The 72,089-nt window shown below is 39.2% G+C and overlaps 1 protein-coding gene, 1 long non-coding RNA gene, 1 other non-coding gene and 1 pseudogene across 4 annotated transcripts; 2 read left to right on the top strand and 2 right to left on the bottom strand.

Annotated features, from left to right (window-relative positions):
- Nucleotides 1-26,656: 26,656 nt before the first annotated feature.
- Nucleotides 26,657-26,729, bottom strand: TRNAR-UCU (transfer RNA arginine (anticodon UCU)). The gene has a single exon. It is a non-coding gene; the product is annotated as a tRNA-Arg (tRNA).
- Nucleotides 26,730-28,863: 2,134 nt separating this feature from the next.
- Nucleotides 28,864-31,996, bottom strand: LOC145136849 (MACPF domain-containing protein At4g24290-like; annotated as a pseudogene). The gene is made up of 7 exons (XR_013720735.1): nucleotides 31,234-31,996; nucleotides 30,830-31,068; nucleotides 30,490-30,667; nucleotides 30,355-30,423; nucleotides 29,850-30,036; nucleotides 29,598-29,767; nucleotides 28,864-29,527 (listed from the first exon to the last, which is right to left on the bottom strand). The product of XR_013720735.1 is annotated as an MACPF domain-containing protein At4g24290-like (transcript).
- Nucleotides 31,997-32,011: 15 nt separating this feature from the next.
- On the top strand, nucleotides 32,012-33,477 carry LOC145136850 (uncharacterized). The gene is made up of 2 exons (XR_013720736.1): nucleotides 32,012-33,040; nucleotides 33,110-33,477. It is a non-coding gene; the product is annotated as an uncharacterized LOC145136850 (long non-coding RNA).
- Nucleotides 33,478-38,513: 5,036 nt separating this feature from the next.
- On the top strand, nucleotides 38,514-43,775 carry LOC145136675 (uncharacterized). The gene is made up of 6 exons (XM_079070786.1): nucleotides 38,514-41,884; nucleotides 42,058-42,173; nucleotides 42,265-42,598; nucleotides 42,703-42,885; nucleotides 43,040-43,140; nucleotides 43,240-43,775. Exons 1-6 carry the CDS (start codon nucleotides 40,847-40,849, stop codon nucleotides 43,691-43,693), a joined length of 2,226 nt encoding a protein of 741 aa, XP_078926912.1. The 5' UTR covers nucleotides 38,514-40,846; the 3' UTR covers nucleotides 43,694-43,775.
- The last annotated feature ends 28,314 nt before the right edge of the window (nucleotides 43,776-72,089 follow it).

Raw genomic sequence — 72,089 nt, forward strand, 5'->3', positions numbered from 1 at the left:
AAAACCGGCATGGCTCAATCGCCCTTACTCCATATATTCTCTCTTATCCATGAACTGACTCCCTCGGAAGTGAGTAACCTTCACCGAATAACCCTTCCGCCATCGCACACCCGAACTCCAAGGAGGTTGAATCTCAGCTGAACACTTTTCACATCGCAGGTGCCATACCCAACAAGGATAGCATATATACTACCTTCCGATCATTTATCCTTTTGGATGCTAACCAACTACAACTCCTAACGACTAAGATCCTCAATCATACTACGAATCATACGAAAAAAGAAGACGAACAGGTTTACCATACTACACAGTCAACAAGATAACAAGATATCAAAATGGAAACATACCCGCAGCTGCATCCGGCTCTGCCCTGACCTCCTCTGCTGTAAGCTGGAATGCGCGTCCCTGAGCCCTCGGAGGCTCCGCTCCACCCTGACCTCCGCCAGTAATCCTCAAAGTGGCCGGTGCTGGAGCCTGCACCGGTCTTGCAACAAGCTGTGGACAGTTGACCCTCAAGTGTCAAACCTGATGGCAATGATAACAAATCCTCATATCCTGCACCAGGGCCGACTGACGGCAATCCCTCGCATAATGCCCCTCTCTCCCACACTTGTGACACGTACCACCGGATCGGCAAACAACGGCATGACCCTTCCCACACTTCTCACAAGTGTGGTTGCTCCGACCTCCAACCCTAAAGTCAACGGTTTTGGACCGTTTCGGCGCCTGCTGCGACTGCACCGGGGCCTGCCTCTGCTCTCGTAACTGCAACTCCATCTCTAACTACCGCCGCCTGGCGGCCTCCTGCAGCTCTAACAAGGTATCACACCTCTGCGTGGACAAAAACTGCCTGATGTCCCTCTTGAGCATACTCAGATATCGGGACATCTGAGCCTGCTCCGAAGCAAACTCCGGGCAAAACATCGCCCTCTCAGTGAACATCCTGGTGATCTCCGTCACCGACTCTGAATCCTGCTTCAACTCCAGGAACTCCTGAGCCAACCTCTCTCTCTCTCAACTCGTGGAACATAACTAGTGCTGAACATCTCCCGAAACTGATCCCAAGTAACCGCAGCCCGCTGCGCATCCGAATAAGATCCCGTAGTCAACCTCCACCAATCCTTCGCCCCGAGCCTCAAAAGGTTCAGAGCACATCTCACCCTCTGATCCGCAGGGCATGAACACGTGAAGAAACAACCTTCCACGTCTAACAACCATCTCATAGCAATGATAGGATCCTGAACTCCATCAAAGGTAGGGGCTTCGTATTATCGAAGTCCCGATACTGAAAGCCCCGACGGGATCCTCCCCTTGCCGCTGCCACAGCCACTACGGCTTCCGTGGCCGCTGTCTCTGCAAGAGCTGCATAGCGCTCATCAAAATACTCAACCATGGCGGTCTTGATCGACCCAAACATCTCTGGAAACTCAGCCCTGAACATGGCAGCAACCTCATCATGCAGGATCTCGCGAATCCTGGCATCCAACTCATCCGTACTCATCTGACCAATGACCTCGGGTGGTACTGGTCCATCCTGACCACCCTCTCCTGATCCCGATCCCAAACCGGATCCTGCCCCGAAACGTCTCGTAATCGCCATACTGCAATACACCAACAAGACCCTTAGACATATCACATACCCGCCCGGGGAACTATCTCATAACCGACACCCTAGAGAGTTGTGACTTCCTTGATACGCGTATGGGTCCTGTGCTTTCAGTAGTACGGGCCCATACTACCTTCCACACCTACCCATATTTGTCTCAAGTATCACCACAACACTCTAACCATATACACACCACTCAATCCTCACTCCTAGAGGAAAGCTGAATATCTCATATAAGGAAAACCCTAGGCTAGCAGGCATCATATAATCAGGCAATTCTATCATGCAATTCCTGAAGATCCCTAGCCTAGTACTAGCATGCTGTTTCTAACATATCACATAATTAAATAACTTGTATGGTATTTTGGGGTCTACTTACTGGCTCTGGCTGATCGTACCCTCTGCATCCTCCTTTACTTATTTTGAAAACCATTTTGAAAATCCCTCCTTGATTTGAGACTGGATTCACACGTATGTTCCTCCAATTCACTCAAACCAAGGCTCTGATACCAACTTGTAACACCGATAAAAATTGAGCCAAATTAAAACATTTTAATTCCTTCAAAAACCATTACGTTCATACATCTCGTTTTCAAAATAGTTTAAACATCAGAGTATTCCCCAGAACCATATCATAAAACATGAGGAGCGGTACGATCACACCTTCGCCTTGCCACGATCTCCTGAAGTACCTGAAACAATACACTGAAACTATAAGCCCGAAAGCTTAGTGAGTTACCCCCAAAATACCAACCACACATAAACATACTCATAACATAACACAAATAGAACAGCCATGCACATCGGGTCTACTGTGTGATTGGTCCGCCCGCACCGGGCCTTCAATCCACCTGGTCCACTCTCTGAGTCTACAGTATGACTGGTCCGCCCACACCGGGCCTTCAGTTGGTCTGGTCCACTCTCCGAGCCTCGGCACGTCTGGTCCGCCCTCTTGGGGCCTTCAGCCTATCCGGACCGCTCGCTGGGCCTTCGGAATATCTGGTCCGCCCTGGGTATGTTGGCCTACAGCACAAAGCAGGACCCGCCTCAACCCAACCCCCGGCAAACAACCATGTGCACATAAACAATTAATCGCATAACAAATCCTTAACCAGACAAACAGTCTAACAGATCACATAGCATATCAACATCCTAATCAGGATTCCGACCTAACCGGTCACTAGCATAACATTACCCTATATCCCGGGTACCGACCTTAACCAGGTCACTAATATAACAACATCCTAAATACCAGGATGCAGATCTAGCAAAGCAATAACATAACAAACAATACCCGAATTTCCATCCGATAAAGCGTCGGCCTTGGTGCAGTAGACCCTGTCGATATAGTGAGGATAACTCACCTGCAATTGCCGACTGAAGAGATACGACCAAGCTGCTCCGACCACCGACACGAACTTCACCACAGCACGCTACCAAAGAACAAATACCAAAATTACCAAAATACCCTTGGAAGTCAAACTGGTCAACTCTTGGTCAAAGTCAAAGTCCTCAGTCAAAGTCAACCTTCCTGACTGACCCTACTCGCCGAGTCCACCCGTTGACTCGTCGAGTCCTTATACTCTGAAAACTCTTAGAACACGACTCAACTCGCCGAGTCACCCCAAGACTCGTCGAGTCCAACGATCTCCGAGTCCCATCCTGCTCATCTCACCAAGTCACCTCCCGACTCACTGCTTCGAGGTTTAAGCAGAAGAGATTGGGGTTCTGCAACCAGACTCGCCTAGTCCAAGAACAGACTCGCCGAGTCCAAGGCAATCTTCAACAGACTCGCCGAGTTGTTCTTCAATTCGCCGAGTCCATGCACATGTTCATACAACTCGTCGAGTACACCCATGTGACTCGCCGAGTCTCTCCAGTTCTTAATCCATACAATGACTTTTTGAGCCATGCAGGGGCTCCAATCCATAGATCCACTCTTCTACAGCCTAACCCTCACATAAAGTTGCAAACTTTACGTGAAACCAAGGAGATATAAGCCCAAAACACTCTAGGGCTAGGGTTCATGACAAAGGGGCTTTACCAACAACTCTTAGACAGAAGCTTTATGACATTTTGGACCATCACAAACCTAGATCTGAAGTAGCAACCTCAGATCTAAGCCTCTAACTCGAAATAGCTCACAATCATACCAAAAATGCCCCAAATCTCAAATGATAATAAATCTAGATGCAAAAGAGCCCAAGCAACAGATTATTACCTCCAATATAAGCTCCAACTGAAGTAGATCCCGGATCTACACCACTCCTTTGCAGCAAGCCTCTTGATCTTCAATCCCCTTTCCAAGATTTTCTCTTCCAAAGCTCTATTCTCTCTAATAATGGAAGCTCACTCGATTCTAGGGTTTCTGGATCTCAAAAGGGTAGCAAAGAGGCTGAGGGTGGGTTATAATGTGCTTTATATAGGGCACAAACCCCGGGATTAGGGTTTTCTCTCTTCAGTACCAACTCGTCGAGTCCAAGCCGTCGACTCGGCGAGTCGGCCACTTAAACCGCGATAGAATCCCGCTCCGACTCGACGAGTAAGCGGACCTACTCGTCGAGTCCCTTTCCTAAATTTACACTTTTGGCCCTTCATTGAACAATTGAATTTTGGGGTGTTACAGTAATGTTGCAGGTACTAATATTTTATATACATTGTTGATGGAGTATTTTCGTAACTCGTGTAGTAATAATTTGATGAAAAATTATGTCTATTTTTTTAGCTGAAACTAAAACAACACTCACCCCATGGGCTGAAATGATTATACAAGCAAATAAGAATGCTTGTAATAATTGGATGGTGTACCCTATCTCAAATAGCAGATTTGAAGTGAAAAGCTCTAACCACAAAAGTGTCATTGTTGATTTCCAACAAAGAACCTGTACATGTAGGCGGTGGCAAATAGATGGCTTACCTTGTGGCTATGTTATAAAAGTGCTGACAATGAACCGTTACGAAGATTGTTCGGAATTCGCTTTAAAAGATTACTTTACAGAAACATTGAGGAAAACTTACGAGGAGTCTGTGAATCCCTTACCAAGTCCATCTGAGTGGGAGATCCCCGATGATCTGATGACCGTGAAGCCACCCATAATGGAGAGACGTCAGCCGGGTAGGCCAAGAAACACTGGACGTATTCTGTCGCAAGGTGAGCGTCCCATACGACAAGAATGTTCTACATGCGGTCAATTTGGACACACAAGGAACGATTGTACGGGTAGGGGATCGGGGAGCGGATCTGGGGGGAGGAAAAAATCTACACAAAAGGGCATAATGACTGATGAATTTGCATCCGGGAGCGGGTCACAGAACGAAAGCGTGTACCCTACTTTTTATTTCAATAGCACATTTGATTTGAATTGTCCTTAGATTAATGTAGGAAAGCAATGAATTCACGTATTTGTAATTTGTATTGCTTGTATTAAAATGCACTTCTGAGATTATTAATTAAATCTAGTACTCCACTTATTAACTCCTTATTCCATGAAAAATAAAACACAAACATAAAACATTATAGAAAACGAGATACACCCTTACGAAACATTACATAATACATTTCACATAAAAGAGCCTTCTACATGAAATATTTGTTATTTTTAAGTAGGATCCATGCATCCTCATACTCGAAGTCACTTCCCTCGTGCTCCAAAATGTAATGATCTTTAACCATTTCTAAAAGATCTTCGTCGTTGTTTGGATAACGATACATGTTTTTAAGATGATGATACCATCGATTAAACCATGTGATTTTTTCCTTTAAATCCATCCACTTACCAAAAATATCTTCTTGTGTTCGGTGTTTTCCTTCTCCCAACTAGAGGTTAAACATGGTTGTTATGCGGGTCCATTCATCACCTTCTAAGCAATCAGGGTTAACCATGGTTACATCATCGTAAATGTTCATCCAACAACGTGTTACCACCATTACCTCTCTTATCGTCCATGGATGTGGAGTATTGGACGGAGCAGCTGCGTTGGAAGAAGTTGGTTGATTGGAGGCCATTTTTTTAAGTTTTTTGTTAGTTTGTTATTATTTTATAGGAGTACTTAAATAAGAAAAAAGAATAACATACAATTAGGTGGATTCCCATAAGTACTGTTTGAAACTACATTATGCAGGCTACAAAGCAGTAGTCAAAGTCTACAAAGTAGTAGTCATAGTCTATGAAACCGTAGTCAAATAATGTCAAAGAGTAGTCCGATTGTCAGATACCTTACACGGAGATACTGTTTGAAACGACAAATATACTGTTCGAAAAGACAATACATTATGCAGGCTACAAAGTAGTAGTCAAAGTCTATGAAACCGTAGTCATATAATGTCAAAGAGTAGTCTGATTGTCAGATACCTTACACGGAGATACTGTTTGAAACGACAAATATATTCTTCGAAAAGACAATACATTATGCAGGCTACAAAGTATTAGTCAAAGTCTATGAAACCGTAGTCAAATAATGTCAAAGAGTAGTCCGATTGTCAGATACCTTACATGGAGATACTGTTTGAAACGACAAATATATTGTTCGAAAAGACAATACATTATGCAGGCTACAAAGTATTAGTCAAAGTCTATGAAACCGTAGTCAAATAATGTCAAAGAGTAGTCCGATTGTCAGATACCTTACACGGAGATACTGTTTGAAACGACAAATATACTGTTCGAAAAGACAATACATTATGCAGGCTACAAAGTAGTAGTCAAAGTCTATGAAACCGTAGTCATATAATGTCAAAGAGTAGTCCGATTGTCAGATACCTTACACAGAGATACTGTTTGAAACGACAAATATATTGTTCGAAAAGACAATACATTATGCAGGCTACAAAGTATTAGTCAAAGTCTATGAAACCGTAGTCAAATAATGTCAAAGAGTAGTCCGATTGTCAGATACCTTACATGGAGATACTGTTTGAAACGACAAATATATTGTTCGAAAAGACAATACATTATGCAGGCTACAAAGTATTAGTCAAAGTCTATGAAACCGTAGTCAAATAATGTCAAAGAGTAGTCCGATTGTCAGATACCTTACATGGAGATACTGTTTGAAACGACAAATATATTGTTCGAAAAGACAATACATTATGCAGGCTACAAAGTATTAGTCAAAGTCTATGAAACCGTAGTCAAATAATGTCAAAGAGTAGTCCGATTGTCAGATACCTTACACGGAGATACTGTTTGAAACGACAAATATACTATTCGAAAAGACAATACATTATGCAGGCTACAAAGTATTAGTCAAAGTCTATGAAACCGTAGTCAAATAATGTCAAAGAGTAGTCCGGTTGTCAGATACCTTACACGGAGATACTGTTTGAAACGACAAATATACTGTTCGAAAAGACAATACATTATTGACCTTGCCTTTGCAGCTCCTACTTATTTATGTGTCCGCGTGTGGAAAGCCCCTAACCCGCACAACCTTACGCACACTAAGTAATTGCTAATTGTCTCTTACAATTGTTTCGAAATGAGTTTCTCCGATACTGACCATGAAGAAAGCTTCAACAACTTGCATATTTACCTTCATAACCTAAGGCGAACCAACCCGCATACTCACACTCACATCAAAACGGATTTGATGGATCGTTTCCAATCTTGTTTTATGGCTATTGGATGGGTGGTATAATTCTTTTCCAAATCCGTTTTGTGTCTTTACATTTGATAATGTTTGTACATTTAAAGTAATTGGTGTGCACTATTAAAAATTACAGGTCCATGCATTCGTGCATTGTTTCTTGCCTGTCCTCTACATAGGTACCGTCCATCTTAGAGGGGACTACCTAAAAACAATGTTTGTAGTTGTTGCTAAAGATGGGAATAATCTGACTTTCCCTATAGCGTTTGGTATGGCGGTTGAAAATAATGTGGTAAATTCTACCTGGTTCCTGATGAGGTTAAAATAATGTCTCGGAGAGGGTAGGGAAATAGCGTTCATATCCAATATGTACGATGGCGTTAGCTCTTGCGTAGATAATGTTTTTAGTGATTCTTATCGTGGTTACACTTGTAAGAGCGTGCAAAACTATTTACGCACAAGAGTAGGCTCCGGAAGATCATTGGAAACTTTGTTCTGGATAACATTAAAATCCTACACGTTGTCAACTTTTGCACAAAATTTTTCTAGACTAAGCATTGATGCTCGTGAAGTGCTTACGAATATCGGTCATCCGAAATGGGCAAGAGCCTATTTCCCTAACATCCGTTCGAATGTACTCAACATGGAAGTTCCTCAATACTTTTCAGTAGTATCGCACAATCATTGTAATGTACCGATAATAGCGCTTATCGAGGGAATTCGTGAGTACATGCAAAATACTTTTGTTGAACGAAGTATAATAGCAGGTATATTTTTGGATGAAATATAAAAGAATTATATAGGTTGTACAACAACCTTTTGTAACCATATTTAATTTTCAGGGAGTTTGACTGGTGTATTAACACCGTATGCTGAAATGCTGGTTTAAAGAAGGATGCAAAAGTTTGTTCGTTGGCAAGCAACACAGATCCCCCAACAGATATCCTCTCCCATGCCGACATATTTGTATGAAGTGTTTGATTTTAAAACAACTTGTGTTGTAGACCTTAAAGCTTATACTTGTTCATGTGGAAAATGGAGCAGTCTCGGTATAGCATGTGGTCATGCCATCACAGCAGCACGTGATTCAGACATGCATGAAATTGTTAATTTGGTTCAAGTATATTACCATGCCGATGTATATCAACTCATCTACCAGACACAAACCGTTCACCCAGTTCTCCCACCAGCTGAATGGGAAATCCCAGACCCTTTCATGGCTGTTTTATTGCCGATGTAATTTTTATTCCCTTTAAATAATGATGCTTGTAATATATTTGTCCTTGTCTATGTAATATATTTGCTGTTGAGTTTGTAATATATTTTTCAATATATTATGTTTGTAATATAGTTGACAATGTGTTTGTAATAAGTTGGAAATACATTATGTTTGTAATCAACAAAATTGAACATAACATAAAAGTAAAGGAAATTACAATTAGAATTAAACATAGCATTGTTAATGGAACGCCTCACCACCTATTACATAGTTAAATTGGTTTCCACATATTAGGAAACTGTTTGGGATACAAGTTTTGTTCACGGTCGATAAAATCCCCTCTAATTCTAACAACATCTAATAGACGATCCCGTTCTGCTTGAAGCTTTTGAAACTCCGTATTTGCATTTCGAATCCACTTCTTAGCTTCCTTGATATTTTTTGTAGTTTCAGCAATCCATTTTTCTTTTTCAATTACTTGATATGCTAGGTCTTTTGCACGTTGGTTGAGTTTGCGACTAATTTCAGAGTCCCTTTCGTTGGCTTCTTCAGCGGCCTTCATAGCATGGAAAATGTCGTCAGGCATGTAATCTGGGAGTGGGAAATCTGGGCCTTCAGGAATTGGGTTTGTATCGAAACAAACATAGCAGTCTTCGTCTTCGCAATGCCAAACACCGAAGTCAGATGAATTCATTTTCAATTTTAGAATGTTGTAGTGTATCACGTATAAGTTCTATGTTAGTTGCATATTAATAGTTTGAGAGAAAAAATCACTATTGGATAAGACAACGGGTAAAGTATTAGTCAAATGCGACTAGACAGTAGTCAAAAGCTATAACATAGTAGTCAAACTACAATCGTGTGTCAGAAAAAAACATAACATTACTGATAAAAACGTAAAGTAGTAGTCAAATACACTTAACATAAAAGTCATAGGAACTTAGAATTACTAATAAACATAACATAATTCTGAAAGGAAATTAGAATTACAAATAAATATAATATTATTGGTAAACATAACGACTAATAAAATTAGTCTAACAAATTAGTAACGTGCAAATGGTGGTACGACGACCATCTTCTCAGTTGGTATTTCCCAATGCAGAAGAATTGGAATATGATTAATCGTCTCCGCTTGGAATGCATGTCGATACACCACAGAAGTCAACCTATAATTAACCAATTGTTGTTTTTCTTCAACTGTAAGTCTGCTTAATGATGTTATACCATGTTCACAGGGTATGCCGCATTTTTGCCATTTGCCACAAGTACAAATACCACGTTTAACTTGTACCGTTTGTATGGTTAAATTACAACGCACTTCAAATTTGTCACTACCAATATGTGTAACCTCGTAACCATTAGATTGGTTCATTCTCCATTCAAACACGTGTTGTGCATAAAGGGTAAGTTGACCATGCATTCTGTTAGTATAGGGTCTTCGTTTTCCTCTTAAGAATGGTTCCTGTAATGAAAAGATTAGCAGCAAACGATGTGGCTGAGGCTCGAGTTGGACTCGATTCCCTTAAACAGATTCGCCGTCTGTTCCCAGGGTACAACAACCTTAGCAGTATTGTGTACTGCCGGATATGACGACTTGCCTGAAAGAATCGCCGGAAGCAGGAGTACAGAGAAGGAGGAAGAAGAAGATTATTTTCATCCGTGTGTTTGAATGAGACGGCCAAGGTCTTCTTTTATAGTTGAATCTTGAAACGGAAACAAATCACTAATTGATTGAGCGTTTAATGGCAATAAATGTCATTAATTACGCAATTAATGCATCCGTTACAGAATTCAAAAATAGGGACCAAAACTGTCAAGTTTAGCAAAAACGAGGGTAGCGCGCGCCCGAGTTTTCGGAGTTGCATTCGTGTCCGCAGGTCGCGCCCATGCACGAGTTCGGTGTTTTTGGTCTACGGAACCAAGATTTTCACCCCCCCCCCCTGCGCGCGGGTAGGAATTGTAGCATAACCATAGACACAAGCTTGTAAGCTTTCCATGCAATGAAGCTTATAAACCTTGTTGAGTTTGGTCTCTCTACCAATGTGGGACTCATTCCCACATTCCTCTCTTTTGCTAAACTTATTCTCAAATACCCATCTTTGAGTATCGATATCTCATTCACTTATACTCTATTTTGGACATATAATATATCGTTTCGAAGTCCTCATGGAGGAGAACACAAACCCACTTAGAGTTCGTTATATATACAACATATGTATATATTTATATATGTCCAAAGTTAGTAAAAATATAAATATTTATACTAAATTTCCAACAATCCCCCACATGAATGGAGATCGATCTCTGCACATCCAATTTCCAAACGAAATTTTCAACAGTTGAATCCTGCATAGGATAGGTAGGTATTACCCTTTGAACCCTCCCTTAAGAAGTTACACTTAATCTCCTAGCAGTTAGTAGATCTTGATGTCTTTGAACTAAGCTGCCATTTATGTAGACGACAATGTAAATCTCACAGGATTCTCCCTGACAAGGTCATATCCTCATAGACGTGTTCGTTTTGGTCATAAACACTAGCCTGGTTCTGCAAGAGCTTTAGGAATTGTGCCCCTATAATTCCCCTCGAAGCGACCCCACTTCTCTCTCACATAGGTGATTCCAAGAATCATTAAAAACCATATGTTTAGCCTAATTTTATCACTACATATAGGAATGGACTAGGAAGTCATGTTAACTCCCCGCAGTGACATGCCTCACTCATACAGTTAGGTTATCCTTTTGAACCCAGATCTTGGGATCTCCAGTCTTCTGGGTAAGGTTTCCTTCGTATGAATTTATTCATTCATGGGCTTTAGTCCCATTCCTCTTGACGACTTATAAACTACATCCCTACTTAAGCCTTTTGTAAGCGGATCAGCAATGTTATCCTTTGACTTCACCCAGTCAACCGTGATAACCCCCGTAGAGATTAGTTGTCGTATCGTTTTATGTCTACGTCTAATGTGCCTTGATTTCCCATTATACATTGTACTTTGAGCTCTACCAATTGCCGATTGGTTATCATAATGTATACATATGGCCGTTACCGGCTTAGGCCATTCGGGAATGTCCTCTACGAATTGACGTAGCCACTCCGCCTCTTCAGCACAAATATCTAAGGCGATAAATTCAGATTCCATCGTGGATCTAGATATAACTGTTTGCTTGGATGATTTCCATGCTACAGCAGCACCTCCAAGTGTAAACACATATCCACTTGTAGATCTGGAATCTTTTATGTCAGATATCCAATTTGCATCTGTGTATCCTTCGATAACTGCTGGATGTCTGCCATAATGCAGTCCATATTCTCGCGTGTATCTCACATACCTTAGCAACCTAGTAATACTCTTCCAGTGTTCAGAACTGGGTTTACTAGTGTATCTACTTAGTCTGCTCACAGCATATGCTAAGTCAGGTCTGGTACAACTCATTAGATACATCAGACTGCCAATAATTCTTGAATATTCCACTTGATTAACACTATCACCTCTATTTTTACGTAGATGTTGACTAGTGTCAATTGGAGTTCTAGCTATGCTAGTGTCTCCCTTAGCAAATTTTTCAAGAATTTTATCCACATAGTGTGTTTGACTTAAAATCAAACCACTTTGGGTTCTTGTGATCTTCACTCCAAGAATCACATCTGCTAAACCCATATCTTTCATGTCGAACCTGGATTTCAACATATCCTTCGTGGATCTTATTATCTTGTCATCACTACCAATGATAAGCATATCATCGACATACAAACACAAGATGACATAACCATGAGTGGTGTTTTTCACATAGATACACTTATCACACTCATTGATTCTAAAGCCACTTTCCATCATGACTTGATCAAACTTTTGATGCCATTGTTTAGGAGCTTGTTTTAATCCATATAGAGACTTAACAAGTTTACAAACCTTGTTCTCTTGTCCCGAGGCAATGAAGCCCTCAGGTTGCTCCATATAAATTTCTTCTTCCAACTCCCCATTTAGGAAAGCCGTTTTTACATCCATTTGATGAACTTGCAAGTTTCTGATAGCTGCAATGGCAGAACTAATCTAATGGATGTTATCCGCGTTACCGGCGAATAGGTATCAAAGTAGTAGACCTTCCTTTTGTCTATAACCTTTGATTACTAGTCTTGCCTTGTATTTATCAATACTGCCATCAGGTTTCATCTTTCTCTTAAAAATCCAACGGTAACCTAGTGGCTTGCTACCTGGAGGTAGATCCACTAGTTCCCATGTGTGATTTTGTAAGATAGATTCTACCTCATTTTTGATGGCTTCTTTCCATTGAGGTCCCTCAGAAGAAGTTACCGCCTCTTGGTAGGCTTTAGGTTCACTTTCCACCACATAGGTGAAGAAATCATCACCAAATGATTTTTCAACTCTAGCCCTCTTACTTCTTCTGGGTTCTATCTCTTCCTCCTCGGATTGAGCTTGTTCTTCCTCTCGAACAGCTTCGTTGTTTGGTAAAGATGGGCTTTCAACTTCCTTGTTCAAACAGGGAAACACATCTTCAAAGAATGAAGCATTCCTTGATTCCATTATGGTATTCTTGTGTATTTCAGGATTCTTAGAATCATGCACAAGAAACCGATAAGCACTACTACTTTGTGCATACCCAATGAATACACAATCCACTGTTTTAGGCCCTAACTTTTGTACCTTAGGTGGTGGCACTACAACTTTAGCTAGGCACCCCCACACTCGTAAGTACTTATACGATGGCTTTCTTCCCATCCAAAGTTCATACGGTGTTTCATTCTTTTCTTTGCGAGGTATCTTATTTAAAAGATAGTTAGCCGACAAAATAGTTTCCCCCCACATTGACTGGTTTACACCCGAACTAATTATCATGGCGTTGACCATTTCTTTCAAGGTACGGTTCTTTCTTTCAGCAATCCCATTGGATTGAGGTGAATAGGGTGATGTGAATTCATGACGAATTCCATTTTTAGCACAAAAATCAGCATATGGAGAAACATATTCCCCACCCCTATCACTTCTAACCACTTTAATTCTCTTGTTGAGTTGATTCTCAACTTCATTTTTGTACAAGACAAACTTGTCTATTGCTTCATCTTTACTCTTAAGTAAATATATGTAGCAATATTTCGTGCTATCATCGATGAATGTAATGAAGTATTTGTTCCCACCTTGAGTAGGAATTGACTTTAGATCACACACATCAGTGTGAATTAAATCAAGAGGTTCGGTGTTTCTTTTGATTGTTTGGAAAGACAATCTAGTTTGTTTGGCTTCAACACATGTGGGGCATTTGTGATTTGAGTCAATATTAAGTTTTGGTATGTATTCTAGTTTAATTAATCGCTTAATTGAATTGTAATTTACATGTCCTAAGCGACCATGCCAAACATTTGAACACTCAAGCAAATAAGCAGAACTAGAACTTTCATTATTCATTTTGTTTGTCACCATTACATTCAATTTGAACATGCCATTCAACGCATATCCTTTTCCCACAAACATACCATTCTTGGACAAAACAAACTTGTCCGACTCAAACACTAGCTTAAAACCAAATTGGTTCAACAAACCACCCGACACTAGATTCTTACGAAGTTCAGGAACATACAATACATCCCTAAGCTTCACTTCTTTCCCCGAAGTCATTTTTAGAATGACATCACCAACACCTTTGATATCCGCGGTAGCTGCATTTCCCATGTAGAGCTTTTCACCATCTTCAACTTCTTTGTAGGTGTTGAAAACACTCTTGTCATGACACACATGACGAGTAGCTCCCGTGTCAATCCACCACTCCTTTGAATTTGTATTCATGAGATTCACTTCAGAAACCATAGCCGTGAGATCAGTTATCACGGCCACCAACTCCATGTTATCATTCACCATGTTTGCTTGACGGTTTTCCGTCTTAGGTTGAGGGCACTCTGAAGCCTTGTGACCCGGTTGGCCACAGTTGTAGCACTTGAACTTCTTCTTGAAAGTTCCTGCCTTGGGGCCTAGGTTTTTGCCCTTTGCTTTCCCTTTGTGAGGTCCCTTGCCTTTGCTTTTGGAAGTTTGACCAGCTTCCACCATATGAACCTTAGAAGATTCACCTTCACTGCCTTTCTTCAAAGCCATTCTATTGCCTTCTTCAATGCGAAGACGCACCACCAGTTCCTCCACAGACATCTCATTTCGCTTATGCTTAAGGTAATTTTTGAAGTCTATCCAACCAGGAGGGAGCTTTTCAACCATTGATGCAACTTGGAATGATTCATTAAGATCCATCCCTTCTGCATTGTTATCATGTATGATGACCTGAAGGTCTTGGACTTGACTCATAACAGATTTCGAGTCAACCATTTTGTATTCCAAGAACTTAGCAACAACATGCTTCTTAGTTCCAGCATCTTCTGTCTTATACTTCCTTTCCAAAGATTCCCATAGTTCTTTAGCAGTTGCAACTTTACAATAAACATTGTAAAGTGCATCAGCCAGGCCATTCAACACATAGTTGCGGCACAGAAATTCTGAATGCTTCCATGCATCCACTGCATTCACAGATTGAGCATCAGCCTGCCCCTCAGCAATTACAGGAGCAGTTTCTGTTAGGAATCGAGCCAGGTTCAAGGTGGTCAAGTAGAACAACATCTTCTGTTGCCACCTCTTGAAGTTCAGACCAGAAAATTTTTCAGGTCTCTCAGCATGATTAGCCATGATGTTTGGAACTGGTGTATTTGGGTTCACAGGAGGGTTAGCACCAGCAGCAGGAGTTCCAGTAGCAGCAGGAGTTCCAGACATTCTGAAAGAATCGTAACCACAGTTAAATAGATTACAGGAAAAAGTCGATACAAAATCGATTCAGAATAAAAGAAAAGGAAAAAACGAAATGGTTAGAACAAAGAATAATCTGTTTAAGACTGTTAGTATAGGGTCTTCGTTTTCCTCTTAAGAATGGTTCCTGTAATGAAAAGATTAGCAGCAAACGATGTGGCTGAGGCTCGAGTTGGACTCGATTCCCTTAAACAGATTCGCCGTCTGTTCCCAGGGTACAACAACCTTAGCAGTATTGTGTACTGTCGGATATGACGACTTGCCTGAAAGAATCGCCGGAAGCAGGAGTACAGAGAAGGAGGAAAAAGAAGAGTATTTTCATCCGTGTGTTTGAATGAGACGGCCAAGGTCTTCTTTTATAGTTGAATCTTGAAACGGAAACAAATCACTAATTGATTGAGCGTTTAATGGCAATAAATGTCATTAATTACGCAATTACTGCATCCGTTACAGAATTCAAAAATAGGGACCAAAACTGTCAAGTTTAGCAAAAACGAGGGTAGCGCGCGCTGCATTCGTGTCCGCAGGTCGCCCCCATGCACGAGTTCGGTGTTTTTGGTCTACGGAACCAAGATTTCCACCCCCCCTGCGCGCGGGTAGGAATTGTAGCATAACCATAGACACAAGCTTGTAAGCCTTCCATGCAATGAAGCTTATAAACCTTGTTGAGTTTGGTCTCTCTACCAATGTGGGACTCATTCCCACATTCCTCTCTTTTGCTAAACTTATTCTCAAATACCCATCTTTGAGTATCGATATCTCATTCACTTATACTCTATTTTGGACATATAATATATCGTTTCGAAGTCCTCATGGAGGAGAACACAAACCCACTTAGAGTTCGTTATATATACAACATATGTATATATTTATATATGTCCAAAGTTAGTAAAAATATAAATATTTATACTAAATTTCCAACACATTCCACCTGTGTAATTAATTTACTTAAAATTAAAAAGAGGATAGAGTAACGGAAAAGAAAGAAAACAATTATTTATTACCTCCAAATTCAGCTCGTTGCGCGTACACCATTTGTATTGACTGATGGACCACTTCAATGATTGTCGTTATTGGTAACTCGTGCGTGTTTGATCTAAGCCAACTCAATCCAATCGGAATGCTAATGTATTTAACATTGAAACGGACATTAGGAAAAAAGGCTCGAGCCCATTTTGCCATTGGGATATTGTCAAGCCAGTCAAGATCATACCCATTAACCTCATTTTTTAAATTGTTTAAACAAACGTAAAATTCATACAAGCTATAAGTTTTGCATGTCTTCCAGAACAACTGTTCGACAACGATACTTCCTGTGGAAGCCCGAACTTTATCGGCTATATTTTTACAACAATACCCATGATAGGAATCTGGGTATACTTGCATAATGGCGTAGTCTATCGAGTCAGACATATGGCTTATGAAACCAACTTCAGTAGTGTCACCTAAGCATTCTTTCAACCTTCTCATGAACCAAGTCCAAGCCTTGTCACAGTCAACGCTTCCCAAAGCGAATGCTATGATCAGGGGTTCATGATTACCGTCCACAGCAAGAGCAAGATACATTGTTGTTATGTTGGTCCCAATAAGGGGTACATGAGCAACAAATAGTGTTGGTATCATGGATGTGAGAAAGGTAGTAATCTATAAGAAACGATGGCAACATTACACAAATGTGAACTTGAAATAAATAATAACTTAGTATAGAGGAGGAGTTACCACGCATCCTAATACGACAAAACAAAATTGAAACCTATCTCTCATGTCTTTCTTAATGATTATGAAAGAGTTACGATTTGTTCTTTGAAGATTATGAAAGAGTATCGGTAGGTTGGAAAAGCTTTGTTTGTATATCTCATTAAATCCACTCATTATGATAATTGATATGTTTCAATGAATTTGGTCGAGGCTATATAAAGGGATTTCATTTCAAATAGAATTCGGTCACATTATGCAGTGTGCCAAACAGTAGTCAAAGACTATGAAACCGTAGTCTAATAATGTGAAGGAGTTGATTTTATATAGGGATTAAAGCGACCATCAATGCCTCTGGTATTACATAGGGATTAGAAGGTAGCGTTATCTACAATGGAAATTATATTTATTAAAGGAACATCTGACAACCTATTACATAGGGATTAAAACGACCGGCAATGGCTCTGGTATTTCCCATTCAGATGGAGGGGGAACAACATTCACATTCCTAGTCTGGTATGTAGTTCGAAACACATCAGTCTGATAATATATTTGAACCATATCGGCTAATTCCGTATTGTTTGTATAACGTGCTGCAGCAAGAGCATGACCACATGCTATACCAAGATTGCGCCATTTCCCACAAGAACATGTGTGTCGATTCAGATCCACAACACATGTACGTTTGAAATCAAAAACTTGGAAAATATCCGAAGGTAACATAGACGGGATCTCAGGTGGGATTTTCGTTGCTTTCCATTGCCGAGACTTTTGCATCCTCCTTTGAAGGACCATCTATGCGTAAGGTGTGAATACGGTGCTCAACATTCCTGAAAAATCAAAGGATAATAAATTACCGGCATTTAAGTGATTTATAAAAAGTTCCTATATTACCTCCCATGACACATCGTTCTCCAAACGTCTGTTGGATGTACTGCACAATAGCATCAATTAGCGTTATTATCGGTACATTGCGTTGACTAACCGATAACACCATTAGGAATTCTGGAATATTAATGTTTAGTGCATTCCAACGTATATTAGGGAAATAGGCCCGTGCCCATTTCATATGTCCGATGTTGTGAAGAACTTCCTGTGCACCATGACTTAACTTAGAAAATGTTTGTTTAAAGTCTTGTGTGGTATATGCTTTACATACACAGAAGAACAAGTAGTCTAAATTTCTGCTTTGACCAATTCTTAATCGGCAATAATTCAAAACACTGTTAGACGAATAACCATGATAAGCATCAGGGAATACTTGACCAATGCAAGAAGCAATGGTATCGCCCATGTTGGTTATGAGCGCAACTTCCGTATCCGCTCCGATAGCATCCTTCAACCTCATAAGGAACCAAGTGCAGGAGTTAACACTATTTGCCACCCCGATGCCAAATGCTATTGGCGTAGTATTGTTGTTTCCATCAATAGCAACTGCTACGAACATTGTATTAAGATACTCTCCTCTAATACGGACACTGCTTATGAAGATGACCGGAAGCATGCATCCTATAAATGCGTTGATCTATTTCAAATTTTATATAACATAATTATTAGTTTTTAGACTAATCTAAATTGGTTTAGCAAAATAATAAACAAATCGATACTACATTACCACACATCGAATAGCAACAAAACATAGTTCGAACCGATCCATAACATCGGTTTTGATGTAAGTGTAACTGTGGGGATTTGCACGCTGAATGTTGTGGAGGTAAACAGGCAAGTTGGTAAAGTTGTCTTCATAGTCATTGTATGAGAAACTCATGTTTAACGTTAGGGCGGTGAACAGAAACCTTTGTAAAATATATCAATAAGGATGATTTAAATTCTTTCAAAACCTTTTTAAAGAATCGAAGCAGTATTCGAAACCTAAAGTAGTAGTCAAATGTTGGTAGACAGTAGTCAATACCTATAACACAGTATTCAAGCTACAATCCTGTGTCATAAATTAACAGTTAGATTAGACAGCACATAAACCAGTAGTCAACTGCAAGTGGACAGTAGTCAATACGTACAACACAGTAGTCAACCTACAATCTTGTGTCCGAAATTCACTGTTCGATAAGACAACATGTAAAATAGTAGTCAAATGCTAAAAGGCAATAGTCCAAACCTATAAGACAGTAGTCAAGCTACAATCATGTGTCCGAATATGTAGCTTAATGGCACTATATAAATGAAGAGATTTACCTGGCCACACTAATAAAAATTCCATCTCAGTAACCAATGAAAATGGCAAGTTGCAGTTGTGGGGCTTAAGGTATTATAAGGACATCAAGGACTTCAAACAACCCTGGACGGCTATTTTACGCTTGTCCTAAAGAGGTATTTGCGTTATCACTTAATTATATATATTGTTATTTATGATTGAATATTTAGAGAATACACATAATGTTTTTTATATTTATTTATCAGCCACCACAGTCTGGTTTTATTTGTTGGCTGGATGAAGCGAAAGACAATAATTCGTTGATAGTCGCTAACTTAGATCGATCAAAGAAGAAGCTTCAAAGCAAAGTACTGCACTTGAAGATAGCGTTAATTTGTAGTTGGATTTTCTTTTTTGGTGTTGTTGTGTATAAGTTGTAGTCTAAATCTCGATTATGCAGGTTGTATGTACCACTAAGTAGTAGAAGTACGTAAGATGTAGTAATGTATGTTTTTATTTGTAATGGTTTGTGTTTCCATGTATGAGAATTTGTTGTCTTAATTTTCTATATTGCTTGTGTACTATACATGTTGTAATATATATTTATTCTTAATTCATTCGACTATACAACACATGTTGTTTACAAATAAAAAAGTCAAAAATAGCAGACATAACCATTTCGTTGAGTATTTGATAAAACAAAGTTGACATTAACATAATTAGATTACTAAACATAAGTAAACTAATGTATGTTTTTATTTGTAATGGTTTGTGTTTCCATGTATGAGAATTTGTTGTCTTAATTTTCTATATTGCTTGTGTACTATACATGTTGTAATATATATTTATTCTTAATTCATTCGACTATACAACACATGTTGTTTACAAATAAAAAAGTCAAAAATAGAAGACATAACCATTTCGTTGAGTATTTGATAAAACAAAGTTGACATTAACATAATTAGATTACTAAACATAAGTAAATCGAAAAGTCTTACAGATTTTGCAGCTCCTAACCAACCACTAATAAAAAAACATAGTTGCAGATATACTACCTTAACATTAAAAATGAAAGACATACTTGGACATATACTACCTTTATATTACTACAACAAGCAAGAACATTATTAAAATCCTACTCATCTTCTTCCCACATCGGAAACTCATACAGATACTCTTTTTTCATAGCAATGGCTTCCTTTTTTTTCTCCAAATAGTACTCACGAAGTGCTAATTCACTCTTAAGCTTTCACAAATTTTCTTCACTGGAACGGATCGAACTCTCGGTAGATTGGATTTCTTGCCTGGTACTTATAATCCAATTCTTTTTACGATCAATGTCATCACAATAGATGTCTAGAAGGTCTCTTTGGAGACGATAATCTTTAAAAGCCTTATCCACTTCAGCTTCTCTTTGTAACAACAATTTTTTCACTTCCTCATCCATCTTCTCTCCTACTATAGGAGGATCAACGTTGGGAGGGGGATTGGTTGACAGGTTATTGGAACTTGTCCCCAAAGGAGGCTTATTGTTGGACGTTGATGGCCAATTAAATTTTGTCAAGATCCTTTTCATCTCCTCTGATTTTTCTGTCATTTTCACACTTCAATTTTTTTTGTTATTGTTTCTTTCATTTCTGAATTGATAACAAATCCACATTAAATATAAGAGTAGATAACAGTCAACGGCTAGAAGATAGTAGTCATAACCTATAAAAAGTAGTCAATCAAATCAACTAATAGTCCAATGTTATTAGACAGTAGTCAAAACTTATAAAAAAGTAGTCAAATAACAATCATGTGTCGAATATTCACTGTACGATAAGACTAAACATAAGATAGTAGTCAATGGCTAGTAGACAGTAGTCAAATCCTATAAGACAGTAGTCAAAGTACAATAATGTTTTGGTAGGATGTGACAACACATAATATAGTAGTCATAAGCTATTTGACAGTTGTCAACACCTATAAAAAAGTGGTTAAATTGTCAATTATATATAGAGACTTATATGTATTCTATAAACCTCAATCACATAAACTGATGTCCACCTCTCAAGAAAAATGGTGGTTGATGCCACAAGAGAAGCGATCACAACTATTAATAAAAGAAGAAGAGATCAAGAACGAGATTAAAGGCATTGAAGAAGATAGGAAACGATTGGATAAGTTACAAGCCGATATTTGGTCTAAAATGAGGTCGATCCAAGACAAAGAACGCGACATTAAAACTGCACGGGTTTGGGGTACAAGATGCAACAGACTACGCCAACAAAGAAGAGGTTAAGATGGAAAAGATTCACAAAAACATACAAAAAAATACGACTTGGTGATTCAAGAAAAAGAAAAATTTCCAAATGATTTTCAAAATGTTTGAATTTGATAATTCTTGATTAATCAACTAGTAAGTTTATGCATTATTTATGAGTTTATTTATGTAATATGTATTGTATTATATTTGCTTGTTTATTATGATTAATTTATATAATATGTAATTTTCTCTCGGTATGATATTTTCTTTATGTTTCATAATAAGGGGACATTTTGATAACATAAACCAAAATACAACTTTATCTTTCGACATGAAACATTACACATAATTTGTTACTAAAAAATTACTAATTAAACTAACTACAAAATCGCCTTTGCAGCTGATCCATAGTATACCATGCCCATCCTGTTCCGAAAGTTAGTAGCCGCAAAAACACGTGTCGTCGATATACCAATCGCCCGTCCAGAAACAAGCTGCTCCATGAACATCAACATAAAGACACCGCACTCTCCAAACATCCCTTCCTGTTGGGGCACGTCCGTAACATCCGTAACAGTAATGGATGCTTTCTGAACAGGCAAACCCATGTGATTCCAATAATCAATGTCAACAAGAATGCGGTCTACAAGCTCTTCAAACTGCACAAAATCAATCATGGTGACGGCGTGAAAAGATCGCAAGCTGTCGTACAAATTCAACGACAGTGTGTCCATCCATAACTCCCCAAGTACCCAATGATGTGGGTTTATACAAATTGGAAAATAAACATGTTTTACCACACAACCGTTGGAATTAGTTACAGCGTTTAATTAGTGTAATATCAAAATTTAAGTGATTAATCAATAATATTTGTTTACTTACACGGTCAACTTCTAACCAAGATTTACATCCATCTAACGGGTCAAACGGATGTCCCAATGCACTTCCTACCCACTCGAACGTCTCAAATGCAGCAAAAAATAAAGATGGCATGATTGTCCATCGAGCATCGTTAGGTCTCCGCTTATTCAAAAGCCTTCCCCATAAGTCAACATGCTGCATTTAAATCTAATTTAAACATACGTACCTTATCAATTATTTAAATTTTAAATGTAAACAAATGTCTTCATACCGCTTCATCTAAATATCCCAAGTCAATTGAATAAAAAAGGAGATCCCAAAACCTTGCTTCAATTCTTTCATTGTACAACCGATGTTTCAAATAAACAGCCGGTTTGTTTCCCATGTATAATGAAGGGGCGGCACATCCAGGAATGACATACGGCTCCAATAAAAGTGTCGGGGGATCGCTAAAAGAAACAGGGGGTGGTGGTTCATTGCGTATTACCCCACCCGGACGATATCGGGGAGCATTTTGAACCTACAGTATACACGTAGTCAATAAGTATCCATATAATTAAAAAAAAATTATAGTAAATATAATTTTAAACAAACTTACAGAAACATATGGAGAGCTAAGATATTGAGAAGGTTTCAATACCCTAATCGGACGACCTGGTTTTGCAACAGGAGGCACGGGTATATGATTTTCCGCATCCACGATGTTGCTGGCAACATTCTTCTTTTTCTTCTTCTACAAAATACATATTAATTTATTTAATATACTTTGAAAAAATATAAAAATTAATATACAAAAAAAAAATTATAACCTCCTTCACGGGTTGTTTTTGTTTTCTACGACCAACATCATCATCCTCGTTTACTCGATTTGAATTCGGTGGACTACCGAATTGTTCGTTCACCGGGCTTGTCATCCGATAACTACCTCCCACATCTTCATTCCCCTACATTTAAAGGAAATATATTTTAACAAATAATTGTTTTACCTCGAAACCTTCGTTAAGAATTGATAGTAAATTTATAAAATGAAATATTTTACCCCAAACGCTGCGTCAAAAAATTCATTATTGTCATCCTGTTTCAATACCCTAACCGGACAACCTGGTTTTGCAACAGGAGGCACGGATATATGATTTTCCGCATCTACGATGTTGCTGGCAACAATCTTCTTTTTCTTCTTCTACAAAATACATATTAATTTATTTAATATACTTTGAAAAAATATAAAAATTAATATACAAAAAAAAATTATAACCTCCTTCACGGGTTGTTTTTGTTTTCTACGACCAACATCATCATCCTCGTTTACTCGATTTGAATTTGGTGGACTACCGAATTGTTCGTTCACCGGGCTTGTCATCCGATAACTACCTCCCACATCTTCATTCCCCTACATTTAAAGGAAAAATAATTTAACAAATAATTATTTTACCTCGAAACCTTCGTTAAGAATTGATAGTAAATTTATAAAATGAAATATTTTACCCCAAACGCTGCGTCAAAAATTTCATTATTGTCATCCCGTTTTTCAAATCCCTCTTTACATTTTATTCCTCGGATTTCTTCCTCCAAGCTTTGAAGTCTTGCCATTATTTCTCGGGCTGTTCTCCTATTAATTCCCACCGTATGAGTTTCTCCGGTGGACTGGGTAGATCGGCTGTTTCCACATGATGGATCAGATGAAGATGATCCCTACATAAATTTTTTGATATATCAATAATAGTTGAAAATTTTTAATATACTAGATACTACTTTTAGCATTTTACTTACATCTTTTCTAAAGTTGTAGCGTACAGAAGAAGGGACTTCTGGCGATTCAGGATCCAGACTAGTAATATATGTCAAGTAATGTGGAGTAGATGACTCGACATCTGAGGCAATCATCTTTCTTTTCGGTTGATGTGCCTCGTCCTGGTCAACATCGAAAAGATCGCAAACTTTCTCTCATGTTAACCTCCTAAGGTGAAACCACCGCAACATACGAGGATATAAATTGTTTCGTCGTAACGCAGCATTCCCCTGAGCTAGTGGGAACATCTCCCATATCCATATCTTGTAATAAATATACATTAATATATAAGAGTTAGCAATAACTAACAGTGATTATGAAAAAATAAAAACCAAAAAATTTAAAATTATATTATTACCTTCAACGGAATAACAAAACCGGATAGTGTATACACACAAGGTTTTGTGGGATGTTTGGACATATGATCCTCAAATTTCTTAAACATACCTGACAATCTAGGGTATGTTTTACTCCATAGGTAACTCCCCCACGAGAACCTATATTATATGCAAAACTATTAGTTAAACGTATAAAAAATAGTATTTTTTTATAATATTAAATTGATAAATACCTATTACATTCATCCAGGTTCTCCACCACCCACATAAATTCCTTCGTGACTTTGTCTTTGGGTTCTTTTCCCAAAAAACCTTGATTGAGGATATATAGCAAAATCGTACGGACAACATCGTCAGCCGATATCTCATTGAACCGTCGGTTCAAGATAAGTAGCTCTAAATCTTCTACAAGTAACGTAGTGTCCGTGCGATACGGGAAGACTCTGGACCGAAATGTATTATCACCGTATCCGTGATTATACATGGTTGAAAATTCGATCCTTGAAGTAGGACAACGGCCCATGTAAAGTCCCGAGACAATACAAAACTCTTCCGGCCCAAATGATAAAGAACGTCTAGAAAACATGAAATGTAGACGCTCAGCTGCATCACTTTCAGGGGTAGGACGCAGCATGTGAAGTAATAGGCCATGAATAAGTAGTCCGTCTCCGGACTGAGCCGGTAGATCCAAGAGGTAACCAAAGCTAGTCCTTGAAAATATCTCTCGAACCGGCCCATTCAACGGACTCAAAACTTCATGCAACTTGTGACATGAAGCTTTCACAGATATGTTGCATGTCATCTTTTTGTTAGGAAGCTACAAAATAAATAAAAAATAAAGTTAAATAAGGTTTTATAAAAAAAAAATTGTGTTGGAGTATCACACAATAAAACAGTTAAACATTTCATATAATCTATTTACTTTCTATAAAATACCAAAGTAAATTATTTTACACAAAATTTTGTCTTTTCTATACTACTTGTATACAAAAAAATAGCATTATACTTTAAAAATGGTGTGACAATAACATATTTTATAACAAACCCGAAACTACCAAAACACAATGTTATTTTATCAATACAGTATACTACAAAGTATCTAAACATTATACACATAAAAACTTCTTCAAATAGATAGTACATTGCTATTGTATGTTATAATTGAGACAGAAAATAACATCATTTTTAACAACATGCAAAACATTGAATCATAAGATACATACAAGGGGATACAATCGTTACAAATACGTTTAAACAAATTTTTTTATTAAGAAAATTGAAAAAAAATATATATATATAAAACCATATATTTTATGAAACCTACGATTTTTTTTTTCCAAACAAAAATCTAAAATACATACAAGGGGATACAAATGTTTATTGGCTATTAAATTTTTTTTAATAAAAAAAAACGGTTTTTTTGTGAAACCTACGGTGTACAAGTGTTTACTGCACAAACTGTGCAGTAAATACTTGTACACCGTAGGTTTCTAAAAAACCTACGGTTTCCCTTTTTTTTTTTTAAAAAAAAAATTATACCAAAACAAAATACATCCAATTCCTATTCTATTGATACCATTTTTTTTTAAAAAAACGAAAAAAAAAATGTCCGTACGGTTTCATATGAAACCTACGGTGTACAAGTCGACACTGCACAAACAGTGCATTGGGCACTTGTACACCGTAGGTTTCATATGAAACCTACGGTTTTATATTATTTTTTTTCAATTTTTTTCAAAAAAAAATTTATCCCTATAATCAAACCTACTCCTAATCACAAACACGATAAAAATTTTAAGAAAAGTAGACAAACCTGGTTGTTCTTCGGGTGTTCCATTGAGAGAAAAACGTAGCCAAACAAAAGAAAACAATAGGAAAATGACCTAATCTGAAAAAAAAATTATTATATACTTTGGGCTAATGGGCCACGAAAAAGTAAACGGCCCCTTGAAACAGTAGCCCATTAGGGGAAAAGAGTAGTCAACGGGCGTTGACCGTAGTCCATCAAAAGTTGACTACTCTTTTGTGGGCTATTTTTGGCTAAGTGAGTTTTTTTGACTATTTTTTGATAAGTAATTAAAAAAAATGGCTAGTTTTGTATTTTTCTCATAATCTAAAGTTCAATTGTTTACATTATAACTGGTAGTTTTTAAGATCCTAATGTTTTATAAAAAGAAAAAAAACAATCTATCACCAATCTATAACATTAACCCAACAATATATCATAATCATAATAAATATATAATTAGTCTTTTTACAAAGTCATTATTGATGACAGTTACACAGGTAAAAAACAAAAACGAGAAAGCGTAATAGTGGAAAACACGCCTGTGGGTTGTGGTAATGAAAAAAAAAGAATCACGCCCAGTGGGACTCGAACCCACAATCGCCTGATTAGAAGTCAGACGCCTTATCCATTAGGCCATGGGCGCCTGTTGCTTCGTTCTACTTCATTTTCATCTATTATCATGAGTTTTCATGTTTTTTTTCCTCATAAAGTAATTGCTAATATTTAGAAGAAATTACTGAATTGGTCATACGACCTACTAAAATTTCGTATTTGGTCCTTAATTTTTTTTTGCACTCAAAACTTTTGATTTTGTTACATCTTTAGTCTTTGCCAAATGTAAAAAGACTATACTTCCATATTTTTTGTCCTATTTTATTTATTTATCATTTAAAATTTTCAAAAATAAAATGGGGCCACCCCTTTACCCCCATCAGCTTAATCGATTTCACCCCTTCTAAACTCTTCCTCTCATTCTTCCTCTCTTCTCTAAACCTAGAACCCAAAATGCCGATAACCTTTGCCCCATCCAGGGGCGGCTCAACCTTATATTTTTCTAAGCAAGGACATAGGGCCCTCAATTTTAAAAGGCTTCATATTCTCCAAACTCAACCTAATATTAATATATCTTTAATCTCAATTAGTCCATTACTAATAGTCCAATAGGCCTTATATGTTTGTTCATTTGTAGTTATCTTGGTGATTCACACAAAAAAAAACATATACATAATAAAAAAAATAATTAACTCTGCTATTTATAAACTTTTTAGTTTATTATTAACGGTTCCAAGCTTAGATAAAGGATGAAGGTTTATAACGTTAAGTATAGTAAATTCCAAATGACCTAATATTTTTGGTTCACTTAGAGCCCTCACACTGCCAGAGCTGGCCCCACTGTAGCTTTTTCGTCGATAACCTCTTAATCATCGGAGGCCTAGATTTGTCGGCTACCTCTGCACGACTAGAGACCTCTCCTTTCCGTATACAACAGCTTAGGGATCCACCAGAGACCTAGATTTGTCGATAACCTTTGAGTTTGCTGAGATTTTTATGTGATTGCAGTTGTATCTCCGGTGGTTGGTGGTAAGAATGAGGATGGTGACTAGTGAGAAGGGATGGTCGGAGATGGGATCCGGCGAGTGGAGGTCATCGAAATTTGTTGTGGGAAGGATCTGTTGTCTTGTTGACGGTGGAGATCTCATTGCTTCTGTTGAACTGTGGTTTCAAGAGAGGAAGATGGACAAATTTCCAGCAATGGACCGATTCTTGAGGATTTTCGACAAAGGTAGAGAAATAACATTAACAAGAACATGGGAAGTGTCTGGATATACTCGATTACCCACCACTTCTTAAACTTCCATCGATACAGGGTAGATACGAGGGTCCAAATTTGCTTGATTATCCTTCTTCCTAAATCTTATTGTGAATCTTCTTATGAATGTAGTGCATGTGTTAAATGGGTAAGAAATGGTGAGGAGTAACCTATGTTTGGTGTTTAATCGTCGGAGGTTGGAGGTAAGGGTGGGGCCAGAATATGTGGGTGGAGATGGTGCCAAAATATTTGTGTGGTGTCCGATTGAACTGATGAATGGGTGGGGGTAAAGGGGTTGTCCAATTTTATTTTTCAAAATTTTAAATGATAAATAAATGAAAAAAGAAAATAGAAAAGGACAGTATTGTCTTTTTATATGGACTAAAGACGTAACAAAATCAAAACTTAGGGATGGTACGAGTGCAAAAAAGAAGATAGGGACCAAAAGTGAAATTTTTGTAAACGATAAGGACAATTTCAGTAATTTGTTCTAATACTTATCATTTGATTAAAAAAAAAAAAAAAAACCTTAGGGATGATTTATATCTAATTATAAACGAAAGAGGAGTGACTTATATATAAGCATGCATGTTTTATATTAAAAATCATGAAAATGACACAGTTGCTCAGTTGGTGTACATGTACCCGATTTCATATTATGAACTCATGTCGATGGATAAGGCCAAAGTCTCAAACTTCCTTTCAATTTTCTTTATCTTGAATCTCTAAAAAACCTACATATTTATAGCTGCATTCATCAATAATAACTCTTATACAATTGCAAGTTTAATTGTTAAATTCCATCAAAAACATATAAAATTTGAAGCCGAAATCTATACGTGTATCTAGAAGTTAAATTAGGAGACCCAAAAAATCTTTTAACTGAGTTCTTTACAATCCAAGAACTTTTAACACTTACTTCAACATCATTTTGTTTCACTAGTGATGAAATTTTGTAGCTTGATACTCATGAAAACATTATATTACCATGGCATTGCATCTCCAATTTCCAAACACGAGTTTAAAACGATTTAAAAGTACATATCACTTAATGATTATCTGCCACTTGTTCATCGGCTAACATCTTAGGCAAAGAGTACTTGACCCGAAGAGAAATCTTTCCCTTTTCCACAACAAGTCTAGCCCCTGTGACAACCCAATACCCCGGGCTATCTTGCGGGCCCCGCGTGATCTCTGTTGTCTCCACAAACTTCAATAGCTTCCGCATCATCTCTGTCGAGCCCACAAACTCCGGTATGTGGAGTGGGGATTCCCATTCATTCCGACCTCCTTGCGGTGCAACCGAGTAGTTCAGAGAAGCGGAGGCGTAAAAAGAGGACTTTTTTGGAGCCGTGATCCCTGACATGTAAATGGGCCCCGTTTACGATTAAGAATATTCTGTTTCCGGACTCGACCGGGGCGGTGCAGACGTAGTCATAGTTTTTCCCCTGGACCTTTTCGTAGTATCTACGGTCGTCGGAATCAGAATTGGAGATTCCGTTTACGGAGTCTTCTAGTTGGAAGAATTTTGGGATGCCGGAGAGGTGCTGGAGATGGATCTCTAATTGATTGTTTCTTTCACGATTGAGGTAAAGCCGGAGGCCCGTTACAGGCATCATACCTACATCAACCTATTTAGAAACAGTAAAATGATCAGAAAGTAATTGGAATTGGAATTAAGTTCCAAGATTAGGAAATTACCTTATTGGTGTTCAAGTAGAGCTTGGGCCCGAAAAAGCTGAACTGTAAAGACGTTGTACTTTGTTGCTCATGTTGTGGATCACTAAGGGACAGCTCACTGAATAAAGGGGCCCATTGTCTCGGTAGCTGGAAGTCCAGAAACTTACAGAGCTCTTCAAATGGAGGTTTATCTGTAAACAACCTTAAACTAATAATAATTTCAACTGAAATCGACGTAATCTGGGAAGAAGGGTAAAATGGTCATTTTCTCACAGCATAAATAGAGATTTATGGCATGACTTAAGTATCCACTTCCCAAAACACCATTAAGCAAAGAGGTTATTGGAATGAAGGACATTGTGATCACATCTGGTTCTGATTGTACTGTATGTAACCACTCATTATGTTTTAGGTTCCGGTCATCACTCCCACCTCTCCTTTTGAAAATGCTTAAAAGATGCTGCAAATAATTGAAATACAAGACAAAGAGCTAAATGCAAGAGAAAGCAACGTTATAGCATTGTACTTTTGATCATCTTTTTCTTAGTAGGACATTATACTTTGAAAAATCTACCCAATTATAACTTTTAAAATGCTTTGTATAATTGGGTAGATTTTTTAAGCATAAGGATATTATAATAGGAAGAAATAAAGGAAGGATGCTATAATAGGCAAATCCATGAAAGTATGGTGCTATTTATTTTATTTTTGCATTTATCCCTAAGACAAACGATAGAAACCAAATATATAGTAGAACAAAATTTCTGCAAGAGAATACCTCCTCATAAGAATAAGAGCTAGATGTGTCCGAGTTTGGAAACCTTAGTTGCTGCTGTCTGATGTCATACTGGAAAAAAAGAGGTAAGATGATTATAAACCACCTAAAGAACAAAACCACAAATAACAAAAGTACCTTGTCATTTTGAGACGTGTGTTCAGAGTTCAAAAATCTCTTGTGTGTCATTTCCTTTAACCTTTGCTGTACATCAGAAGGCTCAAGTGATGATGCATAATGCTGTTTCATATATAGGACATCTTTTCCGCCCATTTTTACACCCACAATTATATGAGTGCCAAATTTTTCAATAAACCTGGAAGAATATACAGAACAAGGAAGATGGATAAATACTTTTATCAGAGTTTATATAGACAGATGAAAGTTTAAGGGCATCCAAATCTTACTTCAAGGAAGAAAACAATCTTTAGCTTTAAAAGTTTTAAGGGTATGAAAATTGAAAAGGTCTGCACCTCACCTTGCTAACAAAGCAGGCTCCCATTTAGATGGAACAGCTTTCTTAACATGATCACAAAGAACCATGTGAGATTCTTCTAATGCAATGGTGTACAAAGAGATGAAAACACCATCAAAAGCTAGGGTTTTAGCAGTCGATGCATCTTCCGGCCAATTTCCAGAAAACTCAAACATGGAATTGAAATGGCCTGAAGGAATTTTGCCTGATAATGATAATTCCTGATTGAATTGCTCCGACATCTTGCATATAAAAAGAATGCAGAAACTTACCCACCATTTACATTTTTCATGCTTAACAGTTGTATAGCAATTAATTAATGTTGATTTTTTATACACATTACATACGGATTGTAGGTACTGAAAGGAAGATTTATCAAAGCACGAAAACAGTAAAACTATCCATACCAGCCGAAAAGAAAGAACATCAGAATGAAGTCGTGTATGCTCGCCTTCATCACATTTGATGGATCCGGGAACATTGAGGAGTAGAAGCCCACCAGGAAGCACAATGTCTCTGCCTTCATCCTCCTCAATTTCTATCAAACGGCAATTTCGATATGGATTATTACCAACATCTGAAAGATAACGACGTTTGCGATCGTTAAGCCTCAGATCCAACGAGATATCATAACCACATCCAATTGACTGAATCGCAACATTTGCAGCTTCAGCAGCTGGCAGCTTAAGTGCCATTGTTAACTTCAATCTCTCAAAATGAATACCAACTTAATCAACAATTGCATCTCAGCCACAACCGGCGACGATCAATTCTTCTGTAACACTTCCCAAACTTTGTTCTGCTGATTCCATTCTAGATACAAACCCCAGATGGTAGAGCTGGATGTAAGATCTACGAAGTGATTCAGGAAATTTGATAAAATTACTCTGTCACTGGAAACAGGGATCCACCGTCCACCTTCCTCTCTCACTAGTCACTCTGGCGACCACCGTTGACCCCATTCTCATTTCTGCCTCTACCAAACTTGTCATCGTTGCCACTGCCATCTCCAAACTCGTTATTGTCAACATCAAGCAATGGAGCTAGTATCTGAGGAGATTGGACGCGAGTACATAGCCTCAGTGAAAGTCATTGACGGAGCTGCTCCATGGATGGCTGGCTCAGTGGCTTGGCCATGAAATCACACTAAAAGATCTTCCAACTGGACAAGTAAAAGGAAGAGAGCAAAACAGTAAGTTATTCTATAATGATGACTAGGTAGTGTTGACTATTCAACACGTACTCACATACTATGCAATTTTGTGCGATCATGATATCTCACCAGATCCACATCTAACCTTACCCACACAATTTCATGGAAGCCTCACCTCCTGCACTTGCAATTGCTTCCATCATTTCGATTTCAGTTTTGTAATCACTATTGGATCAGCAAAGAATGGAAGCCTTTCTGGGAGAGACTCGACACCTTAAATCAAACTGGAACAGGTAAAATCAGCTACCAAGAACTTTGATAACAACAATGTTATTAGAAAAGGTGGATTTGGGAACGTGTACAAAGGATTACTCTCTTACTCTGAAGGGAAAACCATGGTTGCTTTTAAGCATCTAGATCGTAAGCATGGGCAAGGAAATCCTGAGTTCTTGAAAGAGATCCTGATGCTTTCCCGTTACACACATGAAAATCTCATCTCTCTGTTAGAATTTTGTGATGAAGATGGTGAGAAGATCCTTGTCTATGAGCATGCATATCATGGAAGCCTAGATCGCCACTTAAGTGCTAATGCTCTCACATGGTTGAAACGTCTCAAGATATGCCTCACAGCTGCAAGGGGACTCTGCTACCTTCATGATCCCAAAGGAACTGAACAAAGAGATATCCATCGGGATATAAAAAGTGCCAATATTCTACTGGATAAGAGTTCGAACGCTAAACAACGATAATACTGCACCATTATGTTGGAGATTCAAAATGCATGCAAAGCACAATTTTTGTCACCACATAGCACATACGCAGTAAACCTTGTGTTTGGTATTGACTATGAAAGTATGGACCTTTTATTCTTTAATTACAAATTGGCTGAGGAGACATACTATTCGACTTCATACATAGCAGATGAGAGAGAAGATGGATGGTTCACGACTGAATTGTATCAGTTTACTAGCACCAAGAGAAGTGCTGATTTTGATATCACTTTTGATCATCGAGGACATCCATTGATACTTGAAGGCATCGAGTTCCAGCCTGTTGAGAGAGTAAGACAACAAATATTGATTTCTTCATTTATAGATCATTTTGTTTATGTGTAAGTTTTATTCATATAGGTGGATCATCAAGTGTTAGTGGAAGAGGAGGTGGATATGCCAGACACATATCGGGAACAAAAGTTGCCAAGTGATTATGAAGACGTACTCAAGTCATCAAAAGATAGTCATGTGCAATGGACAACAAAGAAACACCTCTACTTTGTTCTTTGCAAAGGGTTCCGAATCAATAATGGTGAAGAGGTATATCCGATATAAATGATTCAATCCTGCCATTTTTAAGATATTCATAAACATAATTTAGTTCTTGTCATTTGTCAAGCATATGAACAAGGTTCTAGCTACTAGAATTTCAAAACAAGTACTAACACAGTTCACAGTAAAGAAATGTCATATGCTCCCAGCAAGTATGCATGGCTTTGCGAAAATTAGAGTGGAGTTGGGGGCCTTCATGGGAATCCAACCAGTTACCTAAAAATGACTTAATACTCTAAAATCATCAATATTCTTTAACCATTTCGGTTCAAACACAAAATGTCTTGTTTCAGAATTCAGATTTAAAGAAGTGGCTTTTTGTACTCAACGATCCTTTTCAATAACTTGCACTTTCAAAATGTTGTCACCTCATACAAGATACGCATGCTTTCTTGTTTACAAATTACAACATACAAACCAAGAACCCTAACGTTAGGCAAGTTGTGTATATATATATATATATATATATATATATATATATATATATATATATATATATAATATGGTGATACTCAATATATTAATGCAAATGTTTCAATGATCATTCCATTAAAGGAAAATCTCAAGTTGATTAGTCAATTTATTCGAAGCTGACAAGGTTGTATAGTAAATTAAAGATTTTCACATTTCAACCAGAGTCGATCATCCTAAGCTGAACAATTTTCTTGTCTAAAGATTTACTCAAACTGACTAGGTTCATCATAAAAGAATATCAAGTCAGTTCCATGCAGTTTCATGATGCTCAAAGTAGTTGATTGGAACCTACATGTAGTGATGGTAGAATTTGACTAAGTAAGATGATTAGCTACTGTGTGACTGGCAATTGAACCTGAGAACATTATAAATGAACTATGAAACCATCAAGAATATGTAGGAATTTAGCTAATTGAGACTTGTTTGATGCTAGTCAATTAGTATGTTAACAATAGACACATATGGTTGAAAAAACGCGGGGTTGGCAATTATTAAAAGCAAAAGAAAACATAAAACTGGAAATTTTGTAATAACTATGACTTTTATGATATACTTGTACCCCTTTGTTAATATGGCGTACACCACCCTATGTAAATAATGTTTTAAAATGAAAATTTTTGGGTGTACTTTTAGTTTTGGGGTTTATCAAAACTTGTGTTCCTCCTAATGCAATATGTAATTATGACTTGTTCTTGTCCTTTTGCTGCAAGTGCATTTCAAGAAACATATCTATGTACATATGAATTGTTAGTTCTTCATCTCCTATCAAATAGATGTTAAGTTTATGGAGTCTTGAATAAATTGACAGGTTCCTAAGAATTCAAGGGCCATAAATAAAACTTGTAAATTAAAACAATTGAATATTGAATTGGACACACTATCAATTGTTTAATAATATTGAAGTGGACGGCGGCTCTATTTTGGACGGCTAAAGAAATCAACGCATTCTTTTTTTCAAACTTTGCGGCATATATATATTCTAGTCAAATATAGCGGCAATTTGTGTAAACAAAAGAAAAAGGTTTACGGCTCTCTCCTATATATATATATATATATATATATATATATATATATATATATATATATATATATATATATATATATATATATATATATATATATGAATTGTAAGAAGAGCGATGTAGCGTAGAACAACAAAAGTGCTGAGTGATATTACCATTTGTAATCTTATAGTGAGTTAATATAAAATCTAGTTGCGCCCGTGGACGTAGGATTTACACCGAATCCGAACCACGTAAAATCCTTGTGTTCCTTCTTGCTTTATTTCCTTCGTGTGTTTGTGTGTGTGATAGTGTGTTTCCGCTGCGTGTACCCGGTCCGATTCCTAACAACTGGTATCAGAGCCTGGTTAGCGAGGTTTGGAGGGTACGATCGTTTTTTTTATCACGCACGAGTGTACCTGATTTGTATCTTGTTTGTCGTAATGGCTGAAGACAAGATTATAATCGAAAGGTTCAATGGTTCTGATTTTAGCTGGTGGAAAATGCAATTAGAAGCATTGCTATGTCAGAAAGACTTGGACATGGTACTCGGAGACAAACCGGAGAAAATGGAAAAAGCTGTTGAAGATGCGTGGAACTCAAAGGACAAGAAAGCCAAGGCGGTTATTACATTGTCGTTGACGAAGAGCGTTGCTTTCAACATCATGAATGAAACCACGGCACGTGGTATGATGGAGGCTCTGTCAAATATGTATGAGAAACCATCGGCGGCTAACAAGGTGTTCTTAATGAAGGAGTTGTTCACTACAAGGATGAATGAGGAAGGCTCAGTTACGGTTCACATTAACAATCTAAATTCAATTCTGTCCAGATTATCATCTGTGGGAATTAAATTTGATAATGAGACTCAAGCTTCGCTGCTACTAGCTTCTCTACCTGATAGCTGGTCCGGAACAGTTACTGCTGTTACGAGTTCCGTGGGGACCAGTGGTATGACTTTTGAAGGGGTTAGAGATTTGGTTCTTGGCGAAGATATCAGACGCAAGAATCAAGGTGGATCTTCTTCTTCTGAGTTATTAAATATCGGAAGAGGGAGAGGGAATAGCAGGAATAGTGGAAGCAGTGGGAGTCGGGGAAGAAGTTCATCTAGAACTAGGAAGAATGTGAAGTGCTGGAACTGCCAGGAGGTGGGACATGTTAAGAGTCAATGTCCAAAGAAAGAATTAAACATTGCCGGTGCTGAGAGTGTGTCTGAGGATGATGCATTGTTACTCAGTATGGAAAGTTCTGTAGACTCTTGGGTCATGGATTCAGGGGCTTCGTTTCACGCCATGGACAACGGGGAAACGATGGTGAATCTAAAAGAAGGAGATTTTGGAAAGGTACGTTTGGCAAATGACGAGATGCTTCAGGTAACAGGCATGGGAGATATTGATTTGGTTACTTCATTGGGAACTACATGGAGCCTGAAGGATATCAGGGTGATTCCGGAGCTGAAGAAGAAATTGATTTCTGTTGGTCAGCTGGATAAACAAGGACTGGAAGTAAGGTTTGGTAGTGGTAAATGGAGGGTGGTCAATGGTGATCTGGTGATTGCTCGTGGTATGAAGTGTGGGTCATTGTATATGGTTGAGGTACCTGCTGAGGGAAGTATGACCGTCCCTGTTAAACAAGACAAAATCTGGTTCGCTAAATCTACGGCTAAGAGAGTTCATTTTGCAAACATGAATTCTGGAGCCAAAGAGATGTTAGCTGAACGAGTTCGAAAGTCTAAACCATTCAGGGGATTCTGTGACAGTGGGAGCACGGGACGTGTTTCGGGTACAGTTACAAAGAGCCGTTGGGTTTTGAAGACTAAGACTGAAAAATTCTCTCCTGTTGAATGTTTGCAAAGTTGGGAGAGTGTTAGTGGTCCTCGGTGTATCTCTGGATCTGGTGGAGTGTCCAAACCGGTTGAGACAGAGGATGAGTTGGTGGCGGGATTAGCCACGGCTGAGTTGGAGCTAGTGGGAGCTTCAACTGGCCCTTCTAGTATTTGATGATGAGGGGCGGCTGCAACTAGAGAAATCAGACTAAGTTTTAGCTTGTTCTTTGGAACTGGAAGCCTAAAAGGACTTGGTTGTTTTTTAAGATTACTGGAGTAATTGAGAGTTGAATGGCGGAGAAAAGCTAAAGTTGTTCAAGCCTCCAAGTGGGAGATTGTTAAGATTTATGGAGTCTTGAATAAATTGACAAGTTCCTAAGAATTCAAGGGCCATAAATGAAACTTGTAAATTAAAACAATTGAATATTGAATTGGACGCACTATCAATTGTTTAATAATATTGAAGTGGACGGCGGCTCTATTTTGGACGGCTAAAGAAATCAACGCATTCTTTTTTTCAAACTTTGCGGCATATATATATTCTAGTCAAATATAGCGGCAATTTGTGTAAACAAAAGAAAAAGGCTTACGGCTCTCTCCTATATATATATATATATATATATATATATATATATATATATATATATATATATGAATTGTAAGAAGAGCGATGTAGCGTAGAACAACAAAAGTGTTGAGTGATATTACCATTTGTAATCTTATAGTGAGTTAATATAAAATCTAGTTGCGCCCGTGGACGTAGGATTTACACCGAATCCGAACCACGTAAAATCCTTGTGTTCCTTCTTGCTTTATTTCCTTCGTGTGTTTGTGTGTGTGATAGTGTGTTTCCGCTGCGTGTACCCGGTCCGATTCCTAACAATAGAAGGATAAATATGCAATCCATTTGAAAATTTTGCATTTTAAAAAGCGTATATGTGTATGTAGAAATTAGTACACCCAAACAAATCGTTTTGAGTTCTTTACAATCACGATGAACCTCATAACTTGACATTTCGTTTCACTAGTGACAAAATTATGTAGCTTGTTACTCTTGAAAACATTATATTACCATGACATCTCCAAGCACGAGTTCAGAACGACCTAAAACATCACCTAATCGGACACATCTTCATCGAATAACATTCGAGCAAAGAGTACTTAACTTCAAGAGAGATCTTTTGATGTAATATAAGAAGAGAATTATTTTTCTTCTCCACAACAAGTCTAGCTCCTGAGACAACCCAATACCCGGGGCTCTCTTGTGGGCCCCGTTTCACCTCTGTTGTGTCCACACGATGTAATAGCTTCTGCATCTTCTTCATATGGACCACAAGCTTCGGTTCATGGAGTGGGGCGTGAGTGGTTTGAAACTGTTGTGGGAGGACCACCTCCATGAAAGGAATTGAAGATTCCGCTTTCTGGGCTGGAGACACATCCCATTCTGGATTCTTGTTTGCAGTGCAACCGAGTACTTTTGAGAATGTTGGTTGGAAAGCCTCAAATCTCACACTCTAAACTTTCGTATATAATGAACTTGGAGAAGAGAACAAAAGACTTTCAAATATGAAGTATAAATGGTGTACTTTAAAGTTGCAGAAAAGGTAGACACTGAAGACTTCCTTTATTCATCAACTCTAAAGGCTTTAAATAGCCTACCGACTACAACGTGCAACACAAAAGTAGGAATAAAAGACTCCTATTTTTACTACACCTAAAGACCCATTCTCTAACGTATACCTCCTTGCAAATCGGTCAAAGGAGTATTACCAATTCTAAACTAATAAAATCAATAACTAAAGACATAAAACTTAAACTAAATTTTCTTTATTCCAATACCCAACTGCATGTCACGTGAATATGGTAAATGAGCCAATTAATTCCAACAATCACCCCTTAATTGGCTATTTACCAATTCTATTCACAATAATGCTGGTTCGTCTTCGATCAAATTAGCTTCTTCTTTCTCCCACTTAGGACATTCGTTATTGAAGTGGCCAAGTTCACCACACTTGTAACATTTCACGTGGCTTTTATCCCGGTAACGCTCATTGCCATCTCGACCATTCACGGACCCACGACCTCTTCCCCGGCCACGTCCAAAGCCATTCCGACTTGAGCCTCCGTTACCACAATGCTTACATACGTGCGGTTTTTCTTCACTAGCCAAAAGTAAACCGCCTTGAATGCCTTCGGTTTTCTCCGTCCTTTTTAAACGCTCCTCGTAAGCCTTTAGTCTTCCAACGGCTTCATCGAAAAGCATTGACTCCAAATCAAAACATTGCTCGATTGAAGCCACAATTTGGAGAAATGACTTAGGCATTGAATCAAGCAATCTTTTCACCAAATCAACTTCTTCAAGCTCGTAACCGAGAGATCTTGCTTTTGAGGCTAGACCAGTCAATTTTGACACAAACTCATCCACTGTTTCGCCATCATTCATACGCAAGCTTTCAAGCTCCCTCTTCAATGTTGCAAGCCGAGCCGCTCTCACCCGATCCACACCCAAATAGCGAGTCTTCAATCCATCCCACACCTGTTTTGGATCGGTGTAATCAGCCATTTGCAAGACCATGTCTTCCGGTATAGCTTGAAACAAGAAAGCAAGAGCTTGTTTCTTCTTCTTTGGATCCGAATCTTCATGCAATTGTCTCGGTTCCACTGTTTCCCATATACCATGAGCATCCATAATTGATTTGATTTTGACTGCCCACACCGGATAATTCGTCGAGGTCAAGACCGGAACTTGGTATGACATCGAACTTCCTTCTCTAGGTACCAAGGCCATTTTTTACTGTGAGTTGTGACAGCACCAACCTTTTCCGATCAAATCTGTCTTGAGACTCCTCTTCCACCAGTCAAGAAAACCAAACGCCTGTTTCTTCTGTTTTCTTTACCCGCAAAGAAGCCAAACCAAAAACCCCACCCGTTCTGATTTTTTCTGCTTGTCTTTCCGCTTCTGGTTAGGCTTCTAGAACAGATTTGATCAAGGAAGGATGCTGCACCCTTTTTTTTTGCAATCAAGAACCACTCAAACCCTCAACCGAGCCTGGGGCTCTGATACCAAATGTTGGTTGGAAAGCCTCAAATCTCACACTCTAAACTTTCGTATATAATGAACTTGGAGAAGAGAACAAAAGACTTTCAAATATGAAGTATAAATGGTGTACTTTAAAGTTGCAGAAAAGGTAGACACTGAAGACTTCCTTTATTCATCAACTCTAAAGGCTTTAAATAGCCTACCGACTACAACGTGCAACACAAAAGTAGGAATAAAAGACTCCTATTTTTACTACACCTAAAGACCCATTCTCTAACGTATACCTCCTTGCAAATCGGTCAAAGGAGTATTACCAATTCTAAACTAATAAAATCAATAACTAAAGACATAAAACTTAAACTAAATTTTCTTTATTCCAATACCCAACTGCATGTCACGTGAATATGGTAAATGAGCCAATTAATTCCAACAGAGAACTGGAGGCGTAAGAAGAGGACTTTTTTGGACCTATGATTCCCGACTTGTAACTGGGCTCCGGTTACGATTGAGAATTTGTCTTCGGACTCAACCGGGGCAGTGCAGATGTGGTCATAGCTAATCGCTTGGAGCCGTTCATAGTATTTGGGATCGTCGGAATCAGAATTGAAGATTCTGGTTACCGAGTCTTCTAGTTGGAAGAATTTTGGGGGAGAGGAGAGGTGTTGTAGGTGGATCTCTAATTGATTGTTTCTATCACGATTGAGGTGAAGTCGGAGGCCCGTTATGGGCATCTTACCTACATCGACCTATTTATTGTTATTGTCAACATCAAGCAATGGAGCCTCATTGAAAGTCAATGAAAGTCATAGGGCGGCTGAAAGTTATTCTATAATGTATTCAGGGCTGTTTGGAGGGCCAAAAGTTTTTTTTTTAAAAAGATAAAATACAAAAATGTTTGGTAAAAGTATTTTAAAAACAACTTTTGGATTTTTTATAAAGGAAAACTAACTTTTTGGAAAAGTCAAAGTCAGGAAATCCTAACTTTTTGAAACTTTTGCCAAAAGATTTTGCCTCCAAAAAAATTAGCCAAACACCCGATGGCCAGGTAGTGTTGACTATTCAACACGTTGACTAACATACAATTCCACCAGATGCACATCTCACCAAACCCACACAATTTCATGGAAGCCTCGCCTCCTGCACTTGCATTTGCTTCCATCATTTCGATTTCAGTTTTGTAATTACGATCTGATCAACAAACAATGGAGGCCTTTCTGGGAGAGAATCAACATCTTAAAATCAAACTGGAAGAGATAAAATCAGCTACCAACAACTTTGATAACAACAACGTTATTGGAAAAGGTGGATTTGGGAACGTGTACAAAGGAGTACTCTCTCACTCTGAAGGGCTAACCATGGTTGCTTTTAAGCGTCTAGATCGTAAGCTTGGGCAAGGAAACCCTGAGTTCTTGAAAGAGATCCTGATGCTTTCCCGTTACACACATGAAAACCTCATCTCTCTTCTGGGATTTTGTGATGAAGATGATGAGAAGATCCTTGTGTATGAGCATGCATATCACGGAAGCCTAGATCGCCATTTAAGTGCCAATACCCTCACATGGTGGAAACGTCTCAAGATATGCCTCACAGCTGCAAAGGGACTCTGCTACCTTCATGATCCTAAAGGGACAGAACAAAGAGTTATCCATCGAGATATTAAAAGTTCAAATATTCTACTGGATGAGAGTTGGAATGCTAAACTTTCTGACATGGGTTTATCGAAAATAGGTCCTGCTAATCAGCAACACAGCTTTCTTACTACCAATGTTGTAGGTACCTATGGGTATATAGATCCTCTGTATATGGAGACTTACCTCCTAACGAAAGAGTCGGATGTATACTCATTTGGCATGGTTTTGTTCGAAGTGTTGTGTGGGAGACTCTGCTATGAATATAACAATGGTCATTTTATGAGCTTGTGGCCAATGTGGAAAAAAAGCTATGAAGAGAAGAAACTAGATCAGATTATCTTTGAAGACCTGAAGGAACATATGAATCCGAGTTCATTGGAAACATTTTCAGGCATTGCTTATCGATGTTTGCAGAAATCTCGTGAAGAACGTCCAAAGATGTCTGATGTTGTGGAAGAACTTGAGATTGCACTTGATATTCAAAAGACAGAAGGACCAATGGACTTTGAAGAGATGATTGAAACTGCAGTAGCTCCTCATGTCTACAAATCCAAAGAGGAACTACAGATGCTTCTCTACAAAGGAATGTTGGTTAATGGGGGCAAAACGGTAATTAGCTAGCTCTATCAAAATTGTGAATTATAAACTGCTAATTTAAGGAATTTATATGATTAAAACCAAATAGTATACATTTCAACTACGATGCATTTGGCCACAAACAACAACAAATAGTGATTTCTGAAATGTACTCATATCCTAACTTGATGTCTTTTAACGAACAGTGGTTTTCATTAAACAAGAATGGTGAACATTGTGAAATGATATCCGCAAAAGTATGTTTGATTCCTATTCTCCCTGCATCTCCCAGATATGCATACAATGGTCTACATAAATCAAGGTTAGTTGTCATCTTCCTTTATGATTCTAGCTTTTTAGAATATTCATGAGTATATAATATTAATTGTATCCATTGCTGCATCTTCCTGCAGATTTCCATTAGACAACGAAAATACGACACCATTATGTTGGAGATTCAAAATGCATGTCAAAGCACAATTTTTGTCACCACATATCACATACGCAGTCAACCTTGTGTTCGGTGTTGACTATGAAAGTATGGACCTTTTGTTCCTCAATTACAAATTGGCTGAGGAGACATGCTATTCAACTTCATACATAGCAGATGAGAGAGAAGATGGATGGTTCACGACTGAATTGTATCAGTTTACCAGCCTCAAGAAAAGTGCAGATTTTGATATAACTTTTGATTGCGGAGGACATCCGTTGATTGTAGAAGCCATCGAGTTCCAGCCCATCGAGAGAGTAAGCCAGCCAACAAATTCTGGTTTATTCCTCTAGATCAATTTTTTTATGTTTTTCTTGTGTTTCAAACATTCTTGGAATATAAAGTGTAAGTTTTATTATAGGTGGATCATCATCAACTCTTAGAGGATGAGAAGGTGGATATGCCAGAGACATATTGGGAACAAAGGTTGCCAAGTGATTATGAAGATATACTCAAGTCGTACAAAAATAGTGCGCAATGGACAACAAAGAAGGAACTCTACTCTATTCTTTGTAAAGGGTTCCCAATCAATAATGGTGAAGAGGTATATCTGATATGAATGATTCAATCCTATCATGTTATTATTTTTTAAGATATTCATAAACACAATGTAGCTGTTGTCATTTGTTACGCTTATGAACATGGTTCTAGCTACTATAATTTCAAAAGTACTTAATTACACGTTTATGGTTTCACAGTGGTTCTCACTTGCAAACAATGGGAAGAAATGTCATATGCTTCCAGCAAGAATGGCTTTGAGAAAATTAGTGTGGAGATGGGGGCCTTCACGTGAATCAAGGTGGGAATCCACTCGTATAAATTCCAGTTACCTAAAATGACTTAATGACATTAACATTCTTCAACCATTTCTAGTAAAACACAATATGTCTTGTTGCAGATTTAAAGAAGTGGCTTTTTGTACTCAACAATCCTTTTCAATAACCTGCACATCCAAAATGTTGTCACCTCAGACAAGATACGCATGCTTTCTTGTTTACAACATACAAACCAAGAACCCTAACGTTGGGCAAGTTGTGGAAGTGAGTGATCAGAGTCGTATCACAGAGAGTGGAGAGTATGATCCACATCATATCCTTTTATTTTTGCCTGAGACCCCAATTATTAGACAAAAGGTTAATGACAACACCCACATACACAACCCATTAAAGAGAACCAAAATGGAAGGTGTTCCACAACGCAGGAATGATGGTTGGTTGGAAGTGCAAGTATGGAAATGCCAAACTGGTGCTACTACTAGTGAAAATCCTTTGTTTGATCTTTATTTCAACCTTAGGTCTTTTTCGAGGATTACAGAGCTTAGTGTGCAAGGCATTGAGTTTAAAGCCATATAGGTTTTTTTTTTATGATTAGAATTAGAATTTGGAAATGAATTGAATTTAACGGTTCAATTTTAAGCATATATCACACAAGATATCTTGAAAATATTTTTTATCTTATAGATTAGGAAACTTGTTGTATGTAATTATCTTTCCTAATTTCTTATATCTTTATGTCTATAAAATATGAGAAATAAAATATCCTCCTACCTTTTGTTTCTACTTTTCTTCCTACAAACATCTCAATCAAATTTAAACTAAATTTAATGACACTTGTCACCAGGGCCGGTCCTGAGGATTCAAATGCCCAGGACGAACCGGAAAAAAAAGGCCCTTATACCCGAACGTGTAATGAAATAATTATATAAACTAAAGTTTATATATATATATATATATATATATATATAAGAAATTTAAATTAAAGGCTGAATTGTCATAAAGAAAAACTAAAAAATAAATTAAATTAATAAACAAAATGACAAGTATAAATTTATAAAAGTTGAGGGCTAAATATCGAATTTTTGGAAATTTATTTAGCAAAGAGAATTGATACAAAGGATAAATTGTTAAGTATGTATCATAAATGAAGAGTAGAAATTGTAACTTGGAATATCAATGATATCAATCTGTAAGGGAATGAAAATAAGCCCACGTTAAAAAGCTACAATTGATCTTGGAAAGAATCGAACCCGTGTGGATTGAATTTAAATAAGCGCGTTTTAACCGGCTGAACCAAAAAACATTTGTGTTAAAAATCTGAAAACATAATATATATTAGTATGTTAATTATATAATTTTGAAAAACTCGGGCCCTATTTTTTTCAGGGCCCTGTGCGGCTGCCCACCTTGCCCTCCCTTAGATCCGGGCCTGCTTGTCACCATCTAAAATAGGTAGGAAGATAGTAGGAACAAAAAGTAGTAGGATATTTAATTTCTCATAAAATATTAATATAAGATTCTCCACAAGTGTGGTGATTTCTATCCAACCTTACATGGTATCGGCCTAACTTGATCCTCCCCTTTTCCCTAATCGTTGTTGCCCGCCTCCTCTTTAACATGGCACCCCCCCCCCCCACGCTTATTTTATATGGCGTAATCGGATCTTGCCACTCCTTTCCTACCAAAAGCTTACACATTATATATATGATGGCACCATTCTTCCGCCTCCTCTTATTTTTGGGGTCCACACCAATCCCACCACAAATCATGTTATATTGATGGCGTCGTTCTTCCGCCTTCCCCAGTCTTCTCTCTCTAAATGATCCGTGGTTGAGACTCTCGGCCTCAAAAATGTTTGTGAGGTTTGGTTTGCCCTCGATAACGCCTACAACCAGGAGTCTATTAAATGGATGCATATTTTGTGTGATTCTTTGGGTCGTCTTCAAAAAGGTAACATGTTCGTCTATTGACATAATCCAAATTTAGCATCCTTTATTTTACTGCACGTTTTTTTGTTTTATTGTTTGCTTTTTTTACTTAGTCTAGAAGTTGAATAAGTCGAAGGTAGTGGTCCTTGGTTTCATGTGACTTGGTGGAATAGGTAGTTGTGTTCTCCTCTCTTTAGGCTTCTATTGTTTTGTTGTAAATATGGAAGGCAAATGTGTACGTTATATGATCTCTCATTTTCACCTTTATGAATAAAAGTGCATAATTGCCCCACCTACGTATCTCTTTTTCTGCTTCCCATTATTAACCACTAAACAAAGGTTGTATTTGTTGGGTAAAAGCTAACATTTTGTATCAGAGCACAACCTAGAGCACAACCCGGTGCATGCCCAAATACCAACCTCGTGAGATAGAGATGACAGGAAACGACAAGAATGAGAAGGATGGGCATATCACACTCCACTACCATATGCTGTCAAAAAACAACTATGATGTTTGGGCTATAAAAATGAAGGTGTTCATGCAAGCCCAAGGAGTTTGGGATGCAGTCGAGCCCAGAACATCAAATATTATTATAGAAGTGAAGAAAGGTAAGATGGCTTTGGCAGCCATCTACCAAGGCATTCCAGAAGACATGTTGTTGTCGTTAGCGGAGAAGCAAACAACAAAAGAATCATAGGATCCGTTGAAGGCCAGATTCTTGGGGGCAGATAGATTCTTAGGGGCAGATAGAGTAAAGACAACAAGAATCCAAACATTGAAGGTTGAGTTTGAAGTTTTAAGCATGAAAGATTCAAAGGTTGTAGATGAATTTGCTGTGAAAGTGAGTAACATAGTAAGCAACATTTGTACCTTTGGTGAAACTGTTGAAGAGTCGTATGTGGTGAAGAAGCTACTACGGGCGGTGTCATCCAAATTTCTTCAGATTGCTTCAACACTTGAGCAATTTGGTGATCTGGAAGAGATGACAGTTGAGGAGGTGATAGGAAGGTTAAAGGCTCATGAAGAAAGAATGTGGGGTCATGGTGAAATTGATGACAGGAAGCTTCTCTTGACTCATCAAGAATGGTCTGATAGAAGTAAGAAAAAGACAGGAGATGATTCAAGATCCAGTTACAAAGGAAATCGTAATGGGTCTAGTTCTACAAGAGGATGAGGTAGAGATCACGGAAGAGGAGGCAACTTTGGTGGTCGCAGTGGTCGTGGCAGAGGTAACTTTCACCAACAGAAAGATGAAAATCGTGGTTCATCTAGTAGTCAAGACAAGATTAAAGTGCAATGTTACAACTGTCAAGATTCCGGACATTATGTTGCAGGATGCAAAAACCCAAGGCATGAGAGAATCCAAGAGAACAACTTGATTCAAGAACACAATGACAACGAACCAGCACTTCTACTCATGTCATTTAATGCAAGTGAGTAGATTGGTGAAGTATTATTAAATGAAGAAAAGGTGCACCCTCGACTGAGGAAAAATGGTGATCAAGAAAATAAGTCAAGCATGTGGTATCTTGATACAGGAGCCAGCAACCATATGACTGGTGATAGGTACAAGTTTTGTGACCTAAACAAGATGATTCAAGAATACGTGAAGTTTGGAAATAGGTTTAAAGTTCGAATTGAAGGAAGAGGGTCGATAGTCTTTCAATGCAAGAATGGTGAAGAACGCATGTTTCGGGATGTTTACAACATACCAGATTTGTGTAGTAACATAATCAGTCTTAGTCAATTAATAGAAAGTGGAGATCAGATTCAGATTCGATATGATTTCCTATGGGTTTGTGATGCATCTGGAAAGTTACTTATAAAGGCCAGGAGGTCTCCAAATCGACTATACAAGATTGAACTCAAAGAAATCATGTCAAGATGTTTGCTTGCAGAAAATACTGATCCTATGAGGTTGTGGCACACGAAAATGGGTCATGTAAACTTTGGTGCACTCAAGTACATGGTTGATAAGAAGTTGGTTGAAGATATGCCAAATATAGACATTCTTTCAGAGCCTTGTGGAGGGTGTATAGTAAGGAAGCAGACCAGAAATCCCTTCCCTTCACACACCAATTTCAGAGCAAAAGGAAGCTAGAACTCGTTCATGGAGATTTGTGTGGACCAATCTCGCCTCCTACACATGTTGGTTACAGGTATTTCATGTTGTTGGTTGATGATTACAGCAGAGTTATGTGGGTTTATCCGATGAAGACAAAATATGAAACCTTTCAAGTGTTCAAGATATAACATCCCAAAATCACAATAAAAATTTTCATTTTTAACTAAAGATAAATCATTATTTTCAATCAAACCCAAGTCATAAGAACCCAAGGTCAAGTACAAATGTTCCAAAATCAATGTCTCATAACATCTCCAAAACATATAACCAAAGGATGTGTACGATCACGCCTTTGCTTTCCCCCGACAATCTAAAGCACCTGAAACATAAAACTTAAATTGTAAGCCATAGCTTAGTGAGTTCCCCCAAAATACCTCACACAACCAATACAGATAACAACATGCATATATGAGCCTTTAGCCTGACTGAATCGCCTCGCATGACCTACATCCTATCTGGACCGCTCCCCAAGCCTTCGTCCTGATTGGACCGCCTTGCAGGCCTTCAGTCTATCCGGACCGCCCCGGTTATCTTGGCCTTCAGCACAAAGCAGGACCGCCTCAACCCAACAAACCATAACATGTCGACACACACAATAACAATCAATAACCAGCAACACATGTAATCATACATATCTACCAATCCAATGCATACTCAATGAACACGGGTAATCATACAGGTCTACCAATCTAACAGGTACTCAGCATAACATTAATCCAATATACCAGGATACATAATCCAGTGGGCCGGCATTGGTGCCTTCGACCCACAAGTACAATGAGGAAAACTCACCTCACAGTCTGAAAGGTAGCAGAAATGAATGCTGCTCCGAAAGCCAACTCTACAGGTCACCTATACAACAAACAGTAACTTAATCTCAATCTACTACTCACAATACCCAAAATACCCCTGAGTTAAACTTGGTCAAATTCAACAGTCAAAATTCAAAGTCAACCCAGTTGGTCGCCATGTCGTGGCAGCAAAACGACAAAACAGTCGGCTCTAGCCCAGTCGTCATGCCGTGGTGTGACAACCCGAAATTTCTATCTTGTAAAGCCATTCAATTCAATCAAAAGTCAGACTTGTTTCTGCTATCTTCTAGCATTTTTAAGGGTCTGTTGAGTGTTCTAAGCCTAGTACATTTAAGGTTTAAGTGTTAGGAAGTATCTACTAGAGTTCATTGTGCAGCATTCAAGCCGGAAAACTCCATCACTTGGAGTTTACGGCCGTAAACTAGAGCTTACGGCCGTAAGCTCTTGTTTGGCCGTGAACTAGTCTCTTAAGTAAGATATTCCTTCATTTTTCTTCACTTATCACATTTCCAAGTCAAGAACACTCAATTCTCTCTCAAGTATCATCAAGAACACTTCCATTTCTCGTCAAATTTGTAAGTGATTCTTTCATTTATAAGTTGATATCCTTCTTGATCTAGTAAAACCCCATGATTTCATCCGTGAATTCATCTCTTTTGGGTTAGATCTTCAAGAACACACACTAGTTCTTTGGGCCGTGAACACCCCTTTTAGCTTCCAAATCGTAAGTATCCTTTCCATATACTTGATATTAATTAGAAGCTCATGTTTAGCATACAAGAAACAACCATTTTAGCAAGAACATCAAGAGTTTATGGTTGTAAATCCTTGCATGGCCATAAACCCTTCTCATGATCTCCCTTGGTCGTGAACATCATTGGTCGTGAACATCATGGGTCGTAAACTCCTTTGGCCGTAAACACTTGAAGTGTGGCCGTGAACTCCCTTAACCCAATCATATTTGATTGATACACTCCATTATGAGTGATTCCTAGTTCCTAGGGATGTTTCCAATACATGATTAGTTGTTATATACACTAATTATATACATATTTGTGTCATTATATGCTTATTAGGATCTGTTTGTGCTCGGGACTTCACTTGACACTTAGCATCTTATATCGATCTTACATTCGAATCTCTCACTACAGGTGAGTTCATACACCTAACTTATCTTTTTAATGATTTTAAACGCTTTTATGGGGGGGGGGGGATACAAGTAGAAAACATTATAGTTATTGTATCAATCACATGTGATTAATAACTATCAAACAAGTGGATTTCTTATGTTTCAAAATTGTGTTATCAAACAAACTATTTCAAAACATTTTATAAGCTGACATCAAGTCATCTATAACCATTCAAATGGTTAAAACTCTTTTATATGCTAAATTCTTTATCAAACTATTTTAAACTTATATATTGTCAAAAATCATGTCTATATAGATATAGTTATATAAATAAGGTTGAAAGGGCTTAGGACTGATAACTCGCTTTATTTCCTGTTCCTTGTTTGGTTGTGGACTTAGGGTGTCGGTTGTTTGTCCGAGTGTCGTTTGAATCTTAGTTATATATTATGTATATGTGTATAGATATAAAAGTTCTTCCAATCAGTTCAATACCTTTGGGTAGCAAAGGTGTACAAACATGACCAGTCATTCAAACAACAGTACTAGTAAACTATAATATGTATAGTTTAGGAAGTTACTACTCACTATTTCTAGAACAATGAAACATACAAGAGTCAGTTCATACATGAGTCAGTTCAAACATACTATAACGAGAAACAAAGAGAACATACTATACACTAGAACAGAGAGAACACATTATACACTAGAACAGAGAGAACATACTATACACTAGAACAGAGAGAACATACTATACAAATACAAGAACAAGAACAAGAACAATATAACATTAATGTGAGCCACTACTTCATGGCGCGACAATGTATTGTTGTGTCACGTTTTGTAACCAGAGTCTCCTGGAGGGAGAGCGTGAATTTGTGTATAGATCTATACGGGATTGACCATCCTACACCTTGATGCTAGCTACAGTGGGACCTGCAGGTCTACGGGTGACGAATGTGACAACCCAAAACTTTTTTTTTTCCGTTTCCATTATGCAATTTCCGTTAATAAAATTTGAATTTTATTAATCTTCCGTCGAACCTTTGATTTAGAAAATCGTATGGTATTCTATAATTAAACTTATATATGTAAGTCAGAACCACAACCGTGCGAAACTCGAATTATCCTCGAAAACATCATGTTCACGGCCTGACTGGAGTTCACGGCCGTAAACTCGTATGCGGCCAGCGTCGGGTGGAACCCACCCACCGACCACAAAACCCATATAAATATGAGACCCCCACCCTCATTTGAACACCTTTGACCGGAAACTCTCTCTTTCTCTCTCTAAAACTCTTGACCGTAAACACCTAGAAGGCCTCCAATCTTCGAGGAAACACCGAGAAACACCGTTTAGAGTTATTTTGGGGCATCTGGAAAACATTTCTCTTCAAAATCAGCACCCTTGTTCTTGATTTTACGGCCCATCTTCAAAGACCGTAAACCCGTTTACGGCCCATCTTCAAAGACTGTAAACCCAGTTCATGGCCGTAAACTCTTCACGGCCGCAAACTCTTCCTAAGTGGTGAAAGCTCGTTTTCTCGATTCAAGCAGGTTTCGGTAACATTCCTTAACCGAAAGCAAGTGTTTCTCTAACACTTTATCTAATGAAATCGCTAATTTAGATACATATAGGTATTTATTTGATAATAGGATTCCGTTAAGTGCCACGTACAACAACTCGAGGATCTTCATTTCAGTCAACACTTTCACACAACAACAGTGAGTTCATACCCCTACACTTTTACTAGTTTTAAAAACGTTTTCAGGGGGAGTATACAAGCTAAACCATAAATGCTTTTGTAAATTAATACAAAGAGCTTTTAACAAGTATAAAACTCATGCAATTCTCATACTTTAACCCTTTTGTACTATGTTGAGCATAAGGGAAGTTTTTCAGCTTATCACTAAATTGCATAGTTTTCCGGACTCGATATTCACTACGCTATACATGCAAACTATTATCGGTATAGTTGGGATTTTCGAAACATAATAAGTACAGAAACTGTCACTACTAAACATATATGACAGATTTAGTTATAGTTTACATCACAACATGAACATGGCATTCATAACTGTAATTGTCACTACATACGGTATACATACGGATTTCACTACGGTATAACGCTACAACACTACATGTAAACTAGATTGTACGATACTGTGAGGCTCTACTTCAACACTGTACCCTTAGGGTACAGGGATAAATCCTATCATAGTATAACCAGAGTCTCCTGGAGGGAGAGCGTGAGATTTGTGAATAGATGTATTCGGGACTGACAATCCCACACCTGAACTGCTAGCTACAGTTAGGCGGGCACGCTTGGGGTGAACAAATGTCATTTAGCTTAACGTCTGAAGAACGTTACAAAGGTCTCTAGTCATTCAAGTATGGTTATACGACTCACAATATGTATAAATCACCTTTAGTTTGCAAGATGGCACTCTTCAAAAGTTTTATTTATACTAAATAGAACTAATACATACTACAACTGGGGAATTTCCAGGGTTTTCAAACAGAACCGATCATACAATGGTTTCACGTACGAAATACTTATACATCATGATTAGCATTAATTAGTCACATGAAGTATTATTTACGCATATCACTACAGTTTTCAGTAACGAACATTCATGGTTTTATACAGAATTTAAAACCACTACATTTTCACTAAAGAAAATATCGGATTTTCTTGAAACTATACGAACACCTTTACAAGCTCATCAACAAGTTTTCATTGCAAAATACCACTTATGAACTCACCAGCTTTATGCTGATATTCTTTCAAAACTGCTTGTATTCTCAGGAAATCAGTAGTCTAGTACCTGTTGGGTTTTGAGAAGCTGGAGCAATAAGAGTCTTATGTTTATATTTTACATACTATTTGATGTAATCCAAACAAGTTTCAAACTGATTGTAAGCCTTTTCATATATGTATTCATTGTAATGGTTGTGTTGCTATGATTGCTATTATACATTGGTTGTGATGCTATACATAACGTCCTCCACCCCGGAACAATTCCGCCATTCTGGTTTCGGGGTGTGACAGATTGGTATCAGAGCCCTTGTTTATAGCGAACTAAGTATACCGAACTTTACATGGTATACAACTATAAACACTAAGGGCCTAAGTGCTCTAAACTAAAAGTATATTTTCGAAATATAAAGTATTTTGTAACAAGTATACTAGTATGCATACATAACAGAACCAGAGTCATAGATAAAACGAAACAAAAGTATTTGGATGTTGGGACACTGCGGTTAAACCTGGGTAGTTATGTAATCATGTTTAGGGTCAATATAGCCTGATCAACTATATTCATTCGAGACATGACCAACATGTGCTTGGGAGTGACTGTGGTGTTACAGCAAGCCTAAAACTTGCCAAGAACAAAATCATCCGACATAAAATACTATAGGAGTATTTTAGCTAGAGCCAAATTCAGTATACAGATTCATTCCAAGTGTTGATACCACTTTCTTCTTAAGCGATAACTTACTTGCATTAATAACCTTTTTGTGCTTATCGCTCGGTAGTATACTTTTATTATCAGGATGAGATATATCTTGTTTTATATATCTCGAGGACTTACCATCCTCTTCTTCCTGATTGTTTCTAGAACAAGATGTCTCCCCGACCAAGACCCATCAGAAGAAACGACGACACTCCACCACCACCACCATCCCCTCAGTTCGACCCCGTCTTGTTCCAGGCAGCAGTTACCGCCGCTGTAACCGCAGCAATGGCACAAGTGAACTCTGGTGGGGATGGCGGGGGAACCGACCCCCATCGGCAAGACGGAAGTCAGGGACATCAAAAGGAGTGTTCCTACAAGGACTTCATGACCTCAAAACCCAAGCCCTTCGACGGGAATGGAGGTGTTATCGCTCTAACTCGATGGTTCGAGAAGATCGAATACATCTTCGAAATTTGCGCCTGTTCCGAAGCCAACAAGGTGAAGTTCGCCGCCTGCACCTTCAACGACAGAGCCTTGACCTGGTGGAATGGTCGAGTCAAAACCCTAACCCTGCCAGTGGCTAATGCCATGGGTTGGGAAAGACTGAAGGAACTCATGCTTGCGGAATACTGCCCGAGGGGAGAAGTGCAAAAGTTGGAGCACGAACTCTGGAACTTGAAGATGAAGGGTTCCGACATCGCTGCCTACACCGCTAGATTCTGTTATCTAGCTCTCCTCTGTCCGGGAATGGTCACCCCGGAAAGCAAGAAAATCGAGAGGTACATCTGGGGAATGACAACCAACCAAAGGAAATGTCTTGGCTGCTAGACCGGCCACGTTTGAGAGCGCCAAGGATTTAGCACAGACTCTGATCGATCATGGGATCGATCTGGACGAGGCATCAGCGGTCGCCGAGCCACAAAACGAGAGTGGCGAAAAGAAGAAGAAATTTTGGAACAAACGCAAGGTCCAATATGTGACATCCCCTAATTTCTCGGCCAGAAAAGACCGATTTAATTTATGCTTTTAAAACAAAGTCAGAGAAATCCTTTTTAAAAGATATTGCGGAATTCGTCCCCAAAACAAAACATGATAAAACTTTATCAAAACCTTTCTTTAAGAAATATATATTTTTATTTCATATCAAAACCTCGGGATGTCATGTTCCGATACAGATCAAAAGCATAAACAAGACATTATAAGCCTTACAACAGTTATTTACAACTACTGGCCTATAATCCAAAAATCACTTATCATCATCATCCGACTATGCTCGGGGTCCACTACCTGTAATATAAAAAGTTGAGTGGGTCAGGCTTGGGAGCCTAATGAGCATATAGGGTTATCAACCCACAATAAATAATAAACTTATTAAGTTCTCAATCAACAATAAATTTATTAATTTCATCAACCAAAAATAACCCTAATTACCCATTCCCATTATCCTCATTTTACGTCCCTAAACAACTATCACAAGGGAACTAGCCTAAGGATTTTCACTAGGGGTGACAACATTGCTTCGGGGGTTCCTCAGCAATTTATGTCAAATAAGGCAAACATCGGGGTGACAACACTGCTTTCCCTCAGCAATTTATGTCAAATAGGCACGATGTCACATCGTCGCCATGTGCTAAGTCCATAGCTCTTATTTATCGACAGTATTTCCCACGGGAATCCCCCCCGCAATACATGTCAATGGGTTTTTAGAGTACAGCTGATGAACATATAGTTCACACACTTACTGTAACATCCCAAGTTCAGAAGCAAGAGTCTGGGGGTGTAAAGTGTAACTTGGAAAGGGTGGACTCGGCGAGTTGGAGCTGTAACTCGTCGAGTCGTAGCGTGTGTGGATCACGTGATTAAGTGGCCTGACTCGCCGAGTCGGTGGCTGGACTCGACGAGTCAGTGCTGGAAGAGGAAAACCCTAATCTTAGGGTTTGCACCCTATTTAAAGGACCTTATGTTCTCATTTCGGCCCCCTATTCCCCCAGAGAGTTCCAGAAAGCCCTAATTTCGTGTGAGGCTTCATTGTTGAGGAGATTGGAGCTTGGAAGAGGAATTTGGTGTAAGGAGCTTGAGGAATTAGATGCTAGCATCAAGGGGTTGTGTAGATCTGGGATCTACATCAGTTTGGGCACATTTCAGAGGTAAGAAGCCTTTATCTTAAGCTATTTCCTTTTTGATTCATCCTTGGTGGTTGATTTGGAGTTCCTTAGCTTGTTTGAGATCCATTTCGGGTTTAGAGGCTAGATCTGAGGTTGCAACTTCAGATCTAGGTTAGTTTTGAGCTATGAAAGCATAAAGCATCGTCCATGGGGCTTGATGGTGAGTATCCTTGTCCTAAAACCTTCTTCTAGCTTGTTTGGAGCCCATTGTGCCTTGCATGCACGTAAAGTTGGAAACTTTACGTGTGAATCCAGCCCTAGAAGTCCAGATCTATGAGTTGGAAGCAGTGAAATGGCCTAGAATCTTCTGAATAGGGATGTCATGAATGGACTCGGCGAGTCTGTTCTTGGACTCGACGAGTTGGGTCACAAACCCTAACTCATCAGGTTCTGATGCGGATCAGTGAGTCGAGTGGACTCAGTGAGTTGGACAGGATAGGACTCGGATGAAAGGACTCGACGAGTCATGGGGTGACTCGGCGAGTTGAGTCGGGAATGATGGGATTCTTAGTGCAGGAACTCGGCGGGTCACTAGGCTGACTCGGCGAGTAGGACCAACCAGGAAGGTTGACTTTGACCGAGGGCTTTGACTTTGACCAAGAGTTGACCAGATTGACTTCCGAGGGTATTTTGGTAATATTGGTATTTATGGAATTGGTTCTTTGGTAGTGTTTTGTGGTGAAGTTCGTGTCGGTGGTCGGAGCAGCTTGGTCTTATCTCTTCAGTCGGCAATTGCAGGTGAGTTATCCTCACTATATCAACAGGGTCTAAGGCACCAAGGCCGGCCCTTTATCGGATGGGAATCCGGGTATTTGTTTGATATGTATTGATTTGCTATGTCTGCATCCTGGTAATTAGGATGGTATTATGTTAGTGACGTGGTTGAGGTCGGTATCCTGGTATATAGGGTAATGTTATGTTAGTGACCTGGTTAAGGTCGGTATCCTGGTATATAGGGTAATGTTATGTTAGTGACCGGTTAGGTCGGTATCCTGGTTAGGATGATGTTATGCTGTTTGATCTGATAGATCGGTTTGTCTGGGGATTATTATGGGATTGACTGTTTTATGTGCACATGGTGGTTTAACTGAGGTTGGGTTGAGGCGGGTCCTGCTTTGTACTGTAGGCCAACATACCCAGGGCAGACCGGATAGACCGTAGGCCCAACGAGCGGTCCGGATAGGCTGAAGGCCCCAGGAGGGCGGTCCAGACGTGTCGAGGCTCGGGGAGTGGACCAGATCGACTGAAGGCCCGGTGCGGGCGGACCAGTCATACTGTAGACTCAGAGAGTGGACCAGGTGGACTGAAGGCCCGGTGCGGGCGGACCAGTCACACTGTAGACTCGATATGCATGGTTGTTTTGTATTATGATATGATTTGATATGTGTATGGTTATGTGGTTGGTATTTTGGGGGTAACTCACTAAGCTTCCAGGTTTACAGTTTCAGTGTATTGTTTCAGGTACTTCAGAAGATCGTGGCAAGGCGAAGGCGTGATCGTACCGCTCCTCATTTATATGCTGATGTTTCTGGGATACTCTGATAATAAACTAAGTGAAAACCTTTTTGTAATAATTAATGGATTTGTGTTGTTTTTGAAAAGATTAAATTGGTTGGAAAATTTTGGTTGTTACACTTACAGGTTGCGAGCCTGCTAGTGTTCCACAGACCGTCTAGAATAGTCCATGGTTGTCATCCATACTCTGCTGAATGACGGGGGCCAACATTTGGGTAAGGGCTTTTCTCATATTTCACCACTCACCCTCAACTCATTATCTCATTTCACCACTCACCCTTAACTCATGATTTATATCACTGATCATCTCATTTATCCAACTTACCTTTCATCACACACCCACTATTTCATTTACCCATGTTTTACCCAACATTTTTGTATATTAAAATACATATACAGTTTAAATTATTTAAAAACCTGTATAAATCATTCCTTCAACATCCATCTCAAATAAACAAACAATATATATTCACACAACACGTATTTTATATAAAATACTTCATATCTATGTGTAAGGTGAAAGTAACTACCCACTCACATGATTTAATGAAAATCGGGCAGCACTTCGTTTCCTAAAACGATCGTTTCTAATAAAACCGGGAGTTTTATTGAGAAACCGGGCTCTGCAAGGGTCGGGCTTCGAAACCGAAAAGATAAATTTTTCGGGTCTTCGGGCACTTGGGGACGTGTTTCGGGTGCTATAATCGATACCGGGGCTTCGGGGGATGTTAAAATGGTGAAAATATTGAAAAATTGGTGAAAATGGCAATTTCCTAAAATTACCCGGGAAGGCTCGCAAGCCTTCTATTTATAGGGTGAGATCTGAAGTCGGCCGAGAGAAGGGAGTCAGCAGCGAGGGCAGGTGGCATCAGGAGGCGAAGACACGTGGCCGGATCCGGAGGAGGACACGCGTCAGACACGTCTCGCATGCGAGGGCTCGCCACCGAGGCACACGCGTCAGATCCTTATTGGACCACTTCAGACTCGTTAGCAAATCGGAACAAGGGGCGACACGCGGCCTGCTTCGGTTGGGCCTCCCTTCGGTCGAATCAGCAGCGAGCACGTGGCTACTGTTCATGCGAGGTGACTCATCAATTTCGAACACGTGGCATGTTTTGAGCGAGGGTGACGTGGCCGAAGTCCACGTATGCGAAATTTCTCGGTTTTGGCAATTTTTCTCGATTTTCGCGCCAAAACTTCTAAAATCCATAACTTTCGCATACGAGCTCCGTTTTTGACATTCTTTATATGCACGCGTAGGTAAAATTATGCTCTACAACTTTCGTTTAGACTTCGTCGGGTAATTTTGACTTTAATTTTTATATTATTATTTTTAACAGACCGGGACAGGAAATCCGTTAAAAATTCATAACTTCATCATCCGACGTCCGTTTTCGTCTGTCTTTTTACCGTTGTGCTACTATTGACGAGACCTTTAATTCTCATTTAGGTTGTGTCGGCTAAAAATCACTCGATCTAAAATTCGAGTTTTTAGCTGTCTACTGCTAAGCTGAAACTTAGAAAAATCATAACTTCCTCATACGAAGTCAGATTTGGGCGTTCTTTTTATACATACTCTCGGTTTAACGAACACTACGACCTTCATTTAGATCACTAAGGCTAAAAAGTAGTTTATCAAAAACTCACTTTTTACGACATTCGGCACCGTGCCGGTTTTGTCGCGAAACTTCGACAGGTCATAACTTCTTCGTTATAAATCGGATTTCGACATTCTTTATATATCCGTAATCCTTGTCACGACCACTACTACTTTCTTAATAGATATCGGCTTTATCTAATATTTATTTTTGACGCTCATTATTATTCTTAATTAATTAAACCCTAATAATTAAGCATAAAACACATAATTTTCACATAATATTCACATAATTCCTTTTCATTTCTTCTAAATGAGTTACAAAGGTTAACCTAGACTATTATGTCAATATTAATGTCTGGCCTAGAAATACGGGCGTTACACAGTCTCTTCAGGAGCCCTCCAAGAAGCAACAAACAGTGGCAGTCCACGCTGCTACTACTCCTACTGCTGCTCCAACTGCTGTTCCAACCACCCAAGCTCCTACCGGTGGCTATGCTGGAAACCTACCTCTGTGCAACAAGTGTAACTTTCATCATCACGGACCCTGCCGTGAATTGAAATGCAACAACTGTGGAAAGAAGGGACACACGGCTCGATACTGCAAGGCACCTGTTCAACCAACCAACCAGGCTCCTGGGGCAGGTGTTGGTCAAGCCTGCTATGGCTGTGGAGAGGTTGGGCACTTCAAAAGAAACTACCCCAAAGCGACAACGGGCAGCAATACAGGAAGAGTGTTGGCGATGGGTCAAGAGGAAGCAGTCGCTGATCCTACCGTTGTTACGGGTACGTTCCTCCTTGACAACTCTTCTGCATGAATTCTTTTCGATTCTAGTGCGGAAAGGAGTTTTGTTAGTCATGCATTCAAACATCTAATCAAATGTAAATCTCAACCTTTAACCGAAACATTCACCGTCGAGATGGCTAATGGAAAGAAAGAGAGCACGGATGACATATTCATAGGCTGTACTCTTACCTTAGACAATCATTCCTTTCCCATAGATCTTATGCCTGTATCCATTACGAGTTTCGATGTCATTATCGACATGGATTGGTTAACCCCCAATCGTGCTGATATCCTTTCCTACGAGAAGGCTATCCGTCTCAATCTTTCCTCTGGCGAAGCCCTCACTATTTTCGGTGATAAACTCAGTTCGAGCCTTCGTATCATTTCATGCATCAAGGCCCGGAAGTATCTACGGAAGGAGTGCCATATATTCCTAGCTCAAGTTGTCGACGAGACCCAAAAAGTTAAAGACCTCGAGAGCATCCCCGAAGTCTGTAACTTTCCTGACGTCTTCCCCGAAGATCTTCCAGGAATTCCTCCCGAGCGTCAAGTCGAGTTCCGCATCGACTTAATCCCCGGAGCTACTCCCGTAGCTAAATCTCCTTATCGTTTAGCGCCAGCAGAAATGCAAGAAATATCTAGCCAGCTCAATGAGCTGATCAGCAAAGGATTCATAAGACCGAGTTCCTCACCCTGGGGAGCTCCGATCTTATTCGTGAAAAAGAAAGACGAATCTTTCCGGATGTGCATCTAGAACTTCTCCAGAATCGCTAAGCCTTTAACTACCCTGACACAGAAAGGTGTAACCTTTAGTTGGGGAGTCAAGCAAGACACTGCGTTTCAAACATTGAAGCATGCCTTATACAGTGCACCTATCTTGTCCCTGCCCGAAGGGACGGAAGACTTCGTTGTCTACTGTGATGCATCCAATCAGGGCCTAGGCTGTGTGCTCATGCAACGAGGAAAGGTTATCGCCTATGCCTCGAGGCAGTTGAAAACACACGAGGTAAATTACACAACTCACGATCTAGAGTTGGGAGCAGTGGTCTTTGCATTAAAGATATGGAGACACTATCTCTATGGAACCAAGTGCACTATCTTCACCGACCATAAGAGCCTGCAGCACATCTTTGATCAGAAAGAGTTAAACATGAGGTAGCGGAAATGGGTGGAGCTACTCAATGACTACGAGTGCGACATTCGCTATCATCCCGGCAAGGCCAATGTGGTAGCAGATGCCCTCAGCCGAAAGGAGTACTCAGGGCGAAAGGTGAAAGCATTAACAATGACCATTCATTCCCATCTATCCGCGCAAATCAGAGAGGCTCAGCCGGAAGCCTTGAAACCAGAGAAAGTGGCGGATGAAGCATTGCGGGGAATAGATAAGAAATTAGAGGTCAAGGGAGACGGAGTGTACTATTTCATGAACCGGATCTGGACCCCAAAGTTCGGCGGGTACAGAGAGGTTATCATGAATGAGGCTCACAAGACGAAATACTCCGTTGTCCCAGGTTCAGATAAGATGTATCTGGATCTCAAACAGCTCTATTGGTGGCCAAACATGAAAGCGGAATTTGCAACCTTTGTGGGTAAGTGCTTGACTTGCGCCAAGGTGAAGGTGGAGTATCAAAAGCCCTCAGGTTTACTTCAGCAACCAGAAATACCTGAGTGGAAGTGGGAAAGGATAACAATGGATTTTATCACCAAGTTGCCCAGATCTCCGAGTGGGCACGACGCCATCTGGGTAATTGTCGATCGGTTGACAAAATCCACCCACTTCATGTCAATCAAAGAAAACTTCAAGATGGAGAGACTCATGCGGATCTACATTCGAGAAATAGTTCGCCTTCATGGGGTACCTATATCCATTATCTCCGACCGAGATAGCAGGTTCACCTCAAGATTTTGGCAATCGCTACAGAAGGCTCTTGGAACTAAATTGGATATGAGCACGGCTTATCATCCTCAGACAGATGGTCAGAGTGAGAGAACAATTCAGACATTGGAAGATATGTTGAGAGCCTGCGTTATCGACTTCGGCACGTCATGGGACACTCATCTTCCTTTGGTCGAATTTTCCTACAACAACAGCTATCATACCAGCATCAAAGTCGCGCCATTCGAAGCCCTCTATGGTTGTAAGTGAAGATCCCCTCTATGTTGGGCGGAAGTGGGTGACGCGCAGCTAGCCAAGGGTCAAGTCCCCGACAACACTTTCACTGGTCCTGAAATCATCCGAGAGACGACTGAAAAGATCGTACAAATCCGGGAACGACTGAAAGCCTCAAGAGATAGACAAAAGAACTACGCTGATAAGAGACGAAAACCCTTGGAATTCCAGGTTGGTGACCGTGTTCTTTTGAAGGTCTCACCCTGGAAAGGCATGATACGCTTCGGAAAGCGTGGAAAGCTGAATCCAAGATACATCGGACCATTCGAGATCCTTGCTAGGATCGGTCCAGTAGCATACCGACTCTAGTTACCTCGAGAACTTAGCAACGTACATCCTGTCTTTCACGTCTCGAACCTAAAGAAGTGTCTGTCCGATGAGACACTTGTTATTCCCCTCGATGAAATCGAGCTAGATGAAAGTCTACACTTCGTGGAAGAACCCGTGGAAATCATGGACCGGGAAGTCAAACGAACGAAACAAAGTCGCATCCCGATAGTGAAGGTTCGCTGGAATGCCAAGCGGGGACCTGAATTCACTTGGGAGCGTGAGGATTCAATGAAACGGAAGTACCCTCATCTTTTTCCAAGTCCATAATTTGTATCTCTATTCTTGAATTTCGGGACGAAATTCCCTCTAACGGGGGGATGATGTGACAACCCGAAACTTTTTTTTTTTCAGTTTCCAATATGCAATTTCCATTAATAAAATTTAAATTTATTAATCTTCCGTCGAACCTTTGATTTAGAAAATCATCTGGTATTGTATAATTAAACTTATATATGCAAGTCGGAACCACAACCGCGCGAAACTCGAATTATCCTCGAAAACATCATGTTCACGGCCTAACTGGAGTTCACGGCCGTAAACTCGTTTGCGGCCAGCGTCGGGTGGACCCCACCCACCGACCACAAAACCCCTATAAATATGAGACCCCCACCCTCATTTAAACACCTTTGACCGGAAACTCTCTCTTTCTCTCTCTAAAACTCATGACCGTAAACACCTAGAAGGCCTCCAATCTTCGAGGAAACACCGAGAAACACCGTTTAGAGTTATTTCGGGGCATCTGGAACACATTTGTCTTCGAAATCAACACCCTTGTTCTTAAGTTTATGGCCCATCTTCAAATACCGTAAACCCGTTTACAGCCCATCTTCAAAGACCGTAAACCCAGTTCACGGCCGTAAACTCTTCACGGCCGCAAACTCTTCCTAAGTGGTGAAAGCTCGTTTTCTCGATTCAAGCAGGTTCCGGTAACATTCCTTAACCGAAAGCAAGTGTTTCTCTAACACTTTATCTAACGAAATCGCTAATTTAGATACATATATGTATTTATTTGATAATAGGATTCCGTTAAGTGCCACGTACAACAACTCGAGGATCTTCATTTCAGTCAACGCTTTCACACAACAGTGAGTTCATACCCCTACACTTTTACTGGTTTTAAAAACGTTTTCAGAGGGAGTATACAAGCTAAACCATAAATGCTTTTGTAAATTAATACAAAGAGCTTTTAACAAGTATAAAACTCATGCAATTCTCATACTTTAACCCTTTTGTACTATGTTGAGCATAAGGGAAGTTTTTCAGCTTATCACTAAATTGCATAGTTTTCCGGACTCGATATTCACTACGCTATACATGCAAACTATTATCGGTATAGTTGGGATTTTCGAAACATAATAAGTACAGAAACTGTCACTACTAAACATATATGACAGATTTAGTTATAGTTTACATCACAACATGAACATGGCATTCATAACTGTAATTGTCACTACATACGGTATACATACGGATTTCACTACGGTATAACGCTACAACACTACATGTAAACTAGATTGTACGATACTGTGAGGCTCTACTTCAACATTGTACCCTTAGGGTACAGGGATAAATCCTATCATAGTATAACCAGAGTCTCCTGGAGGGAGAGCGTGAGATTTGTGAATAGATGTATTCGGGACTGACAATCCCACACCTGAACTGCTAGCTACAGTTAGGCGGGCACGCCTGGGGTGAACAAATGTCATTTAGCTTAACGCCTGAAGAACGTTACAAAGGTCTCTAGTTATTCAAGTATGGTTATACGACTCACAATATGTATAAATCACATTTAGTTTGCAAGATGGCACTCTTCAACAGTTTTATTTATACTAAATAGAACTAATACATACTACAACTGGGGAATTTCAAGGGTTTTCAAACAGAACCGATCATACAATGGTTTCACGTACGAAATACTCATACATCATGATTAGCATTAATTAGTCACATGAAGTATTATTTACGCATATCACTACAGTTTTCAGTAACGAACATTCATGGTTTTATACAGAATTTAAAACCACTACATTTTCACTAAAGAAAATATCGGATTTTCTTGAAACTATACGAACACGTTTACAAGCTCATCAACAAGTTTTCATTGCAAAATACCACTTATGAACTCACCAGCTTTATGCTGATATTCTTTCAAAACTACTTGTATTCTCAGGAAATCAGTAGTCTGATACCTGCTGGGTTTTGAGAAGCTAGAGCAATAAGAGTCTTATGTTTATATTTTACATACTATTTGATGTAATCCAAACAAGTTTCAAACTGATTGTAAGCCTTTTCATATATGTATTCATTGTAATGGTTGTGTTGCTATGATTGCTATTATACATTGGTTGTGACGCTATACATGACGTCCTCCACCCCGGAACGATTCCGTCATTCTGGTTTCGAGGTGTGACAATGAATGTCATACCATTTCAACGTCTTTGATCGTCGTGTTTACTAGTCAATCAAGTATGGTTATAATCTCATCACATTTTACCTTAATTAAACAAACTGGTTTAAGGTAGTTAGTATATCTATAATTACTTATATACAATATTATTGTACATCGTCATTTTCCCATTTACATTCACATCGTGATCTTCTCACATAAACGGTAATGTAAACTATTTTCTGGTAATAATAGTCATGCTTGGGAAAAACACTCACTTTTACAAAAGAACAAACATACAAAACAGTTGGGTCTTGGTAGAAGACTACTTTAGTATAAAATATAGGATTTTCTAGGAAGTATACAAACATTTACATCAAACACTTACAAACATTTACATCAAACTCTTACAAACACTTTCATCAAACTTATACAAACAATGACACTAAAATACTTATGAACTCACCAGCTTTAATGTTGATTTACGCTTTCAAAATAACTTGTATTCTCAGGTCACCAGTAGACAGGTACCGATGACCAGGTTTTGAGAAGACGGAGCATGTTCAAGACTCGTCTTTTATTTTGATTCATATTTTGGTGTCTTTCAAACTATATACAGAACACACTTGTATTAAATTATACTGTTAATGCAATGGATGATGTTGTTGCTTGTTTTACTATTATGCATTGTTATAATACTGTACATGACGTCCTCCGCCCCCGAACGTTTCCGCCGTTCTGGTTTGGGGGTGTGACATGTTGCGACCTAAGGCCACGTCGTGGGTACTAGATTCTGAACAGCTTAATTGGTTAAGTCGTTTTCTTTGATTCTAAAAGCTCCACAACTCAGATCTGGTCCTTTCCATGGTCTAAATGGATAAAGTTTCGAGCTTTATCCCTTAAGACCTTCCAAGAGGAAAAGATCTCACCTTAAGGTCCAAAAAGGGGTGAAAACACATCATGTCTTAATCATTAAGCACTTAATCTTAAAGATCTCATGACCAACGATTCCAGAAGGGTTCTTGGTACCAAAAATATCATAAAAATACATGCTTTCCATACATGCATGTCTTGAACTCCTAATAGATCAAAACTAGGGTTTAATGACCAAAACTCCATGCATTACACCAAAACTCATTTATAAATCAGATCCAAGACACCAAATACTCTATTTGACTTGGAGATTCATAAAGTTGCAAACTTTATGAGATCCCATCACTCAAATCCATCAAGACATGAAGAAAAAGGACAAAATCAAGAGATCTAGTAACATGGAAAGGAAAATGTTGGATCTTGGACACTCACCAAGGTCCATGAGATGTGCTAGCTGAAGAAAATGATGCTTGCCAAGTAACTACTACACCAAGGGCTTCCTTTTCTATCAAAAATCACCAAAAAGCACTAAGAATGAGCTCACAAGTTCAATGGAGGCTAGGGTTAGGGTTTCTGAGTTTGAGAGGGAGATGGAGGCTAAATGATCACGAAACCCTAGCCTTAATGTTCTTTATATAGTGCCCAAAGCCCGAAATTAGGGTTTTTCACTAAAAACACTTGCCGCGTTGTGGCACCTAAGGCCACGTCGTGACGGGTCATTTAAATCTCGCGGTCTAAAACATTTCGCCACGTTGTGGTGATGCTCCACCACGCCGTGGCCACCCAAGTTAGAGTTAATACATAAAAAGTTGATTCATACCTGCAAAGGATGTTACACGTCTCCACCACTTGAATTAGAATTTGTCCTCGAAGTCCTCAACTACAAATAACTTAGGGTAGTACTCTCGCATCTCTGCCTCAGGCTCCCAAGTCCATTCAGAACCCTTCTGATGTTGCCACTGGACCTAGAACAATGATACCACCTTGTTGCGTAAGGTCTTCTTCTTCCTATCTATAATTGTCATCGGCCTCTCAACGTAGTCTAGCCGATCATTGACCTGAATAGCATCTAAAGGGACCACTGTTGAATCATCAGTTACACACTTCCGTAGCTGAGAAACGTGAAAGGTGTTGTGAATCTGACTGAGCTCCTCAGGCAGATCCAGTCGATAGGCTACCCTACCAACCTTCGCAATCACTCGAAACGGCCCAATATATCAGGGCCCCAACTTTCCCCTCTTCCTGAAGCGTATTACACCCTTCTAGGGTGATACCTTCAGTAAAACCATATCGCCAACCTGAAACTCCAACTCAGATCAACGTCTGTCAGCGTAACTCTTTTGCCGACTCTGAGTTGCATGCAATCTCTGCCTAATCTGTTGAACAAGCTTTGTCGTCTAGAGAACTACCTCGGTCTTCCCCATGACCCTGTGACCGACCTCTCCCCAACAGACTGGGGTACGACACTTCCTATCATAGAGAAGCTCAAATAGCGGCGCACCGATACTGGAGTTATAGTTGTTGTTGTAAGAAAACTCAACCAGGGGAAGTTAGGAGTCCTAACTCCCACTGAAATTGATCATAAAGGCTCACAACATATCCTCTAACGTTTGGATGGTCCTCTCGCTCTAGTCGTCTGTATGCAGATGATAAGCAATGCTAACGTGCAATCTCGTACCCACTTCCTCGTGGAACCTCTGCCAAAATCGAGAAGTGAACCGAACATCTCGATCAGATATAATGGAAACTGGGACACCATGTCGAGCGATAATCTCGCGCACATAAACATCAGCCAATTTCTCGGCCGAAGAGCTCTCCCAAATAGCTAGAATGTGGGCACTCTTGGTCAGATGGTCCACTATATCCCATATCGCATCAAATCCCTTAGCCGTATGAGGCAACTTCGTGATGAAATCCATAGTGATATGTTCCCATTTGCACACTGGAACCTCCAATGGCTGAAGTGTGCCATGCAGCCTCTGGTGCTCGACCTTCACCATCCGATAGGCCAAGCACATCTCAACATACCAAGATCTCCCTCTTCATACATGACCACCAGTAACTAAGTCGCAAATCCCGATACATCTTGGTAGCTCCAGGGTGTATCGAAAATCTAGAGTTATGTGCCTCCTCCAGCAGAGTTTGTCTGATCCCACCAAAATCCGGTACCCAAACCCAACCGCACCGGGTCAATAATCCACCGCTATCAGTAGAAAATATGTCGATATCACCCCTGATTCACTCCTGCTTATAATTATCTTTCTTGACTCCATCGGCCTGAGCCTCCTTAATCAAATCCAAAAGTGGCGCATCAATCGAAATCCTCATACATAAGCTCCCAACAGAAGAACTAGCTGACTTGCGGCTCAAAGCATCAATGACCACATTCGCTTTCCTTGAGTGATACATAATCTCACAGTCATAATCCTTGACTACGTCAAGCCACCTACGTTGTCTCATGTTCAGATTCGGCTGATTCATGAGATATCTCAAACTCTTGTGATCCGTGTAAATGGTACACCGGACCCCATATAGATAATGCCGCCAAATCTTGAGAGAAAACATCACCGCCACCAACTCCATATCATGTGTTGGATATTGAGCCTCATACGGCTTCAACTGCCTAGAAGCATAAGTAATCACCATCCCTCTTTGCATGAGTACTGCCCCAAACCAGTGATGGATGCATCACAATATACAACAATATCCTCAACACCCTCAGGAAGAGTCAACATTAGGGCCTCACATAACTTTTGTCTCAATGTTTCAAATGCAGCATGCTGCTCAGGCCCCTAGTGAAAATCCAATCCCTTCCTCGTCAGACGAGTGAGGGGTACAACAACCTTGAAGAAATCCTGAATAAATCTGGAGTAACTTCTACTCACAAGAACCACCACAAAGGGACCAAAACCATAACAAAATACCACTTAGATAGATCTATATGAAAGAGTTATCAAGGTTGAGACTTTATACCTCCAGAAGATAGATCTAGGTGTACAAAGCTTGGATCTAAAAGCTCTAAGTCAATCAATGACTCTTCAAGAAGCTCCTTCTTCTTCCTCAAGCACCAAAACACACTTAAGCCACTATGAAGCTCAAGAATCACTCAAATGGAGGCTAGGGTTTCGTTCTTAGGGTTAGAGAGTATGGAGCCTGAAGAATAGAAGATGTTTGGGTCCGTAATGATGCTTATAAAGGGGCCAAACCCTAAAAACGAGTTTTTGAAACAGCCCAGTGAACGTCCTGCGTTCCCTTAGAGAACGCCCAGCGTTCCCAAGTTGGCCCGCGTCCAATTTCCTTTTGAACGCCATGCGTTCCCACCTGGTACGTCATGCGTACCCGTTTTGGCCCAAAACCCCTCTAACTTCAAATGGTCATAACTTTTGCATCCCTTATCCATTTTCGACGTTCTTTATATCCACAGAAAGGTAACGAGAAGACCTACACTTCTATCAACTTTATTTAGCCTGAAAACCAACCGAAGTTAAATCCAAAATTCATAAAAGGCCGAACCAACGCCTTTACCGATACCCTTGGGCTCTAAAACACAAACTGAACTCTTTCATCACATAACCAACATTACCCACATCCAAATGGTCTAAACCTTTCTTCAAGGGTCCTAAGTATGCTAATACTCAATCCTTGATCACCACCCCGAAATGGGAAATGATTCGAAACAGGACGTTACATTTGGATTGGGCTTTGGCCTTGGGCCATGTTAGAGGAAGAGTAAAAAGGTCTTTTAACCTAATTTGGAATCTTAATGTGAGTCAGGACCTAATTATTAGTTAAATGTTATTCTGGTATTTGATAGCGCGGGGATTTTAGCAGATATGCAGTTAGAGTTTTATCTGTGGGTTTCAGCTGTCTGAGGTGAGTCTTCTCACTATACTATGGGTCGAAGGCATCAATGCCAGCCCATTGGCTTATGTATTATAGGAAGACCAGGGGGTGGCCCTTGGCATTTATATGAAAGACCCGGAGGTGGCTCCTGGCAAATCAGTATGCAAGACCAGGGTTCGGATCCTGGCAGTTAAGTAGATAGTTAGTTATAGATTGTATGCTAGTTGTCTCGGTGATGCTTGCATGGAAGACCAGGAGGTGGCTTCTGGCACTTGTATGTAAGACCTAGGGTTCCCCCCCCCCCCCGCCTGGTAAGAAAAGATCATGATACGGCTCATGGCATAATGGCAAAACTATGGTTGGCACATAGCACACTCTATTGCATGTTTGATATGTATGACTCGTATGTTATGTATGGTATATGGTATTTGGGGAACTCACTAATCTTTGTGCTTATAGTTGTTGTTTATGGTTTTAGGTACTTCCAGTTCAAAAGGGAAGGACTCGGCTTGATCGCAGCGCATACACCTATATTTTCCACAATCTTGAGATTTTGGGATTGTACTTTGATAACTGTTTTTATTATAAAATATCTTTAAGGATTTGAGTAAATTATAAATGGGTGTTTTGGTTGTTTTAAAAATGAAATTTTTACCTTCGTATTTTGGGGCGTTACAATTTTATATCACTTTCTAAAGGGTAACAAAAAGCATTTTTGAAAAGTCCAAAGACCCCAACAGTGTAATTAATATTTGTTAAACAACTACATTTAAAATAAAAATAATAAATTATATTAATTTAAAATTAAAAGTGCATAACATTAAATTAAAACATATTAAACATGACATTAAAAATAAAATTTAAGCATGCATTGCAATCTATTTTTTAGACTCTTTCACAACATTCCAAAACTCTAAATACTTTAATAGTTCTCCATTTTTTGCATTAAAAACGTGAAGGGCTTGTTTAAAATGATTTCACCAGCATCATTTTTACCATCATCTTCATCATTTTGATAACTTCTTCTCAAGTTATTAAAAAAGTGTTGAACTACGATATTGTGTTGTTTATGGACTTGCATTTTGTGTAAACTTGCTCTTTCGTTTGGTAATTACCTTCATTCATTTTGATGAGAAAGCGTGTGGTAACTTTCGTCTAAAAACTTCCCCAATTATGATCATTATAGACCATAGGGTCCTCCGATACATCAATCCATGCACAACCCAAATATTTTTGTTTAGTTAAGGTTCATGGTGTCATCACATACATTCCATTGTTTGAAGAAGACATTTTCTGAATATGGAATTAAGAGAGGCAAGACTAGGGTTGAATGTTTGAGTTAGTGTTGAAGATTTGAGAGTTTAAAATATATGAATAGAAAAAGATTCGTAACAATATATTGCATTTCCAATACAATCTTAGTGATTAATATTCGTAATGATTTCACATAATAACCATTGAAAGCTTTACGTCAATGCAATGTAATAATTAATTGTATTCCCACACTATAATATCATTTAAAATAAATTTTTAAAACGCACTATTGTAACACCTGGTTTTGAAAGCGTTTGATTGTATCTTCGAAGGCCAAGGGTATAAGTGTAATCTGACGATTCGGTCTTTTATGGGTCTCGGGTTTTATTCGAAAGGTTTTAAGGTTTGGGGTGTAGCTAGGAGCGTAGGGCTTCTTGCCACCTTTTTGTGGATATAAAGTTCGTCGGAAACGGACTTAGAACGAAGAAGTTATAGTACTTTGAAGTTGTTGGCAGAATTGGTCCCTGAATGGAAAAGCTTGCATTTCAGCCCATGCATGCAAGGTGGCAACTAGGTGGGTACGCCCAGCGTAAGCTGGGGTACGCCCAGCGTAGTGTGGATAAGTGAAAAACGGGAGGTTCAGGCAGTACACCCAGCGTACTGGAATTACGCCCAGCGTAGTGACCAGGATTGTCAAACCCTAAATGTGCACTATTTAAGCAACTTAAGACTCAAGGCTCTTCATTCTTTCAGCCCCCACTGCACCTTAAGCCTCTTTTCGAAACCCTAACCCTAATTGTGAGTATGTGAGCTTGGAAGGCCATCTTTGAGTGTATTTTTAGTGTTCTTGAAGAATAGTGATCATCTTGGATACTCATTGATCAAGGAAGAGCTTTTGGATCCAGGTTCCCCAGCTCATTTGCAAGTCTCATAAGGTATAAAGTTTCTATCTTGCTATCTTATAGCTTAAGATCTAGATTAGGGCTTGTTTGGTGCTTCTTATGATCATATGGACTATCTTTTAGGAGTTTGAGCAACTCTAGAGATTGGGAAGAGTAGATCCGAGGTCCTTTGGTCCATCTACCTCATAAAAGTGTAGTCTTGATGTGTACTTTAACCTCATGCATGGATCAAGACCCTTGGAAAGGTCTTAATGGGTTGTTGGGAACATATGGAGCATGTAAAGGCATAAAGTTGGCAACTTCATGCCTTAAGACGTCTTAATGGACTGAGATCTGGAGTTAGATGTTGAAATCCCAAGTATTAAGTGCTTAATAGCCATTTGTGCATGACTGACTTGTACGCTGTGCGTAGCAGCATGTACGCAGCGCGTACTGATCAAACCCTAGTACGCTAAGCGTACTGAAGGGGTACGCTGAACGTACGCACTCAATACGATTTCGGGCTTCGTGTGGGCTGTACGCCTTTCTGGGCCTTGACCAGTTTTGGGCCTGGACTTGTTTTGGATTGGTGGACCAATTTATCTGTTTTGGGCCATGATTCCTATGGTTGGGCCTTATTGGGCCATATGGCCCATTTAAATAGTTTTGGACATAGATTTTAGGCCCGTTAGTAAGGAGAGACTTTTGGGCCATTGTGAAAGGTCTTGGGCTAAAAAGGTGTTTGGACTTTAGGATAGGGTCCAATAAGGGTTTTGGCCCAATTTGGAAATTGGGCCACTAATGGGCTTCTATGGAGTTTAGGGTTTTTGACTCTATTGGTTTTGGACTTAGGCCTTATTTAAGTATCTCGTGGGCCAGGGGTAAAATGGTCATTTTACCCAAGTATGGATTATAGATCATGGTATAGAACCCAATTGCTAATTGGGTGATATTTTGGTATTGATAGCTCGGGAGGTCGGCAGGGCAGCAGCTAAGGAGTTCTTGCAGGAAGCTTCTGCATTTGAGGTGAGTCTTCTCACCATACCAATGGGTCTAAGGCACCAAGGCCGGCCCATGTGAGGGTTCCCATGGCTTTCCAGGCTAAGACCATGTGGGGGTTCCCATGGCAGTGGGCTAAGACCACGTTGGGATTCCAGTGGCACCCGGTGTAAGACCCTGGAGGGTTTCCAGGGCATCCTTATATGTTTGTATGTTTAGCTCATATGTTTGTACGTATAGTTTGCATTATGACTTGTCTGGAAGGAAGACCTTGTGGGGGTTCCCACGGCAGGAAGACCATGTGGGGGTTCCCATGGCAGATAAGAACATGTAGGGGTTCCCGTGGCACTAGGTGTAAGACCGTGGAGGGTTTCCATGGCTTCCTTATATGATTATATGCAGGGCTTATGTGGTAGAGATAGCTTTTACAGCTAATATGATATGTGTTACGTTGATTGTGTGTGGGGTATGCTATTGGGAACTCACTAAGCTTTGTGCTTACGGTTTGCAGTTTTGGTTTCAGGTGTCATCGATTTGGAAAAGAAGAGCTCGGATTGATCGCAGTGCACACACCTATGATTTCCGCAATGAGTGATTTTGGGATGAACTCTGATAAATGTTTTAATCAACAATGTTTTGGAATGATTGGAATAAATGATATCTATGTTTGAGTTATATTAAAAATGAAAATTTTACGCCTGATTTTGGGTCGTTACA

The sequence above is a fragment of the Lactuca virosa genome, chromosome 9 (genome assembly GCF_052849685.1).
Source record: "Lactuca virosa cultivar CGN04683 chromosome 9, Lactuca_virosa_CGN04683_v6, whole genome shotgun sequence".
Classification (NCBI taxonomy): Eukaryota; Viridiplantae; Streptophyta; class Magnoliopsida; order Asterales; family Asteraceae; genus Lactuca; species Lactuca virosa.

What these genes read in the sequence shown, in the direction of transcription:
- LOC145136675 (XM_079070786.1), top strand. Translation starts at nt 40,847, where the DNA reads ATGGAGGCCTTTCTGGGAGAGAATCAACATCTTAAAATCAAACTGGAA. An exon ending in AATGGTCTACATAAATCAAG is followed by an intron (nt 42,174 to 42,264) that starts GTTAGTTGTCAT and finishes ATCTTCCTGCAG; the next exon opens with ATTTCCATTAGACAACGAAA. An exon ending in GGGCCTTCACGTGAATCAAG is followed by an intron (nt 43,141 to 43,239) that starts GTGGGAATCCAC and finishes GTCTTGTTGCAG; the next exon opens with ATTTAAAGAAGTGGCTTTTT.